General features: G+C 36.3%; 1 protein-coding gene across 1 annotated transcript; it reads right to left on the bottom strand.

Annotated features, from left to right (window-relative positions):
- Positions 1–20,613: 20,613 nt before the first annotated feature.
- Positions 20,614–67,246, bottom strand: HECTD2 (HECT domain E3 ubiquitin protein ligase 2). The gene is made up of 21 exons (XM_015818809.1): positions 66,989–67,246; positions 56,997–57,108; positions 51,804–51,939; positions 49,195–49,297; positions 47,840–47,929; positions 44,831–44,895; positions 43,914–43,959; positions 42,707–42,816; positions 41,111–41,259; positions 37,992–38,115; positions 36,441–36,537; positions 35,449–35,556; positions 34,409–34,541; positions 33,567–33,655; positions 29,460–29,618; positions 25,575–25,649; positions 24,153–24,240; positions 23,881–23,987; positions 22,956–23,071; positions 22,728–22,871; positions 20,614–21,682 (listed from the first exon to the last, which is right to left on the bottom strand). The coding sequence occupies exons 1-21, from the start codon at positions 67,244–67,246 to the stop codon at positions 21,562–21,564; spliced, it is 2,430 nt and encodes an 809-aa protein (XP_015674295.1). The 3' UTR covers positions 20,614–21,561.
- Positions 67,247–72,089: the final 4,843 nt, after the last annotated feature.

Genomic DNA, 72,089 nt, shown 5'->3' with positions numbered 1-72,089 from the left:
AGACAATATTTGCCCTTTTCATGTACATATGTAAAACTTGATAAGTAGAAATCTCATTTGGGTACTGTCTTCTTTCTCTTCTGAATTTTCCTATCTGTGATTAATGGAGAATGGGCTTCTCTTTGCTTGATCAAGAACCTGACTAATAAAATACTGTTTTTAAAAAAGATCTAGATTTGACTGATTTGATAACTGTTTCTTCCCAAATTTGGGAAGCTTGCCTCTTGTTCTCAGTGTACCCATGTTCCAATGGAGAAACTCTTATGTGGATAATGCCACCTGGAATGTCTGGGAGTTTTAATAACCTGATAAAATGTTTCTGAGGATTGTAGAAGGCTTCCTTGTAAGAAGTTTGGTTTGAAGTACAATTTCAGGAAGGCCTAACCAATACCTAGTAGGTTGTTATAGAAGGGTTATATAGGGTGGGGAATGCTTTGCTGTATTTCAGGCCTTTCCACATGGAGTTTTTACAGTGTGTTTGAATCTCCTCTAGACATGTGTGATCTGACATCATTGTCTGTATTCAGCAGTTGAACCAATGCATTTCATGCTCAGGTGAGGCATAATTGAAGCTGAACTAAAGGCAATTGTTCCACTCAAACACTAAAGCTCTCCAGGGCCTGTGGGCATTTTTCTATGGGTGGAAATTCTCCTCTCACTTTACCCCCTGGCCCCTGAGCTCAACACCCCTTTCTCTTTTCCCATCATGCCAAGAGTATTATTTCATAGGTTTTTTAAAAAAAATGTAGAGGGAGAGGATCTTAGAAACTTTCCAGCTGTCCAATGTAGAAGACACTCCTTTTTTTCCTTTTCAAATTACCTGATGCATGCAACGTGAACTAATATGGATGGGAGGGATTGTACATTGATTGAATGATATGTTCTTTCTGCTGTATTGATCAGCTGGTGGAAAACATTGATTGGCTCATGGTGCTCTTAGCACTTAAAGATGAGTGAGATGACGGTGGGTGGACTTCAGTTGGTTTCTGAAGCACTGGGGAGAAGAAATGGTGGCCAAGAAGTACCTCTTTATATCAACTGTGATGCTTAGTTGTTGTTTGCTTTCATCACTAGTGGTGCTTCTGCATCCCTTTGTATCAGAGGTGGGAAACTATGGCTCCTATCATATATGACTTGTGGACTTAAACTCCCAGAATTCCATGCTGGCTCAGGAATTCTGGGAGTTGAAGTCCACAAATCATATATGATAGGAGCCATAGTTCCCACCTCTGGTTTGTATCAACAATATGCTTAAGCTAAGACAGGCTAAGGCGTGCCAGCTTCCTCTTCTTTGTATGGCAAAAAATGGATTAAAAGATAAATTATACACACTTCATTTTGCTTTATTATGCTTCTGATATTCTCTGCTGGTAGTACTGAGATTCATATCAAATATCAAATATTTTGGACTTCCATGTTTTCCTCCTCCTTATCCCTCCCGCTCAGCCCTCCTGGAAAAAATGTTGAATGGAGGAATAATTGATGGAGAGAAACTGCTTAACTTTTTTTCAGCAAGAAACCTTTATCCTCTTAAAAAAAACCCCACACATTTTTTCCTCACAAAGAAAAGTCTTTGCTTGAAAAAGAGAATAATTTTGAACTGGAAAAAAATACCTTGGAAGAAAGGGTTAATGTGCTTGCTCTTTTATATTTTTATAAACCTGTGGCCTAGATAGGCTGCTTTGGGTTAGAAAAGTGCAGAAAAAAGAATTGTTTAGCTTTGTGTAACAAAGTTTGAGTCTTGTCTACCCATTTGTGCAGATTCTGCAAATCATTAAAAGCATGAATGAAATTGGGGTGAGGGGATTCTTACATTCCTTGTGGGTTTTATTGCTGAAGGCAAATCTGTGTTCCTTTTCTGTAAATATATGTACTTGGGGAATTCCAATGCATACATTCCTGTTCCCACTTATAGTTGTCCCAAAGCTGGAAATATTAAATACTTGAGTAGTACTTGTTTTTTCTCAATTATACTGATTCTGTGAAATCCACACTTATAAAACTCAGCTCTTGCATGCATAATAAAAAGTTCTCAAATTGCATTTAACAAAATGCTTTAATCTTAAAAATCAAACATGTCTTACTTTAACTTTTTATGATTTCTATGCTGCTAATTTTTGTTACAACTTTGTTTCTTGGGGAAGTCTCAATTTCTGTTTCTTCCTGTTCTTTAAAGCTGTTAATGTGCATATGTTCTGAACAATGAATGATACATCTGATTTCCTTATGTAATGTTATTTTAATACTTTTTTGATTATAAAAACTCAAAAAGTTAAATGAAGTTTTCTATTGACACAATGGAAATATATTTTGTAAGCATATTTTTGACATGGGAATCATATGCACCTCATGTGCTTCAAAATGGTGCCTTAGTGTGAAGATGCATGGAGGATGAGGGATCAAGAATATCAACTTAGTAGCAACTGATATCCCTGATGTCAAAATCCCAGCTATTTTTAAAAACAAGGTTCTTATTCAGAAATCGAAATGCTGATAACTGCCTCATATTTTCCTTTAGCTTCTGTAACATCCAGCTAGGATAGTTGCTTTGAGGAATTGTAGGCTAAGAATTCTAGAACAGGGTTTTCAAATTACATTTCATAGAAATTAAGGGGAGGGGGAAAAGTTCACAAGACAGAAAGGATAGCAATAGCAATAGTACTTAAACTTACATATTGCTTCACAGTGCTCTACAGCCCTCTCTAAGTAGTTTACAGAGTTAGCATATTGACCCCAACAATCTGGGTCCTTATTTTACCGACCTTGGAAGGATGGAAAGCTGAGTCAACCTTGAGCTCATGAGAACTGAACTCCTGGTAGTGAGCAGTGAGTTAGCCTGGAATACTGCATTCTAACTACTATGCCACCAAGGCTCTTACCAGGAACCACCAGAATGAGGCTTGATGTCTTGAAAAAGAATGCTTTGGCAATCATTTTGCAGATCAAGGATTCTGGATTTTTGTTTTCATTTTAACAAGGTCTACAATCTGAAAAAAAAAATTGAAAACCCCTGGTCTAGATTCCAGTGAATTGTCCAACCTTTAGTTGAGTTAAGATAGCATTGGCATAAGAGAAGCCCATTGGTTCTCTCTCAGCTGCTAATTATTTATTTATTTGTATATCATGAATAATAACTCTGGGCAGCATATAAGTAGGCAAGAAAGCATAAAAGATGTATATAAATATTATAATAGAAGGCATTAAAAGAAGGAACAAATAATTAAAATTAAAAAGGCGGGGGACGGGTTTCAGATTGTTTCCCAGCATCATGGCTGGAAAGTGCTCCTCTGTTCTGCTCCCCATGCAAATCAGCAGAGCCAGGTCTTCAGACATTTTTGAAAGGCTGGGAAAGTGGGGGCCCATGTCACCTCTGGAGAGAGAATTGTCAGGTGCAAGCAATCAGAATTACTAGTGGATAAGCCCAAGTACTGTAGATATTTTATTGCCAAATCTTGGCAAACTGCCTGCCTTCCCTTGGGATATAGCCCTAAGGGTTTGACCTCAGGTGCTTCCTCCCACAACAGACTGTAAGCTGGTCTGTCTCTTTACTCCTCCTTTCCTTCAGCCAGTGTTTCTACTGCAAGAAGGTTCCAAAGGGCAGGGGGAACTGCAGAGAAGGCTCTCTTCCTGGATCCCACTAGTCTAAATTCTTTAATTGATGGGATCTTCAACACAGGATGGGACAACTTGCCACAGCCAACTTGCCACAGCCAACTCACTATGGGACAACTCACCATGGCCAACTCACTATGGGACAATTCACCATGTCCAACTCGCTACGGGATAACTCGCCCTGGGACAAGAGTTAAACTAATATCAAAGAAATAGTGGAATAGAAGAATTAAAGAAAGGATGCCAAAGGAGGGACAAAATGAAATGTGAATGGCAAAAATTAAAATATTTTAAAACTATTTTAAACAATTAAATTGAATTATTGCATTGTCCTGCTGCAAGTTGTCCTATGGCGAATTGGCCATAGTGAGTTGGCCATGGCCAATTGGCCGTAGCGAGTTGACTGTGGCAAGTTGGCTGCTACCCTCTCTGCCTGACTGAGTGGAATGGTCAATGTAATGGACATTACTACACTTCAGTTCAGTGACGTCTTCTCCATATCTAGACTGTGTTTTATAGACAGCTTGTATGCATGTGCAATTCTTTAGTCTTGGCCTTTTGTTAAAATACCATATTTTTACCAATAAATATTAAGTTACAGAGATGGAAGAATATTTGTTGGGGATTTTTTTGGTCAGAGTTGGTTAATGATTCCAGACATTTAATGTTGATCTAGGGATAAATGAGAATCCATTTGGAAATTATATCCATTCTTCTTTTTGACTGGATTCTGTAGAAAAATAATGGTAATCTAGCTAACTTGTCAGATAAATGTGTTTGTTGTTACCAATTTCCTCACTGAGAGAATCTTAATGCATTTCCCCCCAAAGATAAACTGACTACTCAATCATTGCACAGCTCAGCTGGGCCCACACCGGGCTTTAAATCACTTGTAGCCCATTGTCTAATCCTGAACTCAGATGCTCCTAACTGCACTTTAAAATTTTGGTTGCCCATTTACTTCACTTCTCAAACACATCATTCATTTGCATTCCTTCCAAGCTTCATCAGTTTTCATGTTTTGCGAAGCTTCTTTGTGAAATCATTCACCTCAGGTCTAACTGAGTAACTGGTTGAAGAGCTTCCAACTCATGACTGTGGTAACTGACCTTTTTTTTTTAAGAAGCAGAGGTGAAAGAAGAACACGCTGAGAAGTTCCTAGGAAAGGGTAAAGTCATTGGTTTACAGGAAGGATAGTCTTTTATGGCTGTGGGCCAAAAATGTGTGAGAAAACATCTTTTGGCTCGTAATTCCTCTCCCCAGTGCTTTGCAATGTCTGGGCAGAAGTAAAATTTATAACAGTGCTTTGTTACTTGGCACGGAACATTGGAACTTTATATAAAAGCTTAAATTCCAATTTTGCAGTTCATTCTGTCCAGTTATACTGCCTACAAAGTCAGTTCCAGTATTTGTTGTATAAGTTGTGGGTAGACTTCTTCCTCTTCCAGACATGATATTCAAGCTTTTAATTTCTAATCAAAGTCTAAGAAAGTTCTCAGGGTATTTATATATGGTATGGTTACCATTTGGGGGGGGGGGATCAGTATTGACTCCTGGTGATTACAGGATTTCTTGACAGGATTTCAGAAATGGTTTGCTAAAGCCTCTTTCCTAGGGCAGAGAGGATGTGACTGGCCTAAGGTCACCCAGTTGGCTTTTTGCTTAAGGTGGGACTTAAACTCACAGCCTCCCAGTTTAAAGCTTGGCACCTTAACCACTGCACCAAACTGGCTCTACCATTTTTAGGCTGCAAAAATCCAGAGTTCTGTTAATCAAATATATGGATCATTCTGCTACGTGACTCCTATTGAAATCCAGTCAAATCCCTTGTTGCGGTCAATGGCCAGAAGTTGAGTATTGTTTGTTTCATTGGATCATGACCATGTGCTCTCACAGAGAGGGGGCAAACTTGTGTTTGCTGAAATATTAGCAACATATCAGTGAAGGTTGGTGCCCATAAAATTGATAAGGAAAGGAAAGGAGATTCACATACTTGCATACAAAAAAAGACTTTCTGCAGCTGGAGCTTGTCATACTGTACAGAGTTTAGCTAGACAGCTGCTGTTTTCCTCTGATTAACCTCTTGAGGGATTCCAAGAGGAATTTCTATTACACCGTGCCAAAATCAGTTTCCGTGTTTTTGTGCAAGGTCCAAGGCACTTGTTATCTGTCTGAAGGACCTTCTGGCCTACAGGAATCACCCATGGAAATGATTGCATGGGAATTGCCTTATCCTGATCTGTCTCTGTGTTTGTGTGCCGTTGTGAATTTTCCAGAGTTATTGTGCAAGAGGGCCACTAGGGAGCAGTAAAGAAGGTTTATATTTTTTCCCTGTTTGTCTTTTTTTTTGCCACCTACATTTGTCTAGATTTTTGCACCACAGTATAATATCCAGGGAATCCTATATCCTGGCTCCTTGTCAGAAAGTTCCTTTGTATTACTGCTGACATCCTGCAGGGGAAAGAAGAGATGAGCAGAGCTACAAGTAGGGTTTGGCTTTTAAAAATTATTTGTAGTAGAAATAGAATTTAAAACTATGTGTTTTGTTCTGGAGACTGGAGAAATAACTTTTAATTAGAAACATAATTTTTATTTTAAATGTAGTGAATGTTTCCCAACTTTGAGAAGCCCTTTAAGAGGCTAGAGGCCTGTCAATCCCCTCCTTCTCACATTGCTGGTAGCATGGAAATATTCCTCAAATATGCTTCAGATTAGAGTTCTAGTCTCTAAACTTCACTCATTTGGCATTTTCTGTCCATGCTCAAAAGTATGTTCAGAAGAGTTGATTAATTGTTTGAAGGACACCTCCTCCTCCCAAAGTATTTTATTGTCTGCAGACTGCAGTCTTCTCCAAACTTATCTGTAGTGATATTTTAATATTAAGAAACTGGTCTTTATAGCATAAATAAACCGACAAACCAGTATCAATATTTTTGGAACATTCGATTGTTCACTTGGATTTTGGTGAACATTCTCCCTCTTCTCTAACCCGTGTGGTATTAGGGACCTTTTTGTCAGAGACATCAATTCTTCAGGTAACACATGCATATGAAGGGATACCAATATAATTATATTTATTTCTTTCCTTTACTTATTTCTTCCTTCTCCTTATTTCTTCTTTTTCCTGGAACAGGGACGGAAAAGAATACCTTTCCAGGCCTTCTTCTCCATGCCTATGTTTGAAGTCTGAACAAGCCCCGTTGCCTTCAGCAGAAACTCCTTTGTTCAAAGGATTTTAGCTGTATTGAAAGAAGAAAGAAAAGCTCATTTTTATTTATTAAAATAAAATGCAATTAATCTTAATTTTGCACTTCATGTTTTCTGTGAAAGCAAACTCAAAATTTTCTCCTGTCCCATCAATCACAAGTAACTGACATTAAGGGGTAATTATGATATTTATTGTAATCTCACTGAGCTTCTCAAAGCAGAACAAGAAAAAAAGGTAGAGGTTGCAGGGAGGAAGCTTTTAACTAACGATGTAGTACAGGGGTCCCCAACCCCCGGTCTGTGGACCAGCACCGGTCTGATGCATGCAGAAACTGGCTCACGCAAACAAGCAAAGCCCCATCCATGAGATGCAGGGAGCACGCAAAACCACGGCCCCTCTGGTCTGTGGAAAAACTTCTCTCCACAGAACCGGTCCCTGGTGCCCAAAAGGTTGGTGTCCGCTGATGTAGAAGATCTTTGTTAAATAAGAATGACATCTGAGTAAATATTAAATAAGCCAGGGCTTTTCAACCTTTTCACCCATTGTACCACTTTTAGGATATGGCAACATCCGAGTACCAGCAGTTGCCTAGCAAGCTGTCAAAAACTTGATGACAAAAAAAAAAGGAAAAAAGTGATAAAAGTACAGGTAGTCCTTGATTTACAACAGTTCGCTTAGTGACTGTTCGAAGTTACAATGGCACTGAAAAAAGTGCCCCCCAAGTCACAGCTGAGCAAGACCCCTGCCTGCCCACCCGGCGGCGCTCTTCCTCCTGTCAGAGGTTTTCATTGTTGTGAGCATTTCTGTTGAGGATTGGCAGCGGGGGTGTTTGGTGGGGGGGTGTTTGGTTTTTATTCCCCCCGTCTGCTGGGTGGTTGCAGCAGGTTTTGGCCACTTCACATGACCCTGGGACACTGTGACCGTCATAAATATGAATCAGTTGCCAAGCATCTGAATGTAAATCACAAGACCCTGGAGATGCTGCAACATTCCAGCTGATTGGCGCTTCTTCGGGGCTCAGCAGAAACACCAGGATCAGTGCTGCTTTCCAGCTAGATCCTGGCGCTGATCCTGGCGCTTCCGCTGAGCCCTGACAGCCTTGCAGCTCCAGCCGTCTCTTGCTCAGGCTTGTGCGGTGCTGCCACCGGTTCAGCTCATTTCCCTCCCCCGCTATCACTTTTCTAGGATGCTCGCGTACCACCTGCCAGGTGCCAATGTACCACAGGTGGTACCTGTACCACTGGTTGAAAAGCCCTGAAATAAGCAACTGATGAGAGGAATGGTTTTTGCTGGATAAAATTTCACTACACTGACCTTTGATGGAAGTAGTATTTTATTTTCAATTTAAGCTGATTATGGAAAGTATTTGCTTCATATTGCCAAAAGACCTCATACAGACTCATTACTTGGGAGTGCTATTTGCCCAGTGAAGCTGGACAAATGAATTAATTTACGTTTTTGTGTAATATAGGATGTGGCAACAAGACACATTAAGAGTAAAACTAGTATTTTATAAACCAAATGCATGCAATTACAAGTCCTTGAAACTAGGTTGCTTGGAATAAAGCAGTCATGTAAAGCCAAAGTAAATTTACTGGCATCTTTAAAGTATCTACAGTACTAAACTTGAACAAGAGAAAAGGGAGACTATATTGTAAATGAGCCAATAATTTCTGGCAGCTGCATGTTGCTAGTTTTTCAAAGAAAATAATTGTAGGAGTTACATTTTGCTAGAAGCAATTTTGCTGAAGCTCAGGGCATAGCTGTTTAAGATCCAAGCCCAGACCTGGAATTATCTTAATTAGGCATTGCTTATCATTTCTTTGTTATGGTGCCTGTGTTCTTTCAAAACTGTTTCCATGCCAAGGATAACATTGTTTAAAACAAGAGATGTAAAGCCTCTCTGTCTTCAAGCAATATGGATAAAGAGAGAAAGCATGAACAGCGAATACATAGTTTCCAAACTGCTTCAACAGAAGCGAACAGGTAGAAGTTTGAACATAATTTGGATTTATACCAAATCAATGTATTGATTCATCTTAGTCCATGGAAGAGAACTTTAGTCTTCTCAATTTACCTTATCATGGTAGGTATAATGTACTTATCCAGATCTTGCTACAGTTTTCCTCCTTTCTTCAAAACCCAAGAGATGGAAAACTTGAGAAGGTGTTATAGGTAGTGGACATGGTGGAAATCACTGGCTACAGAAGTGTAACATCTTTCCATTTCAAAAGTTCCTGCATTGCTTATATCGATTGATTATCAGTCTTGGGCTGTTAGGCTGCATACGTGTCCCCAAACTGCTTTTTGCAATTTTTGGAGCCCCTTTCTTACCCCATTTTTAACTCTTCAGTTATCCTTTCTTGGTGTTTAGTGAAATACTTGATCACCAACTATTTGTTGATTCAGGATATCACTGAGCAAATACTATACAATAGATAATGCTTGGGCACTGAGAAAATGACCGTTTTTCTCTGAAGATAAGGAAGAAACAGAAAAGTGAGGATGAAAGATGAGATCACTATTTTCCTGCCGCCCAACTCACTTAGGCAGTTACCAGATGTTGCTGCAAGTCTACTTGGGACATGAATTGAGCCCTTTATAGATATGTCCATAGCAATCAAGGTCTGAAATGATAGACAGTATCAGCAGGATCATTTTTGATTGACTAGATGGGCTACTCCCATTTTATACTTAGAAAAGCAAAATATTAATTTTGGATTTTGAATAAGCAGCATACATAAGAAGAGCACCATATTGATGCTTTTGAATTCTGGTATTGGGGAAGACTGGAGAATACGGTGGACAGCCAAGACAACAAGCAAACAGATCAGGAAATATATCAGCCCCAAGTTGTCACCTGAGGCACAAATGATCAAGCTTATCCTACTTTGAATATGTGATGCAAACACCAAGCTTTTTGGAGAAAGCTTTAAAGCTGGGAAGGTGGAAGAAAGAAAAGAAAAGAAAAGAAGAAAAGAAAAGACCAGCAGCAAGCTGAATGCACTCAGTGATGATGAGTGCACCATTACAAGACCTGAAAGTCCAGGTTAGGGACAGATTGACATGGAGAAAATCTACCTATGTGGCTGCTAAGAATCAGCAACAACTTTATGGCACACAATCAATCTTTGAAATAGGGATTTTCACACCTATGGGCTTTTCACTGAATACCATCGGTTAAGTTTCATTTTACTTACCATTGTGAAAGCATTATATAAAGATAAAAAATGAAATTGGGTTGTTTCCTTGTGAAACTTGGAAAATAATGAAGATGCTTGTGGGTAAAGAAAAGAAAGTACTGTAATAGTTTCTATATTAAATTAAGTCTGTCAGCCTATTAAAGAATTCTCAAGTTGATGAATGTAATGGCTTTAACTGAATATACAAATAATTAATTTATTGACTAAATGTGCAGGAATTTCAAGTTGGTTAAAATATAATGGAACACATTAAGGATTTGGCTTATGAATAAAAGGCATTCTATTGCCTGATAGCTGGAAGAGCCATTACTTTCAGAGTCAGGAAAAGAGGAATACCTTTTCTAAAGATTTATGATTTTTAAAAAATATAGAGCAATCCTACTCAGCTGCTGAACAGCAATAGAGATGAAATGAAGATGAAGAAGTCTTTGTCTTTTTATTTTCCTTCTTTAGTGCTTTTTAAATTGCTTTTGTTAATTTGGACTCAAATTCAGCTGGTTTGGGGTTATGAAGTGGAGTTGAAACACTGAGATGGTTTTGATCCTTCAGCCTCTCCCAACAAATTCTCTACCCAATCTTTGAATTTCCAGGACTTTGAATAAAAGAAGCCAGGGAGCCTGGGGTGGAAGTTGATTACATTAAGCTCAGAGTCCCATTTTTATACTGGATAGAGGATATACTCTGATCGATGAATTCTATGGCTCCTGGAACATTGTCCCAGGGAATAGGATAGAAACGTAAGAATGCTTTTCATGCATATGGGGATAATCATCCTGTATTTAATAGTAGGGTCCTTTGTGCTCTCTGAGTTTGATTGTTTTCTTGCAGATGTTTTATTACCAAACTAGGTAACATCATCAGTGCTAGTAGGAAAATGGGATTTGCTCTCATTTTATATGCTAGAGCAGGGGTGTCAAACTCGCAACGCCACGTGACATGTTGCAATGTATTGTGACTTTTTTCCCATTGCCAGCAATGGGGTGGGTGTGGTTTCGGCATGCCTGCAGGCCGGCAGCTTGACACCCCTGTGCTAGAGGTTTGCTTTGTCAGTGTTGGTAAGAATGACCTCAGTGGTTCCTTGATTGGGCTGTTGTTTACTGTTAGCTTGCTTAGCAGTTCCTTGATCGGAGTGTTGTTTGCTTCTTGATTGTTGGTCTAATAGTAATCTTGGATCTAATAGTATTATCATGTTCTCTTATTCGCATGTTCATATGAACTTATTCATGAGTCCAAATAAACATGTCAGGGAACCTTTTTGAGAAATGTGCCATGGTCATAAGAGTAACCAAGGATACAAATTAATTAAAGGATACAAATTTATTCTACTGTAAATATTTTAAAGAAAGAGGAGCGTTTATTTTGTATATCAACAGTTTGGAACAGAGACAGGGACACTGTGCTCCAAATGCAATAGTAAGCATTGAGTTGGGAAAAAGATTGACATGCAGTAGTTTTTCTAAATGAGTAGAAAGGCCATTGTTCTCAGGCCAGTATGAAAAATGACAAGGCAGGGCTTAGACTCTGTACGTAGGAAGTCAAGTGTCAGGAAGACAAGAATCAGAGAAATCAGAGTAGAGATAATTGTGTCTTACCAAGAGGAATGACTTTATTTTGTGGAATATAAAAATAACTGGTATTTATGGTGAGCACAGGCCACTTTCTGGCATCTCATATTTTTCACCTCATACTTATTTTGTCAGTAGCTAGCCTTGTATTAACATCTAAAAGAATTGTTTTTCTATGGGTGACAATGGGGCCATTGAGTGAGAGTGAACCATTATAAATGATCCTGGAGCCAAAACAATTTGGTTGAAAAAAAATTGAAATGAACTGCCTGAAGAAAGAAGCAATGGAGGAAAATTAAATAAGGGTGTGCGTACGGAGTTGACTGAACTTGACAAAGTACTCTGGTGACATTTTGATTAGGAAGTTAATGAAATGTGGGCTGAATGAAGTAACAATTCACTGAATGACTTTCTGACTTGAAAACAGTATTCAGAGATTGCACATCAGGAGTTGTTTATGCAATCCAAGGGAGCTATTGAGTGGCATGCCATAAAATCTTGCTCTTGGTCCTATACTTTTTAATGCTTTTATTGGTAACCAAAATAAGGACCTGAGAGGAATGCTTACAGGTAATCTTTGACCTATGACCACAATTGGGATTGGAGCTTCCAGTGCTAAGCAATGCGGTCATTAAGTGAATCATACCTTGTTTTACTACATTTTTGCCATGGTTGTTAAGCAAATCATCACAGTTGTTAAGTGAATCACCTGACTGGCTGGGGAATTCTTGGAGTTGAAGTTGACAAGTCTTAAAGTTGCCAAGGTTAGACACCCCTAGTTTTGATTCAAGAGCAGATAAAAAAATTGAACTTAATAACCAGTTGTAATTATGTAATTGGATGGTTCCATGATTCTGTGGTGTTCCAGGTGCTGTTTTATTCAGGTGATTTATTTTTGAATGAAGACCTTTCATAAATGAACCATGTTTTTTGCTAAGATCTAAACTAGCTAGTTTCCTGGGGCTCAGGATAATATTTCCATATATTTTAAGGGAAAGTTCTATTGTTTTAATCTGAAGAGGATGCACATGGTTATTTAGATAAGCCCTTTGTTACCATGATAGATTCTCATTCCTAGCAGACTTCTCATTTATTCTTTCTGACATCCTTCTCAGAGCAAAATGGAGGTTTTAATCATGACGATGTCAATAAACTTTGAACAGCAAATTATACAGAATAGTCAAAGGTAAATTAGAGTTGTAATCTAGACCTCACTAGGAATTAAAGGTATCCAAATCTGCTACTTTGGAGATCTTCTGCCTAGTGGGAATATCTCTTTGTTTCCTTGTGCTCTTGTTCTATCTGTCAATTTAGAGCGAGATCTATATTAGAGAAGAATATATTGTAAAAATGTCATCAGTCTTAAGTGAAAACTAGACCTGCCCTTCATAACTCAATGAATTGGGAATAAACAGCATTTAGTTTAATAAATAACATTTAGTTTAATAAAGAATAATCTCAATATTCTGACTAACCTGGATATATTACTAGCATAATCTTTATTTGAGTGAAGACCTTTTTGTGGCCAAAATAGCAACATTCCCATATTTAGTATCCGTAGGCTAGGAAACGCTCTTGGTTCCTAAGATACATTTAGGGGAAAAACATTAATAATAGTCAAACCATCACAATATCTCAGTAAGGAATTAGCATGATTAGTGGATTAATTGTGTTTCCTGGTAGGGGAAAAGGAAATGATTGGAACTGAAACAGAATGGTATAATCTGGAAAAAAAAAGTCACAGCTGGTGGATTCTTAATAGAAGCACTCAGCAATTCAAACTTTAGTGGGATGGCAGAGTTTCATCCTTGCAATTTTGGGCTAATTTTCATACTGTATGTATTTGCTTGATTTGTGCAAGCAAACATGTTGAGGTTCATACATGTCACTGAATCATAACATGGGATGTTTTTTGTGGGGCTGTCCTCAGGTTAGGCATCAGATTACAAGTCTCTGCCATTTTCTTGGCAAGATTTCAGAAGGGTTTGCCACTGCCTTTTTCCTAGGACTGAGAGAGAGTGACTGGCCCAAGGTCACCCAGCTGGCTTTGTGCCCACGATGGGATTAGAATTCGTGGTATTCTGGTTTCTACTCTGGTACCTTAACCACTACACCAAACTAATTCTCATAATATGGTTAGTGTGATCAATTGTAGTTTACAATATGAATTTATTCATTACTAGCTGTACCCTGCCACGCGTTGCTGTGGCTCAGTCTGGTTAAATGGAAAAGAAAGAAAAGAGAAAGCGCACATTTGTGTTGCTTTTACGTCCAACAGATGGCGCTTTTTCAAAAAAAGCATGTTTTTACCTGTCACAGGTGTGACATCTATATAATATAGGTATATAAAAACACGCGCGTATTCGAATGCAACGTTGTTTCAAAATTTCAAAGCAATCGGTGAAGAACTTTCGGAGATTTAAGATTTTGAACAAACGAACATTTACATATTTATTTATATAGATTTGATAGTTTAAGAGTCAATTTTTCCCTCCATGACTTTGCTACAGAACAACTATTATTCAATTAACAGTGTTAACTAAATGCTGTTGCTTGTCAGTATAGACATATCAAAAGTATTATGCACTCTTGTGGTTTGGGGTTGCTTTTCTTTTTTACTTCATTATGTTGGACTATGTAGCAGTAAGAGCATACATACAGCAGTATTAACAATATAATGCAGCATCAAAATTGTAAGAAAAAAAAGGAGGGGAGCACTTTAATTGGCCTAAGACAGGGGTCTTCAAACTTGGCCCTTTTATGACTTGTGGACTTCAACTCCCAGAATTCCTCAGCCAGCGTGCCTGGCTGAGAAATTCTGGGAGTTGAAGTCCACAAGGCCAAGTTTGAAGACCCCTGGCCTAAGAGGTTGGTGACAAGAACATGTTCAATATTTTTTTTAAAGGCAAGCATCTTCATGCACTAGAACCCAAGTTATCATCTTCAATGTGTTTCTGTAAAAAGTGCTTTTCTGTGTCATTGCAATAGACAAACCTGGTTACCTTTCAAGAAATTGAGAATAAAGGAACACTGAAGAAGCGCCCCTAATCTGGAGCTTCGGTGGTCTGAAATGGCTTAGAGGGTAGAATCCATGCCAATATTTTCTCTTTTCTTAGTTATGCCAAAGTTAGGCTTGGAGACAAGATCACAAACTTGTTGAGTTGCTCCAAGCAATCATCTCCCTCCACCCCATCTACACACCACACCCTAAACTCTGAAACTGCACTTGTGTGCTAGAGGAACTCAATATATTGTTCCTTTACATGTTGCTCCTTCTGGCAGTGGAAGAAAGGCTCTGCGGAATGATAAATGTGTTATTAGACTGCTTGGGATTGTTAGGCTATAATTGCACTAGTTGATTCAACATCTTTGTATTGGTCTAGAACTCTGGATTTTATTCATTAGATTGTCCATGCAGCCCTTCCACAGAATTTCTCTGGTGATTTACAAAAGCAACTTTGATCTTTAAATTTTGAAATGACTCTTGAGAGAGCTCCACAGGGCTGGCCTCTGGCCAGAGAACACAGCCCAGCTCCCTTCTTACCCCTGATCAACTGTTGGCATAGCTGCTGGAAGTCAAAGACAGGGTTGTCAGCAGAGCTAGAAAGAAATATTAGCTTCACGCTCTTTGTAGAAAAGGGAAAACTAAGACAGGAATCCTGTTTTTAATGGTGCTTGCTCTTGCCTACAGATATCCATGCAGATTATTCAGATGGTGGTACAAATAAATATTAATGGAATTATTTATTCAATGCTAGGCAGTCAGCCAACTACTGTTTAGTTCAGCTGTGTCTCATTAATCAGGAAGCCACCATCACTGCATAGATCAGAAGGTGTCATGTTTAATGCTCAGGAATTTAAAAAAAAGTAATACAATTCTTATAAAAATCTTGGGTGGGATGGCAGACAGGGGAGTGCTGTGGGCTCTTTGACATCATGCAGTATTTGAAGACTTAGTGGCAGCTGGAAGAATGCCAAGTTTTAACATTCCAAGTCCTTTCATAAAAGATAGAGGGCTTCATTGTGGGTCAAAGTGACCCAGCTTTGCAGCTATCCCAGCTAATGCTGGAAAGAATTAAATTTCATTGGCTTGAAGATCATAGTAGCAAAAATAAATACATGCATAAATCATGACATGATGGAAAAATGAAGCAACTAAAGTGTTTGGAGGGAAAAAATCCCTGTTGTATTTCTCTTGTGGGTGTCAGATGGTCCCTAAATCATCTTCAGCTCTCTTTGCAGGGAAGAGTTGGAAGTCATTTCTGACCAGATATATTTGGCTTACACTCTCTCAAATGAAACAAATATAGCAACTTGATTAAAGTTTTTTATGGAATCACCATGCCCAAATATAACCAACAATTTCTACCAAAGATTGGAAAACAACCAATACAATCAATGTTATGGGTGGAAAACGGATGACACCTAATATTATTTTTTTGGTTAAATATTGTGATGAGCCAGTTTGACCAAACAGTTAAGGACCTTAACAGAGATCAGGGAGATCAGAGTTCTAGGCCTTCCTTTTGGCTTGGAAGCCAGTTAGATGATCTGGAGTCAGTCTTGCCTTCTCCAGACTAGATAGAGGGCAATGGCAAATCACAATTGAAAGTGCTTCTATAACACTACATGGACTAAAAATATTTAACACTACAGTGTCAGAGCACTCTGAAGAGGGCTTGGGATTGATTAAAAAAATATTGTGCACTCTTCAAATTTTGGTAGTGATGGAGGGAAAGAAAAGGAAGGGAAGGGAAGGGAAAGGCAGAAAAGCCAGAATTCTTCATCTTTAATGCAGTTTCTCATTTTGTTTGTTTGCTTGCTTATGAGCCATCAAGTTGGTGTTGACCAACATTAGATAGAGTTTCTCCAGGATTATCCATCCCCAAACATGTCCTTCAGACATCTCAATAGTGCCCCTGTTGCTCCTGTGATTGAGTCCATCCGTTTTGCTGCTGGTCATCCTTTTATTGTCTTTCACCTGTCTGAACATCATATAGACTATTCAATAGACTTGGTTTTGTGGCCTAATGTGCCTAAAATATTGTAATTTGAACCTGGTCATTTGTGTCTTGAGTGACAACTCTGACTTGTTCTATGATTTATTGTATGTCTTTGTAGTTTGGGCTATCCATGGTATTCTCAGGAATCTTCTCCAGCATCAAAATTGAAAGGCATCAATACCTTTTTTATCCTATTTCTTCAAAGCCCAACTTTAGGAGAAAGAGCAGCAGAACCCAGGGACAGAGTTAAAAGATGGATTAGCCTACAATCCCAAGGTAGCCATAAGTGGATTGAGTCCAACCCCCCACTTTGAATTCCTTAGGTATTTATCTAATTCTAAGCAGATGCTGTTAGTTGAGAATATTCCTGTGCATACCTGTTTGGCAATACATCAGTTTAATTGGACCTTTACGTGTGGAACTGATCTTTTGTATCTGGTACCAACTTTGGCATCCATAGAGTATCACAAAGAAATAGTTGCCTACAGAATTCTGATCTTTGTAGGCATAGATATCTCACAGCATCTGAATATTTTTTCTAAGACCATTGTTACTATCTCACCAAGTGCTAGTCTGTGGCATATTTATTTTTTTGGTTCCTTTATGGTTCACAGTTGCTCCTAAAAGGTGGAAACTATCCACCATTTTAGCATCTTCATTATCATTTCTAAGGCTGGTTGATTCTAAGTGCAGGTTGTTGATGTTTTTTCTCCTGATTTTAAAACCATATTTGTCTTCTTCCAATCCAGCAGTCTTCAATATATATTAGGTAAGTATTTAAACTGAATAAATTATATGAGAATATCTGGTAAACTTGTTTTCCTACTTGGAGATAATTTAGTTTGCCACTTTGAATGTTCCTAGCCTGTGTAGGTTTTTCCTGAAGGCAATGAGATGTTCTGGGAATGCCAGTTTCCTAAGTATATTCCACAAGTTGACATGGTTGACACAAATGAATTACTTTCTGTAATCAATGAAATACATACTGACTTATTTTTATTTTCTTATTTATCACATTTTGGGGATGCCCATCTCCCTCACAGATTTATGGAATTTTTCCCCCCTTAATTATCTAGTGTGTATCAGCAATAATGTCTTTTATTACTCGGTTTTTTCTAAAACCAGCATGAGCATCTGGTATTTCTCTTTCTTTTCATCTAATCTGCCTTAGTTGATCCTAAGCATTATTTTGGTAGCATTTGACATTAAGGATATTGTGTAAGTTTGCAGACTCTCTTAATTCTCTTTTATTGGTATGCAGACTGAGCTTTTCCAAACCGTTGGCATCTGTGTCATGTTCCACTTTTGGTGGCCTAGCTTACTTACAACTTTTATTCTTCTATAGCTTGCCATATTTTTGTAGATATTATATTAATTTCTGTAGCTTTCTATCTTGATGTTAACCAGAACTCTTAACCTACTTCATCTTCTATTATTTCTTGTAAATAAGAAATATTTTCCAGGTATTTGGGATGTTGACTTCCCTATTGCATAGAATTTCAATATAACCGGTACTCCTTCCATTTTGCTTGATCTATGAATCAGTTATAATTTGTCCATGGCCATCCTTCAGTATACCAGTTTGAGGCCAGAGCCTCCTTCTGACTCAAAAGAGCTTTTTCAAAAGGCCATTGGGCTATTTCTTCCTCAGGGAAGAAGACAATGTTTTGCTTCTCATCCAAGAAGCTTCATCAGTTCTGGTTGGATGGTGAGGGGGACGGAAGAAGTAGTTCTGACAGGATGGTATGGGGGAGGGAATGGAAGAGTTATCAGAACTAATCCTTCTTTCCTCCCCCCTTCCCATCCAGCCTGAACTGATGAAGCATCTTGGATGAGAAGCAAAACATCTTCTTCCTCCAGAAAAAAACATAGTCCAGTTGCCTTTTGAAAAAGCACCTTTGAGACCTGGATGACCAAGTCTCTCCACAGACATTTAATCTCCTTCTGAATAAAAACTTCTTTTGGAAAACTTTCTCTCTGTCTGTTTCCATCTTCAATCTCATTTTAATACCGCAATACTGCTATGTCATTCAACCACTCTCTGAAACTCTTTAGGCTGCTTCCAGAGAATTTTTCCTTGGCTTCGGCTTCTCTTCTATTTTCTTCTTGGCAATTTCCACAATATGTTCTGACATCTAGATTAATTTCTTAAATTTCCTACTTTGACACTCTAGGCCCTAAACTCTGCCTACATTTTCCTCTTACTATTTCCAGTTTGGGCATTCCATTCTCCAACCATAAGCAGCACATCTGTTCTACTGAATTCTGATTGAATTTAACCACTTGGTAATCCTCTCTTTTTCTGTAGCAATGGTTGCAAAGGCTAATGTTGGATAATTGTCATATTAAAGAGGTTAGATATTATTTGAACATTGAATGCATTTTTGCCAAGTATGGTCTTGGCAAAATAGACCCCCAAATCAGTAGATATTAGCAGACACAACCATGTACAACAAAATAAATTTGAAACCATTATAAAGCTGATAAGTTGCATAAAACAAAGTACTCGCAGAAAAAGGAATAAGTAGTAAGATTTTTTTTTGTCCAAACTACTGACTTGTACAAATTCCCAGAGAAAGAAGCAAAAGGAGCCATGATGGTGCAATGGTTAGAAGTAAGTATTGCAGGCAAACTTTGCTCATAGCCAAGAGTTCAATCCTGACCGGCTCAAGGTTGATTCAGCCTTCCATCCTTCTGAGATCAATAAAATGAGGATCCAGATTGTTGGGGACAATATGCTGGCACTGTAAACCACTGAGCCTGCAAAACTGCATTCTATCCACTGCATCATCAGCTCCTAGTCCAAGGGTAGGCAACCTTGGCTCTTTTATGACTCATGGACTTCAACTCCCAGAATTCCTGAGCCAGCCATGCTGAGGGGAAAGGGAGAGGTTTCCAAGCTGAGCCATGCTGGCTCAGGAATTCTGGGAGTTGAAGTCCACAACTCATAAAAGAGCCAAAGTTGCCTACCCCTGTCCTAGTCCAATCTTCTATTTTCATTAGTTGTCATCCAAATACAAGGGCAATTCAAAAATAAACCTCCGTTTGGTTATCAATAACAGACACTTGCAGATACAGAATTTTTATTATATACATTAGAAAACTACAATATTACATTACTTTTCGACATAATTGCCATTCAAATTGAGGCATTTGTCATAACGTCTTACAAGGTTTGAAATTCCTTAGTAGTAGTTGCTCGGTGCCAAATCTGGGCTATTGAGGGGGGGGGGTGATCAAAAACATCCCAACAGAACTGCTTCAAAAGTTCTTGGGTGCTTCTAGCAGAATGCGGGCGAGCATTATCATGAACCAACACCACACTGGAAGTCAGCATGCCCTGACACTTGTTATGGATGGCTCGTCTGAGTTTTTGTAATGTTTCACAGTAGACTTCTGAATTGATGGTCGAACCACGCTCCATGAACTTCACTAGCAGTACTGCTTTGGCATCTTCACATTCGCCGGGATTTTCTATGGCACCACTTCCAGTGTGGTGTTGGTTCACAATAATGCTCACCTGCACACCGCTAGATGCATCCAAAAACTTTTGAAACAGTTCTGTTGGGATGTTTTTGATCCCACCCCCCACAGCCCAGATTTGGCACTGAGCAACTACTATTAAGGAATTTCAAACCTTGTAAGACATTATGACAAGTGCCTCCATTTGAATGGCGATTATGTCAAAAAGTAATGTAATGTTGTAGTTTATAGTGCATATAATAAAAGTTCTGTATCTGCAAGTGTCTGTCATTGATAACCAAACGGAGGTTTATTTCCAAATTGCCCTCACAGATTCATGAAAAGAATGTTCTGGAGATAATGCTTGGCTCTAGCCTGTGGTACTTGAGGAGATCATGGCAACAACTTTGGAAATGAATCTCAGGTTTTAAGACCCATTTTGGCTATTAGGTATCACACTTCAAGGTAAGAAATAAAATAAAAGCTAGAACATTTACTATAGTTTGATTACATTCATTTTTATACAAAAAGGTGCTTAGTTTATTTTAAACCTTGTATAAAAGACAATATGATGTTAGTAATGTGATGATAAATAACTTAATATTAAAACTACTTTCTCATTGTGCCAAAGTGATTTGTTTTTAATCAAGTAACAAATCCAAATTTGTTATTATTAAACATTCAATTTTCCTGTTTAAATTGGAGTTACAAACACATAATAGCCAAATCTATCAATCTGTATCATATACATGCAATTTAAAACTTACAATTGGTCCATTAAATCTAGATAAATTTAAGATAGTAAGATAGCAGCCTTTGTATTCTTATACAATCAATTCTGTTCAGTTGTAAAAATCTTGAATATTTAACACTGGAAACCCTGTAAAAATAAATCTTTATCTGTAAATGGTATTATCAAAAACATATTGGCCCATGGGCAATTATTTACATGATCTTAAATTAATAATTTATTCTGAAAAGGAAAACCAAAATAATATTTAATCTATCTTTAAAACAATATTTGTTTCAATTTGTCTCAGATAAATAACAATTACAGTTTGTTATTAATTGAAAATAGGCTTAATTGATTATGAAGAATACAATTTCTATATTGCACTTCCCAGTGGAATATACTGTCAATGAGCTATATCAATTGTGATCAATAATAATTTATTCTGAACCTCATCCCTGTAGTGCAAACAATTTGAGGTGATAGAGATTAATTATTGATGGTTGCCTCTCTTAGATTAGATGACTGTATAGCATCATATATTTGATAGTTCTGACAGGTTTCTATCAAATATTGCAAAGATTAAGACTTTTATACAAAATTTCTATAAGAAAGACTAAACATATTTCTATACAGAAAAAAGAATGCACTCCTTAAAAACAACAACAGTTCACACAGTTCTAAGTAAGACTGTCACAGTATTGAGAGATCGAAACATAAGCTTTAAAGGCACAGTAAAAAGCAGGTGCTACATCGGCTATGCTTTTTAAAAGTTGTCTTATTCTAAACCAAAGCCTTCTGCATTTGAAATTCCAATTGTCAATTTTTGCTTCAGTTCCTTTTTGGTCTTATATGGAGGCAGGCAGAGCTGGTTGAAGCAAGTATGGGCAATAGGTAACCTAAAATAAGCAAAAGAAGATATGCATATTAAATAAGAAATAATTTAGATCAGGGGTCCCCAATCCCTGGTCTGTGGACCAGCACTGGTCCGCGGCATGCCAGAAACTGGTCCGCACAAACAAGCAAAGCCCCATCCGCGGGATGCAGGCAGTACAAGAAACCATGTCCCCTCCGGTCTGCAGAAAAACCTCTCTCCACAGAACCAGTCCCTGGTACTCAAAAGGTTGGGGACCTCTGATTTAGATGACTACATTAAAACATGGCTTTAATCCAGCAGGGGACATGTGCAAATATCTACGCTGTACTGCAAATAAGATGGCTCTGTTCATTTGAATTCAAACAAACTGACCCCCTCCGTCACAACAAAGAAAGAATGCTCATAGAGCAGACAAGTAGAATTTCTTTACTAGAAATTGACAGCTCTAAAATGTTTGATGTTTAGCAGTTCAGTATAATTTTACTTCAACCCTCCTGATATCTGGGAGTAGCGGAGTATTATGATGGATCCCCTAATCCTGGTCAATTGCATAGGGAGCAATGGACAAGATGTGCATGATTTCATCAATATGCAGTCCTGAGATGCTTACACTTGCATCAGATGACGGGATACCTGTACAGGCCGAATCATGGCATTTATGGAGTAACCTGCCCCTGTCAACATTTTGACATTGTCACATTTGCTGAGATGCTGCTTGACCCTATTTAGATTTAGTGGTGGAAAAAAAGGGGCTGGCAGTCTCAATCCGCTTTTGTGGAAGGACCAAGTAGGAAAGAGGAGCAGAATGGATTAGGTCCTGGCCCTTGAACATTCTTTTTGTTTTCACTTATTTGTAGTNTTTGTAGTAAATTCCTGACAAGCAGTTTTATAAATCTTACCTGTGGCCTGGGCCATTTAAAGAAGCAACAATCTACTTTCAGATGTCCAGATAGGAGGTACACAAGCAACACTTTCAATGACTCCCTCACTGGCTTACATGCATTAATTTCATTCTGTAATGTTTGATTACAAGTCAGAATAATAACAGTATAAGCCAAAGTTTTTACCAGTTTGTGGATGCTTTACTCTTTGAAATTTTAAAATTAAGGTCTGCCATTCCTCCTACGGGTACTCTGTCACTTCCTGTAGCAAAATGTAGGAGCTTTTTTTGGAGATCAAGAGGAAATTCGAGTACTACTTCCCAGAAATTCCTGGATTTTATACAAAACAGTGTTAGTTCCAACTCAAAATCAGTTTCTATATTTTTGATTTAAGAGTTAAAGAAAAAAAAATACCGGATAGTAAGATCAGTTTTCTGATAGCCATCATACTGTGTGTGTTTCTGGAGAGCATGCATATCCAACTCAGGACTTCCACATACCAGAATTTCAACTTCTTCAGGACGAAGCAGCTGCAAAATAAAATAGATTGTATAAACTGGTAAATACTTTTCCTTTGTAATATTTGAGGTTTCTTAATCTTTCATTTCAGGCTTTACAAAAGGCAACATTACAGGGAAAATAAGGAAAATATAGATAACATCAGCAAAAAAATATTATTAAATCAAGGTTCAGGCTAAATATAAAATTTCATAACACTGGATTTAAATTCAGTTTATATGAATAAAGTAATTATTAACAAAGATACAAATATTTGTCAAATTCAAAGTTGCTTGTAATCAAAAAAATTTCAGTATAGTCTTACCAGTAGCTTTACATTCCAGTATGCTAGATTTAAACTAATTTAGCTCCACTCACTGCTAAATACTTACTGTAAATACAAATCTTATGTTTCTTGGTTATGTAAATAGATTGTAATTATTAATCACCAATCTTTTTTGTTCTGGCAATTGTTCTGGTTAGAGCAAGAGTAAGTAACAACATCTACACTGAAAAAAACCATAATTTACAGAATGAAAAGCTTTTCATTTTTTCCCTGTAAGCACATCTTTCTTTCAGGAGTAATTTAACCAGGGTTTCCTAAGCTGAACATTCAGCTACAAACTACTGTATTCTACGGTAACTTCCCCATCTGCCAGAACTTCAGAACCAGATTGTAAGTACCTCTGTGTGTGTGTGTGTGTGTGTGTGTGTGTGTGTCCATTGTAATTTTGAATGGTCGCTAAGTGACCAGTCATAAATCAAGGACTCTATGTATGCATAAGTATTCTCCAAAATATACCGCATCCGACCTTTCTATTCCATATTTTCTTATTCTTACCATCAATGCATAGGAAGCACAGACACTGTGAAATCCATAATAAAATGCAGCAAACTGTTTGTAGATTGATTTATTGAGAAGAAAGTCTACATAAAGCTGCACATACTCTGAAAAAGAAATAGTTCAGATTTTATTTTAGTATTAATCATAGGTGTTTACTGCAGTGTATTTGAAACTCTAATGTCAGTATTTAAAATTACTGTATTATCATATTTAATTTTGAAAACAGCTCCAATTAATTCATATTATTTCTATCTTATATTATACTATACCTTTTCTATTTTCATTGGTAACTGGTATTTTATCACCACCAGGCTTTAAGTCATAACACTTTATGACACCAAATTCCTCTTGAAAAACCTGATAAGACAAGATATTTCTAGTGAGATGCAGTGACAGACTAAGATTGGAATACCCTATTGGCAATCTGTATTCAGCCAATTAAATCTGCTAATTATTATGGCCAATATTCTTTTCCCCCTCACAATGTTGCTAGGAGGTTAAAAGCAGTATGAGAACATCAAGCATAGTGTCTCTTGAGCCCCTTGAGAAAAAGTAGGATATAAATGTAATATCAGGTAGTCCTCAATTTACGATCATAATTGAGCTCCAATATTTCCATTGCTAAGCAAGACAATGAGTTTTGCCCCATTTTACAACCTTTCTTGCCATAGTTGTTATGCAAATCTCTGCAGTTGTTAAGTTAGTAACACGGTTGTTAAGTGAATCTCGCTTCCCCATTGCCTTTCCTTGTCAGAAGGTAGCAAATGGTGATTACATGACTCTGGGACATTGCAACCATTATAAATACATGCAAGTTGCCAAACATCCAAATTCTGATCACATGACCACAGAGATGGTACAATGGTCATAAGTGTGAAAAACAGCCATAAGTTACTTTTTCAGTGCTGTTGTACCTTCAAGTAGCCACTAATTGAATGGTTGTAAGTCAAGGACCACTTGTACGTATGTACAAAACAAAATATCTGTTACTCAACTCAGACGTCCTGTCAGAATATTAAGCCTTTCAGCCAGATCATATGAGGTTTGGTAAATGTGTACATTACTATTAATTCTAAGAGAAATTAAAACTCATTTACACATAAACAAGGTGTTCCTTGCCTGTAGCTACAATTATTTTTCAATTCTTAAAATGGTATTTACACTAACATTTATTTAATGGAAAAGGTGTTCTGAGCTATACAATGGAAAGTAAGTAGAGGCTATAATGCTTTTCAAGAGCTTAGTGAAAGGTGGGATGACTAAAAACTGAATACAGCCAACCAGAGTGAAATAAAATCTGAAATCATTAAATAGTTTTGGCTGACTTGCTGTCTAGCCCCCAGCTGCACTGAAGAAAGGATAAAATAATAAAGTAAGAAGCTAAAAAAAAGAATGATTAGTAGCCAAAATATTCTAAATAATTGTAATAAATCGCTTGGGAAGATGAGAAAAACTAAATTTGGATAATATAGAATTTTGGACAATGGGAGCATATTTTGAATGACACTTTCACTTCCATCTTTGTTCTTAAGCTAATTAAATGCTGCTGTTGTCATAAATACAATATAAATGCATTTTCGAAAATAACATTAATATAATTTAATGGATCCCTGAATTTATCAAGGGGGCTGGATTAGATAACCTGTTAGATTCCTTCCAACTCAAGCATTCTGGTTTTATTTTTATTATACCTGGAAGGTTGAATAAAAGTCTTCTTCAACATTCCCTTCGTAGGATAGCAGCTCATTTAATCCATGAGCTAACTCCTGTAAGAAATTTTTTTGAAATTTAACATATACAGAACATCCTTCTTTCCTTATGAATCTTAGACAAATGTTTTGTGGGAGATCACCCGAGTAGGCACCAAATGACACTCTTACTGCAGCAAATACTATTTACATTACTGCTTTTCCTTTTGAAGGTTATGCACATAGCTTCCTTCTTCATCATACGGGGATAAAAAAAGCCTAATGAAAACACAAATTCCTGATGACCATGAGATAGCAACAAAGAGATACAGAAAACTAATCTTTACTGTCATTTATTGACCATCGAGGCTTTTGCAGTCCAGACTTAATTGCCCAACTATTACAGCTTTTATAAAACATTAGAATAAGATTTCTCCTATGAAGCTTTAAATATGCAGCATTTTTATTAGAATCTAGCATGGTAATTAATATGTTTGCCATGTTTAAATGCTGCCAAATCCCAGCATTTTCAAGAATGCTAGGCTATAGATCAGTGATGGTGAACCTTTTAGAGACCAAGTGCCCAAACTGCAACCCAAAACCCACTTATGCATTGTTGGGTGCCGGGTGGGTGTGGCCCATTGGGTAGGCGTGGCTGTGCTGGTAACAGCAGACTGGGTGGGACTAAAATGTTCAATCAATCAATTCCAACTTTGCAAGATCTTTTTTTCCCCCGCGAGAAGTTGAAATTGACTGATTGATTGAACCTTTTTTGTTTTGTACACGGCACCGGAGGCCTAAAGCAAAAAGGTTTTATAAAAACCAGCTGAAGGCCTAGGACTGGGGCGATGGCCTGCGTGCCCACAGAGAGGGCTCTGAGTGCCGCCTCTGGCACCCGTGCCATAGGTTCGCCACCACTGCTATAGATCTAGGCTGCTATAGATCTAGACTGCCATTTGATGAAAGTAAGAAATGAGTGTATTCTATATGTGATTGCTGCCACTTAGTGATTGTTCAATTTTGCAGTACAGAACTGCAAGCCCTAAACATTAATAGCTTTCTATAAATACAGTAGTAGAATGGACCACTGGCAACCCTTTCATTCCGAATTATCCTAATTCAGTGGTGGGATTCAAATATGTGAACAACCGGTTCTCTGTGTGGATGCCATTCCGGAAGTCTATTCTGGGCCTGGGCAACAAAAAATTAGCTACCGGTTCTGCCAAAGTGTGCGAACCGGCTGAATCCCACCACTGTCCAAATTGCACATTATGTGTTCAATGGCAAATGTTTTTCTGAGGTGGATGATAAAGCCTCTTGGAGAGGGTTAATAAATATTGTTTCTGATACCTAATATACTGAAAGTGGGTAGTTATCCCTGATCTTAGGTTCTTAGTTCATCTCCTGCAAAAACAAAAATTGTAAGTTTGTTTTTTGACATTACATTAAGGATTTGATGTTGAACCTATACATGTACATAGCAATCAGAGTGGGCTCTTTCATGGCCATATTTCTTTAATGCTGTTTTTTATATTGTTTCTTATATGTGATCTGCAATTTAAAATATTGTGTTTTGACAATTTAGTAGATAATTAATATGATTACTGCATAGTCCTGGAGGCACCAAACTTCTTGAGCTTATTCAGAACCTGTGCAACATTCCTAAACTGATTACCAAAGGAGGCCCCTAATCTGTAAAAGGGTGGATTCGTGTATCTCCTATTACTGAAGTTGCTCACAGTTCCTCTCCAGGAATTATGCTGGAAGGGAAAAAGCCCGTGTTTTTATTATCCTGTTATAGCATATGAGTAGTTCAATTTCTGGCAAAACATCAAATGATTACTTGCATGTGTGAAAGAGCTACCATTAACTGAGCATCACAGAATCTTAAATTGCCTGACACTTCCTCAACATGAAAAAAAATAGTTTAGAATTGTAACTTCTTCATGGTTCAGTTGCAAATATTATATATTGGTAATTATTTGAAGACATTTCTAGATAAAATGTGTCATGAGGGGTCCTTGGTGTTCTCTGAGCTTGCTTGTTTACCCAAACCATCATCAGTGCTAGTGAGGACTGCAGTTTGCTGTCTGTTTATATTCTAGTGGCTTGCCTATCGGTATTGGTGGGGGTGGTCTTAGAGATTCTTTGGTTGGGCTGCTTGCTGTTGGCTTCTTTGGCAGTTTCTTGATTGGGGTATTGTTTACTTGATTGTTGATCTGATGTTAATCCTGGAGTTAATCTATACTGATCTAGGTGGTGATTGCTGGTGGAGAGATGGCTGGGTCTTTTTGTTCCTTTTTGGGCTGCGTGAAACTGTATTTTGCATAGTCTATAGATGTTGTTAATGTCTATGTGTCTATTAATGGCTAATTTGTCAGAGTGCTAGGCTTCTAGAAATTTCCTGGCATTTTTGGACTTGGCTTGGTCTAGGATGCTCACATTTTTCCAATTGAAATTATGGTTAAATCTGTCTATATGTTGTGAAATTAAAGAATTTCCATCATGTCTTTTGACTGCTAGCTGGTGTTTGTGAATGCGTTCTGCCAGTCTTCTGCCTGTTTGTCCTACATCCTTACATTGTATGTTGTAGATGACTGTTGTTTGTTCTAGGGTTGTTGGGTCTTTTGGTCTGCTTAGGATGTTTTGAAGGGCTTTAGTTGGCTTATGTGCTATGCTGATATCATGAGCCTGTAGTAGTCAGTAGTTTCTGAGATATACTTGATGTATGGCAGTGTAATTCTTTTTAGGCTTTGTGTTGGTTGTGCTATATTGGGTTGAGTGCTCAGGACTTTTTGATAAAGTTTTGTGAATATCCATTTTGTTGGAATATGTTGTATAGATGCTCTATTTCCTTTTTCTGCTGTTCCGGTTGCTGCAGTGTGTTTGGGCTTGTCTAAATAAAGTCCTTACGCAGCTTCTCTTGTGGGAGATTGGGTTGTTGTTTTGGTAGTGGAGCACCTAGTTAGTATGGGTTTTTCTGTAAACTTGTGTTTCTAGTTTGCCATTGTGGTCTCTGCTGATCAGGATATCCAGGAAGGGTAGTGAGTTGTTGTTTTCTTTTTCTCTAGTAAACTGAATTTCTTTAAAAATGTTATTGATAGTTCTGTGGGTGTTCTCTAATTGGTTCTTTTTTGTTATGATGATGATGTCATCTACATATCTGGTCCATATTTTCGGTGGTATTGTGGAAGTGCTATGGTTTCTAGACATTGCATGACAACCTCTGCTATAGGTGCCCCTTTAATTTGTTGGTAAATATGCCCATCAAATTGGAAGTATGTAGTTAGGTAATGTAGTTGGGTAATGAAGCGTCTGCAAGAAAACAAGCAAGCTCAGAGAGCACCAAGGTCCTCTCATGTCAACCCTGAGCTACAAATATTCTGCTTTACAAATATGTGTCAGTTATGAACATTAGGATAATTGTTCATGTGAATAATATTTGAGTACAGTATATTCTAAAGTAATTTACAACTGAGTTTGTTTTTCAGAGATTGCATTTTGTCCTTATTTACAATAGTGCTACATTTGTTAAAATGAATAATTTTAATTATGTATCAGAAATAGAAATGGCTATTTGATTCAGAACTAAAAACCTTGCAATATGGCTAACAGTATACATAACCTACATACAGCAAATATAACACCAACATACACAGTACAAACAAGGCAGAGGTAAAGCATTACCTGTTATCACTGATGTTAAATACATACTATTTCTGGGCTTTATCGTGTTATAATAATGTACAAATCTGCTAATGATAAATAGGAACTTTGTAAAGTATAAATAGTATTTTCTGCTCTATAAACACAATATGAAATTATGCAATCAAACCACAAATACTGTACTGAAAAAAAAGTTGAAATTTCAAAATAACTCATACCTACCGGCATAACTTGACACAGGTCATCAATAGTAACATTACCAATTCCGACAGGTGTATTCAGGTCACATGGTACAATAGGAGGACTAAGTAATTTTTTATAGCAGCACAACGGAAATCGAATATCCAGCGTGATACTATTATAGACAGCTAGCCCCATAAGCTGGACGATGAATGTTAAGTTTAAAATCATACTCTCATTTTAGGGCATACTATCAGTTTTATTAATGTTATATTAAACAGGGGTGATAAAAATATTACATATTTAGAATACTGACACTGCATCTAAATGTAATCTAACTTCTATAACAAATAATCCACCAACAAGCTTATTAGTAAGTCATGAAATTTCACCCTAGCATAGGAATTCTTTTAAAAATATAATCCCAGAAAGCAACAAGCCATTTCCAAAATGTTGTCAAAAATACCATGGATCCTGGTTCCCTATTGTGTAAGCAACATGGTCTGTGTATAAAGTATCAAATACTTGCTGTAGAAAATTAGTGCATCTCATGGAAACACTAAGGATATGTTCCTAACTACAACAATATTCCCTGTGTCTATTCTAATATACTATACTTCCGCAATAAACATTATGCAAAATTATTTAACTATGAGTTTGTAAAAAGGAAAACTACCAACACATCTTGTAACCAGCTTATGATGGAAACAGGAACATTTCTTTCTTTTTCTTTTTAAAGTACAGTCTATTCCAGATTTTTTTCTTAACTGGAATTCCAGAGAAATAGTCATGTTCAGTGCAAAAAAAAATATCATAGTGATGTTAAGATAAACAAAATTACTCTATGATATAGCAATTCTTTTATGAGCCACTTCATTAGATACTCTGACCATAAAAGCTTATATCATACATAATAACCAAAGTTGTATCCTAAAGATTCTTATTGAAATTGCAGTCAAATTTCATTGGCCCATCTATTCCGTGCGGCCGGCCTGGCGTAGTTTGATTATGTTTCAGTGAGGGTTTTTGTATGGGTGTGTTTTTAGAACAGGCCTGTTATTTAATTCGATTTTAGAACAGAAACTATTTATTTATTATCGTGGTTTTTAGTATCGCCTGTTCACCGCCCTGAGTCCCGTAAGGGAGATAGGGCGGTATATAAATTTAATAAATAAATAAAATAAATAAATTCACTGAAAATGTAATAACTGCAAAATGGCTGAAAGCAGAGTAAATAAAGCTTAAAATGTAAAGAAAATAAAGAAAATATAAATAAAGCTGAAAATGTGCTTAGTCACTCATGCCCTGGTTATCTCGTGTTTGGACTATCGCAATGTGCTCTACATGGGGTTATCCTTGAAGAGTATTCAAAAGTTGTAGCTGGCACAGAATACAGTTGTGCAGACAGTTTTAGGAGCCCCTGGGATGGTCCATGTAACACCACTGTTGCACAAACTGCACTGGTTGCTGATTTGCTTCCACATCTAATTGCTTTTTATTTTTAAAACTCTGTATGGCACGGGGTCCAGGCTACCTGAGGATCCATCTCACCCCAGTGAGACTGGCCCGCCCCAATTGCTCTGGCAGAAGGAGCTCGCTATGGAGCCAGTCAGGAAAGGAATTTTAGTTGGTGGGGTCTAGAAAAAGAGCCTTTTCTGCCGTGGTTCTCGCCCTCTGGAACATTGTGCTGCTTGAGGTGAGATATGTCCCCACCCTCTTGGCCATCAGAAAGTGCCTGAAAATCTAGATCTGCTGATTGGCTTGGGGCTCACTCTGGAGTTGGTTAAGAAGAAGATTCCACTCTGTTTATCCATTTTTTTGTTAACTTTTAATGATTAATGTTTTTATCGTTTAACATTCTAATTGTTTTGTATTGCTGTTTTATGATGAGGTTAGCTGCCCAGAGTTGTTCAACAATGAGATGGGCGGCATAAACATTTAACAAATAGATAATTTTTTTAAAAATGTACCTTTTCAAGCAGTTGATGGGGTTCTTTAATTGATCAGTGGTTGGAAAATCAAGATAAGTAGCTTTTTTAGGATACTAAATGTTCCAAATTAATTCTATTAAAGATTATTTGCTTACATATACTAGGGCTTTTCAACCTTTTCACCCATTGTACCACTTTTAGGATATGGCAATATCCGAGTACCACAAGTTGCCTAGCAAGGTGTCAAAAACTTGATGACACCCCCCCCAAAGGAAAAAAGTGATAAAAGTACAGGTAGTCCTCGACGTACAACAGTTCGCTTAGTGACTGTTCGAAGTTACAATGGCACTGAAAAAAGTGCCCCCCAAGGCACAGCCAAGCAAGACACCTGCCTGCCCACCCGGTGGCGCTCTTCCTCCTATCCGAGGTTTTCATTGTTGTGAGCATTTCTGCTGAGGATTGGCAGCGGGGTTGGGTGGGGGGTGTTTGGTTTTTATTTCCCCCATCTGCTGGATGGTTGCAGCAGGTTTTGGTCACTTCACATGACCCTTGGACACACTGACCGTCATAAATATGAATCAGTTGCCAAGCATCTGAATGTAAATCACAAGACCCTGGAGATGCTGCAACATTCCAGCTGATTGGCGCTTCTTCTGGGCTCAGCAGAAGGGCCAGGATCAGCACTGAGCTCCAGCTGGAGCCTGGCGCTGATCCTGGTGCTTCCACTGAACCCTGACAGTCCTGAAGAAGCGCTGATCCTGGTGCTTCCACTGAGCCCTGACAGCCCTGCAGCTCCAGCCATCTCTCGCTCAGGCTTGTGCAGTGCTGCCACTGGTTCAGCTCATTCCCCTCCCCCGCTACCACTTTTCTAGGATGGTCGTGTACCACCTGCCAGGTGCCAATGTACCACAGGTGGTACCCGTACCATTGGTTGAAAAGCCCTGACATATACCATATGTGGATAGGCATTTTTATGAGAGAAAGAATTACTCATAATCAGAGTATTAGATAACAAAATATTATTTTTTTAAATGCAGATGTGCAATCTACAGGTCAGTTTGGTATAGTGATTAGAAGATTAGAAACAGGAGATTGTGAGTTTTAGTCCATCCCACTTTAGGCACAAAGCCAGATGCATGACTTTGAGCCAGTCACATCTCTCAGCCCTATAAAAAAGGCAATGGCAAAACCATTTCTGAAAATTCTAACAAGAAAACTGCAGGGATGTGTCCACTCAAAGGCACACACAAATACTCAAAGGCACACACAAATACATGTGTAACTTATCGCATTTAAACAACTACTTTAAAAATACATTTTTGGCTATTATATCAACATATCAGCATTATAACTATGCAAATTTAAATTTTATTCAAAAAATTCCTCCTCGGTGAGGTTTTATTTTTTGCAACCAAGTTGAGTCCCCATCATGACAAGTCAATATGTGGCACTGAAGAGGGCTGCATCCTTTTTTGTATGTGAAATAATACTTTTTAAAAATGGGGTTTAAACATATGTTCCTTATGTTTGCACTCTTAAATAATAGATATTTCAAGCAAAGATATAACTAAAGGTAGGCCTCATTGTGAGACTGCCTCATTTAATGACTTTTTATAGTTGCAACAGTGATGAAAAAGTAATTTTATGACCAATCCTCTTATTTACAACCTTCACAGGTCTGTAAAACATAAGAAATTTGAAGTAAGATGATAAGCACATTTGCAGTTTCATTTAGTGACTGCTTTGCTTAATGACAGAGTTGCTGATCCCAATTATGGTTGCTAAATGAGGACTTCCTAATGTCTATTAGTTCAATAATCCCCAATTCCTGGGTACAAACAACTTTTTAGATAGTATTTGGGTCTCGAATCTGGCCATCATGACTCTATACTGAATCCAGAACTCTTCTATTGAACATATTAATTTGTGCCAATGATACAATCTTCCTTTATTAATAATGAACGAGTTGTAACAGTAAACAACAAATAACTCTGTTGAAATAAATTATTTATTTTCATATCTGAACCATTCTGTCAAATATGAAAATAACTAATTTTTTGATCATAACTACTATTGGCCTCCACTGTAGATAAATCTATAAATACATTCAAGTGAACGCTATGTAAAGAAAAAAAGAAAAATACATAAAAATGCAAAGAAGCGCCTTATGGGGTATCAGCTACGTATATAGCACCTTCTAGTGGGCAGAAAAGGATACAGCTCCAACCAATCGGAATTCAGAGTAATTATCACAGTTCAAACTACTAAACCAATGACAGTGAGAATCTTTGTGATATGTAAACATGCCTGTAGGAGAGAATAAACATTTTTAAAATAAAATTCTATTACTGTTCACAAAAGATACTGTGAACTATGTCTAAAATTTTCATTCTCATCTCTCAAATATGTTCAAGTAATAGTTTTAAATAAATGTACCATTATAGCAAGGGAATAATTTCTCCAGTCACAAATTGCATTACTGGTTTTATTTCAAATACTGAAATATAACAAAACTAGAAGGTCAGCTGGAGAAAACAAAACATATTCTAATTTTATTTTTATTTGAGAGTTTATATCAGTTTTGTAAAATAGTTCACAACACAATTGAAATGTAACATTAATATTTAATAAATATATTTAATGGAATACAGTGTATATATTTCCCTAAATGGTAAAGCATACTATGATGATTACAGGTATAGTGTTAACATTTTTTTAAAAAATTCTAAAGAAGCATTACCCATTAATACTATCTCATATTTTAGATATCCTCTCCTGAACTTCTTAATTTCTTTTAGATTGAATATTAATTGAGGAGAAATTCTCAATTAGTTGTCTACCCAGGAAGAAAATCTGATATCCTTTGTATGCCACTAAAAGACTCTGTTATTGGGAGAATACACAGCAAGCTGATCATAGATGATCCAAGTGTGCAGTAAATTGAGATACAATCAGGTGATCTAAAGATCTTTGTTTTGTTTAAAACGTCATCACAAACAAGTTTGGATTCATTAATTTTTATCTTATTTGGTTAAATATTAGTAGAACTTAAAAACTCACCATAGTCTGGCTGAAAAATTTGCCTAATTAGAAGAAGAAACCATTCTTTTGTTAGGCCACCCATGTCAAGACCAGCTTCTCCTACAAATGTAACTTTTAATTTCTTTTTTAAATCTGCTCGCTTCCTTGTGAGCTATTACAAACAAAATGGTGAACAGTTAAATCTATCATCTTATAAAATGAAACAAGGTAATAATGCTATTTTAACATTGTTTTGGAGAACGGGATATAAATGCAACATTTATAATACAAACTAACATTCAAACGTAAAGAAACACAAATGTTAAGTCTTTAAAGGTTCAGCTGATTAGGGATTTCAATAACCTTTCTACCCATTTTTATTTCTATTAGTGGAAGTCATAGTTTTACTTTATTCCGCACAGGTCATATACCATCTCTTTTACATATATTATAAAAAATATTCAGAAAAAAACTGGAATAGATGTGTAATAGATTGAAAACTAAGTCTTACAAAGAGAATAATGGAATAAGGTATGTTTAACTTTAAGAAAGATAATAGAGTGGGTACATTAGCGCTCATCAAATACTTGAACAAATATTATGCAAAAAAAACCCCACCCAAGACTCGTTCTCTATTATTTCAGTATATGTGACATGATATTATTGGAAGACAGATTCTGGTTGAACTTTAAGAGAAAAATCCTAATAAAAAAGAGATTTACAGTGGAACAATTCCCAGGGAAGGAAATGATTTTCCCTTCCTTGGATCTTCTCAAGCAGAGGCTAGACAGGATGCTTTAATTTGGAACGCTGCATGTGGCATGGAGCTGGACATGAAGTCCTGAAGTGCCCCTTCAGGTTCTATGATACCGTGACTTACATGTTCTTTTCTCCTTCATTTACCTCCTCTCCTCAAATGCCAGAAGTAAGGACTTCTGCATTTATCACAGCATAGTTTACCACTACTTTTGAACTAGGAACTGTGGACAAATCAAAATGATTTACGACTTGGATATGGAAGGATCTGAACCCTTCAGAATGTTTCTTTCAACAGTTTTTACAGAAACCATTTTGCATACCTCATCCAACGAATCACTAACTAGGTGCATTCTTCTTACTTTCACATTTAGGAATAGCATATTCATATCAGGTCTCTGCCTCCGAGATACTTTATCCACAAGGCTTTGCTGTTCCAATCCAAAGAGGTTGGGAGAAGGAAAAAATAATGGTCATATATTGTCCTCTATGAATTATGAAAGATACTATAATACTGTAAACGAATTTTTACAACCTAAATATTTAATACTAATGCCAATTATATATGTTTCTACCTGATCTTAATTATGGATTGTTAATATTCTATCAAATCTACATAGTTAACAAAATATATAGAAAAAGATATATCAAATGCAATATTTGCTAGGTTAAGCAATAGAATATGATTGGAATATTTTTTGATACAGAAATGTAAGTATTATCAAATAACTATAAAAGTATGCATTCAGTGACATAGGCATCTTTCTTCTGTGGATAGTTTTGATAGCAATTATAGTACTGATACAGAAAATTAACATATGCTCTACACTTGGCTTTCAGAATTTGCTAGCAATTAACTCCTCCTTACAATCCTTACGCCCACATATCTTATAACACACTGTAGGAAAGAGGGACACTGAAGTGAAGAAGAGTTACATCTATCTGTACATGTAAAAGTACAATTCTAATAACTGTAAAGTCATTCCACCCTGGCATTTAAAAAGAACATAACTCTTTTACAGTTTGTTCCATGATTGATTTAGGTAAATATCTTCCTTCTTTGTTATTACAAATGGTTCATCATGCTTATACAGAGCATAAACATCCCAAATACATTTTTATAGATAATGATTTATTAACTGTATATGCTGCCCAACTCCTAGCAACTCTGCACAGTTAACTTAAAGCATACTTTAAACTGTATCCTATCAGAAGTCTAAATATACTTAGAGAAGTGACTGATACAAAGTATTTAATATATAAAATATTATTTCAATTTTAATACACAATTTATTTAATAAATGATAATGCTTACCCGTGCAATATTTATCATTTGTTGTTCTGAATCCTTTTGAATTATAGCTTTTTTTGCTGCTATAGAAATAATGAACGGATATTGACAGAAGGAAAACCTGAATGATAAAATATTACACATATGTATACATATTTATATTGAAATAAATTAATGGAAGAACATAGAATGAATTCCAGTAGGTAAATATAGGTAATTCTTGACTTATAACCATAACTGAACCCAAAATTTCTGTTGCTAAGTGAGGCAGTTAAGTGAGTTTGCCCCATTTTATGACTTTTCTTGCCATAGCTGTTCACTTCAGTTGTTAAGTTAGTAGCACAGTTGTTAAGTGAATCTGGCTTGCCCATCGACTTTGCTAGTCAGAAGGTCACACAAGGTGATCTCATGACCTTGGGACACTGCAACCGTCATAAATATGAGTCAGTCAGCATCTGAATTTTGATCAGGTGACCATGGGGATGCTGCAATGGTTGTAAGTATGAAAAACGGTCATAAGTCACTTTTTTCAATGGCAATGTAACTTCGAATGATCACTAAATGAACAGTTAAGTCGAAGATTGCCCGTTTTAAAAACGAAAATTACAAAAGAAATTATCTGCTTAACAGTTAATAATGCATACATGTTTAGCTAATTCAAGGGACACAGATACTGTGCTTATTGAGTAATGTAGTCTCTCATTTCATTTTCATAGGAAATCTTTCTATTGCTATTCCTCTAAGCTTATTTCTCTACCTGTTTTGTCTCTATCATCATTTGCACTTGGAAGCTAGAAGTATCACTAGTTAGGTCAACTTACTTGTATCCTATTGAAAAAACCACTGAAAATTTGTGAGAAGCTATGAAGAAAAATATGGATATCTGGGGAATCTCTACAAATTTACCTATGAGCCAAAGAAACACTTAATAATTATCAAAGAGATCCAGGCAATTTTTGTCCTCCTCCTCTTACAGAACACAATTGTACAATTATACAAAAAATAAAATCTCCCTTAAATGTATATTAGTATTCTGGACAGTTGAGATAAAAAAGCATTATTAAACCAGGTTTTCTCCAGCGTAATGCCTTCTATGTGTATTGGACTGATGTTTCAGAATTATATTTCATTGAGAAATATAAATGATGTAGTCTAGGACATATTAAGCTAATTATATAGAGGAAATCTAGAGCCTAAAAAATAACTTGGTATGATTAATAAAGAGCACTGAAGGGGCTACTGATAGAACAGCATATAGAGAATAAGCATTATAGGCAGCTATAATAACTACAGCTATAAATGACCCCCAAAAATGATCCTGGATATTTGATCTTTAACTAATCTCTGCTCAACAATTGAAATACCTTTTACATTCTACATAGCACATTAAAGTTTTAAGAACATTAACATTAAATTATTGTTAACATTTAATCTCTCCTTTCAATGTTTAGAGAACTACACACAACTATACACAGGTTGATAACCTGTGTATCACTTATAAAGTATTGTAAGATGCCTCTTTTTCAAACAAAAATTACTATTAAACCTTTATTTTTAAAATAAATATTCCCTTACCTATGAGAATTTCCATAACACTGCCAGTTATGATAATCTTCCATGAGATCAATATGATCTAGTGTAGAATTATAAAAATCCGTATATGGAATAAGAGAAGGATTAGCTGGACTATTCGAAGCATCTGCAATGACATATTTAGTTATCAGTAACGATGTTTGGCAACCTTGTTTAAAACAATGAAATTAAGACTTGTAAAAAAGCAATAATATTCTTTGTTGCATCCCTTCTCTAATAGAAGGGATAAGTTTAGACTTTTAAAAGTATGAATGGAACCAGAAAACTTTACGTAGACTACATACAGGTAGTCCTTGACTTACAACCATAATTGAGCCAAAATTTCTGTTGCTAAGCAGGACAGTTGTAAAGTGAGGTAGCCCCATTTTATGGTCCTTTTTGCCATAGTTGTTAAGCATCTGTGGTTATCACTGCAGTTGTTAAATTAATCATGTGGTTGTTAAGCAAATCTGATTTGCTTAACAACCACATGATTTGCATTGACTTTGCTTTTTGGAAACCAGATGACAAGGTTGCAAATGGGGATGCCATGACCCCAGGACGCCGCAACTGTCGTGAATATATGCCAATTGCCAAGCACCCAGATTCTGATAACATGGGATGCTGCAAAGATAATAAGTGTGGAAACTGGTCATAAGTCACCTTTTTCAGTGCCGTTGTAACTTCGAACAGTCACTAAATGAATGGTTTACTGTATGTAATTCTGATCTGTTTAATATATTAGTAAAGAGGAACGCTTGAGGTGCTGCAGTATTCTTTTTTTAAGTAATAGTTTCACTTTTATATTCCTAGATAACTGAAACAGGATTATTGCTGTAATATAGTAGTTTAAAATGGTATTCTTTCATATATGTGTTTGTGTGTGTAAGTATCCCCTTCACTTTTATCAATTTTATTATGCTGCAACCTGATTCTGCAGTTGTTGAAATACATTTTTTTTCTCATTAATCCAGTGATGAGATTCAAATATGTGAACAACCGATTCTCTGTGTGGATGCCACTTCCGGAAGTCCATTCTGGGCCTCCGCAACAAAAAAATAGCTACCGGTTCTGCTGAAGTGGTGCGATCTGGGTGAATCCCACTACTGCATTAATCCATACTCACTACCCCATAATGACAGAATTGAAGTGAAAACAGTATTTTAGAAATGTATGTAAGTTTATTAAAAAGAAAAAAACTGAAATATCATATTGGCATAAGTATTCAGACCCTTTGCAACATGTGAAAATTAGCTGAGGTGCCTTCCATTTCTCCTGATTGTTGCTGATATGTTTCCACACCTTGATTGGAGCCTATCTGTGGTAAATTAAATTTATTGGACATGATTTGAAAAGCCACATACCTCTCTACAATGCATACTGTAGCAGAGCAAAAGCCGTGAGGTCAAACGAACTGCCTGCAGAGCTCGGAAACAGGATTATTGCAAGGCGCAGATCTAGGGAAGGCTACAATAAAATTTCTGCTGCACTAAAGGTTCCTAAGAACACAGTGGCCTCCATTATTTTTAAATAGAAGAAGTTTGGCACAACCAGGACTCTTCCAACAACTGGTCACCTGGTCAAATTGAGCAATCGGGGGAGAAGGGCCTTAGTAAGAGAGGTGACCAAGAACCCAAAGGCCACTCTGACTGAGCTCCAGAGATTCTGTGTGGAGATGGGACAGAGTTCCAGAAGGACAATCATCATTGCAGCCTAATGGTGGGATTCAGCCGGTTCGCACCACTTCAGCTGAACCGGTAGCTAATTTTTTGTTTCCCAGGCCTAGAATGGACTTCCGGAAGTGGCATCCACACAGAGAACGGGTTGTTCACATATTTGAATCCCACCACTGCGGCAGCCCTCTACCAATCTGGGCTTTATGACAGAATGGCGAGACAGAAGCCTCTCCTCAGTGCAAAACACATGAAAGCCTGCCTGGAGTTTGCAAAAAAGCACCAGAAGGATTCTCAGACTGTGAGGAACAAGATTCTCTGATCTGATGAAACCAAGGTTGAAGTCTTTGGCTTCAATTCTAAATGTTACGTCTGGAGGAAACCAGGACTGCTCATCACCTGCCCAATACCATCCCAACAGTGAAGCATGGTAGTGGCAGTATCATGCTGTGGGGCTGTTTTTCAGCAGCAGGGCCTGGGAGACTGGTCAGGATTGAGGGAAAGATGAATGAAGCAAGGTACTGGGATATCCTCAATGAAAACCTGTTCCACAGCGATCAGGACCTCAGACTAGGCCGAAGGTTCACTTTTCAACATGACAACAATCCTAAGCACACAGCCAAGAAAACACATGAGTGGCTTAGGGACTCTGAATGTCCTAGAGTGGCCCGGCCAGAGCCCTGACTTAAACACTATTGAACATCTCTGGAGAGACCTGAAAATGGCTGTCCACCAACGGTTGCCATCCAATCTGACTAAGCTTGAGAGGATTTGCAAGGAAGAATGGCAGAAAATCTCACAATCCAGGTGTGCAAAGCTTGTCACATCATAGTCAAAAAGACTTGAGGCTGTAATTGCTGCCAGAAGTGCTTCAACAAAGTACTGAGTGAAAGGTCTGAATACTTATACCAATGTGATATCTCAGTTTTTTCTTTTTAATAAATTTACAGAAATTTCTAAAATTCTGTTTTTACTTTGTCATTATGGGGTACTGAGCGTAGATTAATGAAAAAAAAAAGAATTTTGACAACTGTAGAATCAGGCTGTAGCATAACAAAATTGACAAAAGTGAAGGGGGTCTGAATACTTTTTGAATGATTATATATATATATATATATATATATATATANACACACATATATATATATATATAAACAATAGCTGTAATCACAAATCCTTCAAGCCATTAAAATATTACTACTATTATAATGTGAAATCTTTAAATATTTTCTTCTAAAGGTGATTAAAAATAATTATAAAATACTGTACCATATAAAGACTATACATATATATTCTGTTGAAATGTTTTCTGCTATTATGTAATAGTGTTGGTTTAAAGCGAAAAACTAATTTTATACTGACATAATTTGTATACTGTATACTGACATGCTTTAATGCCTTATAGCTAGGAAAAGACAGAAAATATTAACTGAATCTAAACAAACTTACTAAATAAAGACAAAACTTTGGTTGCTGATGGAATCCACCAGGTACACTTCTCCATAGGAGGCAAATCTTCAAGTTTTGCCGGAAACAGACGCAAAGAAATAAACTGTAGGATTCGCTCTATAATTTGCTTGATTCGCTTCTGTGACATCCTATAAAATATATAAATATTGTTTTTATAATAGCTTGAGTACTAATGGAATTCATAGTTCTTACTTCTTAATAACATTCTACAAAATGTTTCTACAAAACATTCATGAGTAATACAAATATTATGGAGAAAATGTATTCAGCAGAACTATTAACCTTTTCTATGAAAGATAATAATTACTTTTTCTAACCTATTATTGCCAATACAGCATGTAGTTGTAACTAGATAGCTATAACTATATATTGATGAATTTATGTCATTGAAATTGGTGGGTCCAGTGGAAAAGACACAACACAGCATTTCCTTGTCCAGTTCTTTGAGAAAGTTAAGGTAACTCAGGGCAGTTTTTCAATGCACTAGATCAGTGGTTCTCAACCTTTTTAATGCCGTGACCCCAACCGGTCGTAAGTCGAGGACTAAACCGATCGTAAGTCGAGGACTTTCCCTGCCCGGGAGCGCCGCGCATGCATGGTTCCGCCCCCTGCGCTGGCCGAGGCGTAGCTGGCAAGCGGCAGAGATGGAGCAGGCCGACCACCAGCTGGCCCAGCCCAAGGGAGGTAAGGCACCCGCCGGAAAAGGGGAAAAAATGGTGGACAAAAAAAATGGACAAAAAAAATGGTGGACAGCCTTGCTTGGTGACCCCCATGAAATGGTCGATCGACCCCAAATGGGGTCCCGACCCACAGGTTGAGAACCACTGCACTAGATTGTGTGGATTAATATTTTTGTTGTAATAATGAATAAAGTTTAATTAATATAAAACATAATTTATGGAGTTTATAATATGAGAAGCCTCAGCAAAATTTTCTTCAATAGTTGCTAGCACTTCAGGGTATTTTGACTATCGCACATAAATAATAGAATAGACTACTTTATTGGCCAAATGTGATTTGACACACAAGGAATTTGTCTCTGGTGCATAAGCTCTCAGTGTACATACAACAAACAAGGTAATATAATCATAAGATACCAACAGGAGAAGATATTAGCAAAGATGAGAAGGATAACTGTAATACAGCCATACTACATGGGTACATATCCTTAGACATAAGAGGTGTTCAGCAGAGTGGCACAAGGGGAAAAAACTGTCTTTGTGTCTAGTTATTTTGGCATGCAATGCCCTATAGCAGCGTCCTGAGGGGAGGAGTTGAAACAGTTTATGTGAGGTGTCTGTAGATATTTTCTCAGCGCTTTCTGGCTTGTGCATTATTCAGGTCCTCAGTGGAAGGCAGGCGGGTTGCAATTGTTTTTTCTGCAGTCCTAACTATCTGTTGAGGTCTGTGTCTGTCCTGTTTGATTGCTGTACCAAATCAGACAGTTATAGAAATACAAATGGCAGACTCAATAATTCCTCTGTAGAATTTTTATCAGCAGCTGCTAGGGCAATAACTGAAACTAATAACTGAAAGCATAAAACCCATAATTTTAAACAACAGAAAATAGCTTACTTCTTAAACCAGTGAATTAGGTAGTGATGATCATCTTCAGTTAAGGCAGCAATCTGTCTTAGCAAGTGAGCAAAAATAACATATGTTGTTGTGTTACTAAACAGAGGATTCTGAAAAAGATTAAAAACACTTCATTAGTATACTGTAAAAAAAATCTAAACTATCTATCTCCAAATTATAATAATATTACTGAAATAAGTGTAAGTTATTTTGATTGGTTCTGATAAAGTATAACTTAACTGGATTTTTATTGTCATGGAGCAACACATGGATTGTTTTATGATTATTTTTCTTTTAAAAAAGTAACATTTACTCTGACTTCTGGTGACCTCATCAATAAGTTCAATTTAGTGAAGTAACCATATAAGAACCCTAGAAGTTAAAAGGCTGCTTTTTCCCTTGCACTGAAAATAGATAGAGTACCGTATGATTCTGTCAGTGATTAATTGGTATACAAGCAACTGTACCCAACAATGCTGCTGAGTTGTGATGGAGTTAAGCTATAAACATATGAGGCTATCCCAGTATTAATCATATCACTGGAATAAAGCCAGTGGTGAAGCCAATTTACTGGTTTCAAAAGTGAACTATTATGGCACAGCAATAACCTTTTAAACACAGCAGTGCCAGACAGTTTGTTTTGTATCTGAACAAAATCCCATCAAGATAAAAGTAGTGTTCAGCTCCCCTCAATAAATTTCACTCAGAAAGATATGCTGAAGTGGTGACACACAAATAAATGTGAATACATGTACTAGAATGTTTCAAACACTAAGACTGATCTTTTCTTGCATTTGATGCTCATTATTGTTAGAATTCTCTTTGTGCATAAGCACTGTAAAGATGCAAAGGGCAGGACTTTAGGAGATTACCAGGCTGAGCCTGAGGGAGGGAGTCAAACATATCATCAGTCATGATGATATGACTCTTGTGAGATCCCCCACAAGAGATCTAAGTCCAGCCCACCTTGAATTCCTTTATCTTCTTATCTCCCATTAATTTCCCTTGACCATTAGTAGCTCAGATTCTTGTAGAGAGCTTAAGCTCGCAATAAATCTTTATACTCCTGATTTCCCCGGCACTTGACAAGGACTGGCATAATGAGTGCTAGGTAAAATAGGACTGGCATAATGAGTGCTAGGTAAAATAACACGACTTGCAGCAGAAGAAGGCATACAAAATAAATACTCTTTTTTCTTCTTCTTACCTGTAGAAGTACAAAATATGCTCTGAGATCATCTTTTGTTTGTGGCCTGAAAGAACATGAATAAGTGAAAAATGAAAGGTACAATCTAAGTTTGTGAATGCATGCTCAACTGTATTTAAGTGAAATTGCAACTATTTTATACTAGCTAGACTGTACATAAATGATGTAATTATTTAATTTAAGAATAAATATAAAGGCATATCACATAGATGTTAATAATCTCCGATTATGTGACAAAATTATCCCTAGTTATATGTAAGACTTATAAAAGCATGGGATTTTTAATCAGAAAGGGAAAATGTTTTGCATTTGTTCATGTGAGTTTTTATTTATCAACCTCACATGTTAAAATTAATATATTAATAGGCTTGTAAATTGTGAAATGCAAAGAATAGAAATATGTCACAATTTTGTACAGAGACCTAATATTTATATCTGCTAATAGACTTATTGCAAAAATTGTAAGATCAACAACGCAACTACTTAGAGAAGTGGTTAAATTTCAAATCAAAATAATGAACTAAGTTCTAAAGACTATATTCTCCAAAAGGCTTGTAAGCTAATCATCACTGGGTTTTATTGAATATTCTGCTAGTTTATTTATTTATTAGATTTTTATCCTGCCTTTGTGATTTTATAAATATCTCAAGAGAGGGAACATACATCATAGTTCTTTCTCTTTTTGCCCCACAACAATCCCATGAGGTGGGCTGAGCTGAGAAAGAGTAACTGGCCCAAATTAACGTAGACGGCTTTCATGCCTAAGACAGGAGTAGAACTCACAATCTCCTGGTTTTTAGGCCAGCACTTTAACCACTGCATCAAACTGGCTCTTATGTTTTGTATTTAAAATTCCAATCTTGTGGAAATTAAAATGTCATGTGTTATAGATGTATATAAAAGTTAGTTGTATTTACCCTTTCCATTCATGCAATAAACCGTTAATTATTCCTTTTAGGACACACTTCTGGATATCTTGAGGCTAGAACAAATGAAAAAGTAGCGAATGTTTATCAATAACACAGTTGAAACAATAATTATCACTAAGTGGTCATATCACAACTTTAAAAATGAGAACTTAAAATATTTACATAAAATGTAATATATTTTTAAAGCATAATTCTGAACTGCAGATGAAATCTCAAAATGTAAAGTAAATTTCTTTAAAAATTACCGATTGGTGATCTTTTTTCTAAGTTCAATTTTTCTATTTGAAACTCACTGAATTCAGCTTTCCCTTGTGTCCTTTCCTTTCTTTATAGAGATATTTGCTTTTATACAGTGGGGCGATCAATTTAATGGGATCTATCATCGCACAGGAACAAGCAATTTTTACAACTTTCTGTTTTGACAGTGATTGCTATATGTTCATATAATTCTTTAAATAGTTACAGCCATTTTCAAATGATGTTTCTGAGATAGATGATGATGTTTCTGAGATAGATGATGATGTTGACAAGATAGATAGATAGATAGATAGATAGATAGATAGATAGATAGATAGATAGATAGATAGATAGATAGATAGATAGATAGATAGATAGATAGATAGATGGGTGGGTNGGCAGGCAGGCAGGCAGGCAGATAGATCAGTAGATAGACAGACAAATTCCAGTTTTTAAAAGATATAGTTTCTATTTAATGGAAAAATCCCTTTGTGTCTAAAAATTTACAAAATGTCTATTTCCCATTTCTAGGTTTATTTTAGGAAAAATATTTCATTGTAAGATATCAATTTCATTATGGTATAACTTGATTACAGCATAGGCAATAACATACTAAATCATAATCCTAAAAGTTATGACTAAAGGAAAATGTATTTTACTCTGATGGAGAAAGAAGGTAATTTCTCCATTTTTTTCAATCTGTTTATATTTTAAATGGCAAAGCTGGAGCATGTAAGACTAAATGACATTTAAATTAATGGAATGTGAGCAATGGGAAGCACAACCTCTGCATATTTAGTCATATATTCAACTTTGTTCCATTATAGATGAATAGGACTTCAGTCATACCTATTTCTCTGAATTGTACTTATTGAGCTGTTAAATATTACAATTTAAAAATAATCATAGCTTTCTACATATCCTTAAGGAATAAACAATTGTTAGTGGACTTTTACTTTTAAATGTTCCTCATATTTATAAATTACTAAAGTATTTAATATCCCAAGAGAATAATTTTGAATGTTACATTCTAGTAATATCTACTTTTGAAGTTGGGTGGCAGCGACTACTTAAAATTGTTCCACTCTTATGTAGATAAATTGTTTTAAATCAACAAAACATTTGTTGATCACTTTAGCATCTTCCTTTCAAAGTAATTATCTTTCTAGATTTTTATATACCCTATATTGCTATGAATATTGCTATGAATAAAATTAGGTCTTACCTAATTTATGAGTTGGATCATGCTTATTTTCATGCATGATAATACTCTTTATTATTTTTGTTTTAGTTATATTATTGGGGCTAGAGTTTAGGACTATGCAAATATGTGATTAAAAGATGGGGGGGCAATTAAATTGAATCTCCAAATTAAATCAGATTTCAAAACTGTCTTCCTAAATTGAATTATAGTGTCAAATACATAATTGGAGACTCTAAATTTATTTGGCTTTTTTGTGGAGGTGCACAGTGCCCTTTTAAAAATCAAATTGGTTCAATCCAAAGATCTGATTTTACTATAAAGTTAATTACAAATGGAAGTCCCATCAAATATTTCAAATGAATTTTGCCTATTTGGTATTCATGTGCTAGAAATCTCTATTCTTTCCCTGCTTCCTTATTTCCTCTCTTTTCTCCTCATAGTTAGTACAAAGCACTGTAAAAATGGTTGCAACTAATTTTCTGTCTATAACTCATGAACAATAATTCAGTGCTGGAGAAGATAGTATGTGATCTATACTGTCATGTAAACAAACTATTTTCTCAGAAATTCTTCAATAGTCAGGTGAGTATTTGGAAAGAAGCTGAAAGAGGAATATAATTCACAAAGCATTGTGAATGAGCAGGTACAGTTCTTTTTAAAATAAATACAGAAAACATATAATCCCCACCAACCACTTCCAAGAGAAGATAACATTTAATTTTCCCAGGCAATTTTTTACAGAAATGATTTTATCTCATATCTGTATCTCTTTGCCCATATGTGCAGAATTTCACAGAACCAAAAGAAAGCAATATTTCTTCCAGCCCTTACAGATAAATAATCTGCAGCTAAAGACTAGTAGTATCTATAACAATTCTGGGCTGTGAAAATCAATTAAAATTCAGAATATTTCAGTTTCAAAATATTATTTAGATATATTAACCATGATACAATGTTGTCCTGTTGTTACTGGAAAGTTATTTAGAATTATTCCCTGTTTAAAATGAATATATTTTCAAATTCATATTATCACTATCTTTCTTCTGTAAACTTATTTTATGGATCAGTTCAGGTTTATGGGTGCAGACTAAATTATGCAATTAAATTAAATAATTTATTTTTTAAAATAATATTACACTACAATATATAAAAATAAAATTAGCATTTATTATTTACAGTGTTCTGCAGTGATTATATTTCAAAGGCAAAAAGATATTTCAGACCAAGTGGGGACATTCATGTAGTACTTATCTGTATGTCTTAAGATTAAATTTAATACCCATTTTTTTTTTAAAAAAACTGCTGTTTACAGCATCATACAACCATGTTTTCAACTGTAATTTTAAAATTAATTAGGCAAATTCAAAGAGATTATAAATCCTGATAATTATTAAAGTGTACTTTAGAAATATTGAGTTACAACTATATAAATCCAGAACCTACCCAATATCTAAAATAATAACTGAAAAACAAACAAACAAACTATAACATAAAGATATCATTATAATATTCTGTACAAGATTACAAAGCAGAAAAGCAAACAGTAGTTGACTTACAGCTTGAAATAAGGTATCATATACTGTATTTACAAATTTAGCATCAATTCCACACTCTTCAATGGAATTAAGAGGAGTTTCACTGTATTTCTGCAAATTGAAATAATAAACATAGATAACCTTCTCTAATGTATTTTCAATTGTATTACAGCTATAATTCTTGGAATAATATTTATTTTTAAAAATGTCATAATTTAATGTTTTTATTCATTTTATAGCATTTGGGGAAACAAACAATGAGATAATACCCTTAAAACAAAAACTAATATAATAAAGTTTACATTGAAAAACAAATGAACAACAGTATCATAACACCTCACTTCAGCTTTGGCCAAAGGTATGGTGAAATACAATTGCTGTGTTTGTGAAAAGAGTTATAAGTGTTTCTGTGAAAAAATATGTTCCTAAATTGGGGGTAACTACTAAGAACCCCTGCCATCTTGTCCATATCACATACTTCAGATGACAGATGGGATTCCAGTGGACTCTTTTTTTGATCATCACTTTGGGGAGGCAGATTCCATTCTGGTAAGGGTTGCCTGATATAATCTAGTGCTGGGCCATGTAGGGCTTTAAGTATATGACCAGCACTATGAATCTTGCCTGGTAATCTACAGCAATAACCTCAAAATGGGTGTCATTTTGCTATAGTGGAACTGAACATCAGCATTTTGTACCAGCTGTACCTTCAGGGTTGTCTCTAAAGACAGCCGCATATAAAGCATATTGCAATAGTTCAACTTGATGTTTAAGTTATTGAGACATCAAGGTCTAAGTAGGACCACAACTAGTGTACTTCATAAACTGGGTGACCCTCCCCATCCCCTCAATCAAAATTTCCACCTATTCTTTAAGCAGGAAGTCTCCCAACTCTTGGAGTAACTCTTACAGTGTGGGCATCTGGAAACATGGCAGAGGGAAAGTGGCTAGATTAAGACTCTTGCCTCCTGAATAGATGATTTATATTGTGGCTCTGAAAATGCTAATCTTTCAACTTGTATTATAAATATACTCCACCCTCAGTCTCTCTGTATTATATATTATGTTTTCACACATATATTTTTCTTTCTGGACTTCATACTTTCTGGTTTTCATTTATTTACAGATGCAGTAGTAGTTTTCATACTATTTACAAAATAGCAATACAAGCAATACAAAAAAGTAATGCATTTCATGATATCAGTTTCTTGTAAAAACTTTTTTTCTTTAATCTATCCAGCTTCTATTTTAGTTTATTTGGTTTTAATTACATAATATTATAACTCGTAACCTATATTTTACACTATTGGTAATTACTGTTTTTAAGTCACAAACTGGCGAAAAAAGGAAAAAGTAGTGAAAACATTGCCAATTACCTTAAATGCAGTGTTAACTTCTGGAAAAGAATCAAATGTTTTTGAATAAAAATTATAGATTTCTTTCCAATCTCCTGTTAACTTAGCTTTTTCTATGTCATCCCTAAGAAAGCACAAAATGCAACATGTTATATATTAATCTTTTATTGAATTTCTGTTCTGTGTATATATATATATGTGTGTGTGTGTGTGTGTGTAAATGATAGTAAGCATTATTATGTTTATTAATAAAAACAAAGGCTTAACCTCAAAGACGTGTATCTATTTTTGATTAATGCTGAATAATATAAAATACTTTCCAGAGAATTTGCTCAAAAACAAATGAACAGGAACAACAGCTTAGTATTAGATAAATGAACAAACAGAATCTGAGTATGATCAGCACTTTCCCTGCAAGATGCATAACCGGAAAACTGTACATTGTTTATTGTGAATTATTGCTTCTTGGTAAGTACAGGCTTCAGCAAATATTGCAAAAAGATAAGTTCACTGAGCAGAAACTAAAAGTAAGTTGTCAATGGAGTTCAAGAATCTGGGAAAGTTTTCCTCTAAAATGATAGTGAACTCTTGGCTAATCTGAGAGCTTGAGGTGGGGACCAAAAGAAATAAAGACCTTTTTAAGGGTAAGAAGTAAAGATGAAGATAAATGGACATGACCATGAAGTTGTAAGTTACAAAACCTGTGATGTGTTTTTGCTGTTGCATAAAAATCTAGCATAGATTTGTAGAAAATATAAGCTTTTGCAGTTCTTAATTAAAAATTCTATAACAGATAGAGAACAGATTTTCAAGCCAAACAAATGAAGCTCTACAAGTTGTCAGAGAAAGCCAGTATTCATAAGAGAATCGAAGAAAGGGGCAGACCCAGTGGATTTCAATAACCAGAAATGATTTTTTTAACAATAGTGGACCAGAAACAACATGTGTAAACACATATTCTTCAGTCCTGAGGCTCCATAGTAGGTTTTTAGGCCTTTGCAGAAGACTGCAAGTCTCCAGAAAAGTAATAAGAGAGTAAGATGAAAAGCAGCATCTCCAGGAGCAGCAAGTGTAGAAGCCCTGAAGAATAGAATGGGTGCAACTATTACCTGCAAAGGAAATAATGGTTGATGTTTCCTTACCGTGAAGATAAAAAATTAATGTTTGGTAAAATTAACTGGCTTGTGAAGCTTACTATCTTGTAGGGATGAGATTAAATAACTGTGAAGACATTACTCCAGGTATCCACATGGGAACAACAGATGATCACACTGCTGAATATGAGTTAGCAGCCCAACATGATTGCTAAAGGCGAATGTAATTTTGATTGTATCAACAAAAGTCTAGTTTGCAAACCACAGAAAACCAATTTTGTCTAATGGTTAAGGCACCAGTTAAGGCACCAGCGGGAGATCATAATTCCAGGTCCTGGCATAGCCATGAAAGCTAGCTGGGTAACTTTGGGCCAATCACTCTCATTATGGGGAAACTAGGAGGAGGAAAGTGTATTTGATACATTTGCTGCTTTGAGTTATTTGTAAAAATAATAAAGGCAGGATACACATAAATAAATAGTTCTGCTGTACAGCAGGGTCCCCAACCTGTGAGCTGTGGCCCATTACTGGGACGTGGCCTATTTGCAACCGAATCACATGAGTGGTAGGTTGCAGTCCCACTCACTCGGCGGGTGCCAGCGCTCGTGGCCCCACTTATGCAAGTGGCAGGTGCTGGTATGTACAGCCCCACTCGTGTGAGCTGTGGTCACCAGTGCTCGCAGCCCCACTCGTGCTCGTGGCCAGTACGTGCACACCGTACACATGCACACTCCTGTCCCTCACACAAAACTATCCCCTCTGAGACCCAGGCGACATAGTATTGAATAACTGGAGGTTGTATACATATTTATAGATGTATATACTGAGAAGGTTAGATAAATAGAAGTATTAATGTAAGAGAAAATTAATCTTATTGTATATAATACAGATAGGGAAATTTGGAGAGAGGAGTTGTTCGGACATTACCCCTGAATTGTATCTGAAGAGGGATGAGAGGAANGAAGGTAGAGAAGAAGGAGTGGGGATGCAGTAAAAGGGGAAATGGGCGAGCAACACCAAAAGTCATGTGCATGTATTTATTTCATTAAAAGTATCTTATATATAAGAATGTAAAAAGAATGTATGTTAATATCTGATAAATATCACAGTATATGTATGGGGGAGAGTTTGGAAAAATAAAAAATAAATTAAAAAAAAACCAAAAAAAAACTATCCCCTCTTTCCCCAGTTCCCCCCTCCCCCCGCTACCAACCTGGAAAGGTTGGGGAATGCTGCGGTACAGCATTCTATATTGGTGAGTCCTTATTTTGAGTTTCTGGGCATTTGTTTTTATAAAAGATTCAGAGAAAACAAAGTAGATGCAGAAGTTAAGAAGAAGAAGAGGAAACTGGAACTAGATATGTTTAGCCTTGAGAAAAAATGACTTTCCAACATGTTTCTTTAGCACAAGCACAAGAATTGGTCTATTACTCACAAAGTCCTCACTAAGTAATAGTAACAATAATTACCTTAAGCAGACCATACATCGATAAGTTGAACTTAATTGTATATCAAATAAGTAACAATATTACTTACCAAAATTCTTTCATAGTTTTTGTTTGGGTGAGACAGGAGGGTTCCAATGGGATTGAAACTTTCATTTCTACCGGAAGTATATCCACTGAGGTACGGTGTTTTTGCCTAACACAAAGGCCAAGGGACTTTTCTTTTGCTAATTTAAAAATAAAAGAGAAAAAGATGAAAAAAATCACTATTACAATACTCAAGTAAATAGCACGTGAAAGCAGCCATCTAAACTAGTGCAATCTTGAGTAAATATTATTAAAATATTTATTTTCAGTTGGAATTCTTATTTAAGACTAAAACTAGATTATCCTAAGAACTAATCACATATTTCTAGAAGCCATAAAATATATAATTTTTATACACCCATATTGAATTTGAAGTAGCACTGGCAGAAAAGAAGTTATGAAATTTACTTCTGAGAGACCCTGGAAAAATATTTAAGAGAGGATGTTGCTCCTTCTCCTAGCCTCTAAGCTACCTCATAACTCTTTCATTTCAGAACTTCCCTGAAATGGGTCTAGAACTCTGCTGGGGAAGAAAACCAGTATCTTTTCATAATAAACAGTTCATATAAACATATTTTCAGAGTTAAAAAAACATTATAAGAATAATAACATTTAATTAAAATAATATATTCACAAATAATCTTATAAATGTTCTAATAATTTTTCTATTGGCATTGCTAAAAGGTTCACCTCTTACATAAGAAGATAATAGGATTTAGAGTTCAATTATCTAGAGATCATTTAGTTGAATTATTTACATGTAAATAAGAACTAGAAGAGGGCAATAATATGCAACTACTTCCAGTCATAATTCCTTATAGTATTCAAAGTCAGGAAAATTTAATTTCTGTAGAATTTGAGATCAAGCTGAATCCAGTTTTGATCATGTCGTGTTTTCAAGGAATAAAAATAAAAGTTCTTCTAATTCAGGTATCATATGGAACACACCTTTCAGATTTTAAAGATTATAAAACAAAAAGCTTTAGGAAATAACTCGAGAGAGATACAAGAGTTGCAAATGAATGCTAGTATGGGAAAGTTTCTGGTTTTAAGGTAAATAATAATAAGACTAAAATGTCATCTAAAAATATGACTATGAAGGAAAAGGAAATGTTAGTTACGGTAAATTGACAGGTTTTGAAATAGTGAAAAAGGTTAAATATCTGGGAGTATATATTACAGCTTCTAATGTAAAATTGTATAAAAATAATTATGAGATATTATGGTTAAAAGTACAAAAGGACTTAAACAATTGGAAAAAATTACAACTATCTTTCTTGGGGAAAATTGCGGCTGTTAAAATGAATGTTCTACCAAAGTTTCTCTTCTTGTTTCAAATGATACCTATTTTGAAAAAAGATGCCAACTTGGATGAATGGTAGAAGGGTATTAATAAATTTATCTGGGTGGGGTAAAAACCAAGGATTAAATTTAAGATCTTACAAGGCGCACAGGAAAGAGGAGGACTTAAAGCGCCTAATTTGAAATTATACTATGATGCGGTGGTTTTAACACTGGTTAGTGATTGGCTTAATTTAACAAATAAGAGTATACTTCATCTTGAGGGATGGGACTTATTATATGGGTGGCATGCATACCTAATTTATAATAAAAAAGTTGACAAGGTTTTTAAATCTCATATTTTAAGAAATGCCTTATTGCGTGTCTGGAAAAAATATTATCATAAGTTAAATTACAAAATACCAATTTGGGGGATTCCTGGACACGCAATAGAGGGGGTATCTATGGGTGTGAATTTGGATAGGATTTCTTATAACGAATTACTTAAATTGGTAGGGAATGATTGGCAATTAAAATCATTAGCTGAGTTAAAGCAAGAAAATATTGTACAGTCTTGGTTTCAATATACTCAATTGTTGGTTAGGTGTGGATCAAAAGGTTGGTATTACATTAATGGGGGAGAATTTGGTAAAACAGATTAAAGATCAAACTCGAGTGCATATAAAGAGAATTTATAACGTTTTAATAGAATTGGATTCGGAAATGGAATTAGTTAAAGATTGTATGGTAAAGTGGGCCCAAAATATTCAAGAACCGATTCCATTGGATATATGGGAGGTAATTTGGGTTAGGAATGTAAAATTTACTCAGGCCCAAAATTTAAGAGAAAATTTTTACAAAACGTTTTTTAGATGGCATCTGGATCCTAAAAAGTTGTCTTGTATGTATTCTAATTTACAGCCCAAATGATAGAGATGTGGTAGTTTGGATGCTACTTATTTCCATATCTAGTGGACTTGTAGAAATATAAAAGCTTTTTGGATTAAGATTTGGTGGAACATTCAAAAGATTTTTAAGAGAAAGATAAAGTTTACTCCACAATTATTTTTATTGGGTGTTATTACAGATTGTGATACTAAAGAAACTAATTTGATGCTGAATTTGATAACAGCTGCAAGGTTATTGGTAGGGCAATATTGGAAGAAAGATTGCTTGCCTACTATAGAAGAATGGATACTTAAAATGTCAAATTTAGCAGAAATGGCTGAGATCTCTGCTTAATTGAAGGATCATTCACAAGAAAGATACATTTCGGTTTGGAGAAGATGGATAGATTATATTCAGAATAAATATGGGATTAAAAAGTTCCATTTAGCTTATGAGTAAATTTTAGAGTATTATTATTATTAACAGTTTATTATAGTGGAATCTTTATTAGTTTCAATTATATGATATTATTATTATTTTAGTATTAGTATTGTTTAACAATTTGGATATTGTACTGTTTAATAATTAGGATATTAATTTGTTTATGTTTTTATTATTATTATGTTTACTTTTAATTTGTTTATATTTATGCTAAAGGGAGTTAAAGCGCATTATGGATTTGGTTATTTATACAGTTGGTTAATGTTAGTTAGATTATGATTATTATATTTGTAACCCTGTATTCAGCTCTGGGAAATGGGGGAGGGAGAGGGGAGGGTTTAGGGTGGGTTGGTTTTGGGGTTTATATTGTAACTGTTATAAAACTTTTCAATAAAAAAAGAGTTGCAAATGAATGCTAAACCTGATTTAATGATCACATAAATACAGGCTGCTCAAGTAACAAATATATGAACACAATGATCAAACTGTATTTCAGTATAACTGCAGAATTCCACACTGGAAATAATACATTTTGACATAAAAGTGGAATGAATGAAATCTCTTATTAACACCCAAGAATGTTTATTTGTGTCAGAAGCATCACAATTATAATAAGGCATACTATAGGACATAACATTTAAAATATAATCCTATAGCTCTCATGAAAGGAACCTCTCCGAAGAATGTGTGCTGTTAACACATTCAGGCGTCTTCTGGACAACAGCTTATAGCTGGCTAATCCTTTCAATCTAAAAGCATCTGTAGCATAGTGATGTGCTCATTTCCACCTGTGCCACCCAAGAATGAGCAAACTATATAACTGTACTTTAAATATGAATCTGGTCATTAAAAGCATTATTAGCTTCAATCATTCCAGAAAATGATATTATAAGATGGCAAATGCTAGACAGGGATCAATCATATATTCCTCTCCAAGCTAGTTAATAAATTTTCAGTGTTTATCAGTTGTATGGTCTCAAGATATGGCTCGGATTTCCAGACTCCTTTGTACTGTTAACTGAAAGACTGTAAAAAGGTGGAGATTGGTTAAGAAGGTGGGAAAAATAAATATTACGTGTATATACAATGTAAAAACCCATTTATAGCAAAGTAGAGTCTGTACAGGTAATCCTTGATTCATAGCTGTAACTGGGGCAGGAATTTCTGTCATAAGATGTTGTGGTTATAATTTGAGTCAAACCCAATTTTATGTTGTTAAGCAAATCTAGATTCCCCAATGAGCATTCCCCCCCCCCTGAAATCAACAAAAAAGGCTGCAAATCACAATCACATCACTGTAGAATGCTGCAACAGGTCATAAATGCAAGTCAGTTGCCAAATGCCTGAATTATGATCATGTGATCATGGGGATAATATGATGGTCATAAATGTGAATATATGCCATAAGTCACTTTTTCCAAGGACATCATAACTTTGAACTGTTGTTTAACAAATGGTCATAAATCGAAGACTACCTGTAACTGCTAACTCTGATGATTTGATTTCTATGCATTACTGATGAAAACAGCTAATGTACCTGGTAAAATGCAAGATGATTGGAGGACAGCTATCTTTAAAAAGCGGATTTTGTGTGGTGATAACTCAACTTTCATTTTCTCTAATTCTCTTTACAAATAGGAAAATTGTATGTTTAATTCCAGCCCTTAACTTTACTTTGTGATAAATTCATATAAATCACTTGTAACACTTTTTTCTCCTACATCCCTCAAGAGATTCTGAGATAATTCATTTTATTTTAAGTGTGTGGTCTTGACAGAGGCAATTTGAATGTGTGTATGGAATATATATAGAAAGGCCCAAATAGTCAACATCAAATATAGATTTCAGACAATTTTTATTCTGCAGTTAAGCATAGGTATCAATATAGATGAAACATGTTTCGCAATCTCGTGATGCAACTCTGCTCTTTCATACTTGCTTTGATTATTACATTTTACTTCATCCATTTAGCCTGTGCAGCTAAAGTTCCTATTTATTAAAATGTTAAATGCTTTAAACATGGGTATGTGAAGGATAAGACTCGGAAACCACTTTGTAAATGTGCTATAAAATAATTACCATACTATTAAGTTCCAGCATTTTGCATATTCTCATCTGTTTGCTTATTCATTCATAATTCTTCTGTTTATAAAGACAGATTCGACTCCAGTTATTCTTATATGTAATTTTAAAAAGACTTTCCTAAACATACTAACAATTACGAAATATTTTTTGCAAAGTTTTATAAAACCTTTGGAAGAACAAATACTGTTTAAAAACATAATTAAGCAGGTGGCAGGTTACTATTATTACTATTCATTAACTTACATGTGCAAACTGAATACCACCTGCGTTAAAATTCATTCCAGTTATTGCATCCTACAATCCCTACTGAATTGTTATAATTATACTTACTAGAAGGTTGTTTCTTACTGTGCTGTGTCACATTAATACTTCACACAAAGACAGTTATATAAAAAGTACTGAAAGCATTGTCATAACACAAATAAAAAGAACAACATCTTCAAATACCAAGTATCACCTTCAGCTAGAAATGACTAAATAATTAAATATTTTATTCTCTCACCATTTTTTATATCAGTAATAACTAATTGTTCAGAATCTTCTTTCTTTTGGCTGATAGTTGAAATGAAATTGCTGAAAGGAGAAATATCATTTTTGTGTCCTCTCTCCACTCCCTGAAATTAGGAAAAATAAAGTGCTTGACAATGTATTTTGACAAGGTTCCAGTTCATAGAACATTACTTTTTCTTATTAGCAACACAGTGGCAATGGTTTAGAAAAAAGGAACACATTAAAAACTATTTTCCATATTTAAAAACAATACAACTTGGAATGCAATACAGAAAATCAATATTTCATTGATAAATGAGAATTTAAATATGTAAGTCACTGCTACATATTTAATGTTGTTTGATTTCAAAATGAATGTGGAGCGAGGGTTGTTTTGTTACTTGGCATAAATCCAAAACTTGACATAAAATGCATGATGAAGGCTGTATCAAAGTTAACGTGAGATGAGGTGGGGAGAAGACTAATTTTAATTCTATTACTCTAAGAAATAAATATAAGCTGCTAGAAGACCTCCTGGATTGGAGTGGCATATAAATCCCACTGAATGAAATTATGAATGATGGAAAGGCAGAGTAACTCACTACTGCCAAAAAGCAACATGTTTCATATACTGGTTTGATAGGAAAAATAATGGAAAAACTGTTGTAATAGGTTGCTGTCTGCAGCCTTTTGAATAGATGCTAAAACTGTGAAGGGTGAACAGAAAGACTGTATGAATATACTTTATTATTTTCACCCACATTCTAACTCAAACATCCATCAATAAATTTATCCAATTTTCCACTTCTCTCATTTTCCATACCATGTTCCCTTCATTTCTTTACAGAATATGCAGAATATTCATATGGATTCCATCATAGGGAATACCGTACAGATAGTCCTCAACTTATAATAGTTTGTTTAGTGACCATTCAAAGTTACAACGGCATTGAAAAACGTGACTTATGATCATTTTTCACATTTATGACTGTTGCAGCATCCCCGTGTTCATGTGATCAAAATTCAGATGCTCGGCAACTACGGTAGCTCATATTTATGATGGTTGCAGTATCCTGGGGTCAATGGGCAAAGTCAATGGGCTATCCATTCTTCCCATCTTCCCTTTCCTTCCTTCCTTCCTTCCTTCCTTCCTTCCTTCCTTCCTTCCTTCCTTCCTTCCTTCCTTCCTCCTTCCCATTCTTGTAAGCAGAACTCCTGATCTCCAATCTTTTAGTCCTGTCAATGAGTTTTGTGTGTGTGTGTGTGTGTGTGTGTTGCGGAGTTGCATTCAAACTCCATGAACAAAGGATTGTTGGGCATGGTAAGCAGATGCTATACTAAAAAGTAAAACAGTGACATAAAAATACTTCTAAGCATATTTTCAAACATACTGTATTTGACACAGTTCACTTACTCATACAGTCTAGCTTTGGTGCAAAATATAGAAAACTGTGGATACTTAAGTAATATAGAAAGTAGGGAATATATTTCTTGCACCAATTTCTATGACATTTGGCAGTCTTTATCAAACTATCCGCCACCCTCTTTGATATTTTTTAAGCTGGAAATCTAGTTGTAAGGCTCTTTACATAGCCCCACTTTAAGTATGAGGGAAAACTCTTTTAAATGTTAAGATTTGTTTTTCAGAGATGGATAAAATTGAAACAATTCAGACAGATATTAATATTTCCAAGTTGCAATAGTTGAATTAATGTTTTGTTAACAGTTATATCAGTCTTTCCTCCAGGAGCTTACGGCCATTTTCATCAAAAGCTCTCCTTACTTTGACAACAATGTTCTTATGATGTAGGATTGGATTGAGAATAACTGGCCCAAAGTCATTAAGTAGGCTTCTGTGGCTGAAAATGGTTTGAACCTGACTCTACCTGTGCTAGTCTAATACCTTAACCAGTATGCCACAGGCTCTTTCCTCTGTTCAAGGCCAGTTTTTTCACACAAAAAAGCTCCTTTTTGCCTCATATCATTATAATAAATATTTGTTATGGACAATTAACAATAAAAAACCAATAATTTTTGGAAAGCAAAAATTTTAATTGTTTGTGCCTTTCCCCTTCCAGAGAATGGGTGACTGCAGACTGAATCAGATTTCCATGGGAGACTGTAGATTTATCTTCAAAAAGAATGTAGTGGCCTTTGTATCCATAATATTTATTTATAGGTAATGAAATAGAAGTAAATGCTTGATTTACATTTTCTCTCTTTCCCCAAATTAAAATGAACATTTTCAACTTTGAAATAATTTTAGGTACGTTTAAGTTACCAGCTATGGACTGCAAAAATCCAGACCACCACTAGATTGCTGCCAAGCCTATACAAGAGTGCCTGGATTTTTGGCAATGAGATCTGGTAATGCTGAAGTTCATGTATCAAGAAAATGTGAAAATAGGGTGCTTATAAGCAGTAAGCTATCTGAAGGTTAGCTATGCCAGAAAAAGATATGTGAATATTCCCAAAAGAAACCATGCCTTAAATTTTGTTTTTGAATTAAAAAAAACCCCAGTACATTCCATGTGCTAAAAATGTACATTTTTTAAAAGCATTAGAGGAGTCCATAATGCTCTATTTGTGCACTGTTATTTCAGTCTTTATTCTAAAGAAAAAGAAATGACAGAAGCTAAAGTGTGGGAGGGAAGGGTGGAGTAATTATGAATGAACAATATATTTTTAATACTAAATGCTATTCAGATTTTACAAACAGGTTGAATGGGAACTAAAATTATAGAATTAGAGATAAAAGCAGAAAGGTGGGGGGCAATGAGGTACCAATTTTGAATGCACAGTAACACTTTGAAACTATCTCAGTTATGATCTGATAGAACTGGAGGATGTTTTTAATAACCCAAGCAGATAGGGGAAGGGGGAAACAAATAGGGGTAGGGAGCATGGATAAGATATACATAACTGGAACCTATCCAAGCAACAAGTCATTTAAACTTGTGGTACGCAGGTACTAATCATAGAAGCTGAATGATAATTTTCAGTTAGTAAAGGCTAATGGTTAAGATGCTGGGTTGAAGAAGAAACCCAGGTTCTGGTCTACTCTGTCATGGAAGCTCATTGGGGGAGGACTTTTGGCAATCATTCTCTCTCAGCCCTAACTATTTCACAAGAACGGAGTTGTGGGGAAATGGGGTGAGGTAGTAATATGCATAGGGGTAGTCCTCAACATATGGCCGTAATGGAACTTGCCCATTGCTGTTGTATGTTGCAAAACAGGTCGGTCATGTGACCCATACGATTTTATAACCTTTTTGTGGTTATTAGGTGAATCACTATGGCCATTAAGTGAACCAATTGTTTATGTGATATTGCCAAAACCCAGAAGAAAGTATTGGGTTTTGGCAAAACCATTGTAAAACATGATCATGTAACCATGGGACACAGCAAATGTGGTTGTACTGCAGAGCACTTGAAGTTCACTCATGTGAGGGGGCCCAACTTTGGAACTTTGAATCTAGGTCATTAGTCATCTTTTTCGGGTCTAGCATAACTTTAAATGGTTGCTAAATGACCAGCTGTAAGTTGTGGACTACCTTTGGTGCCTTAAATTCCTGTATAGATAGTCCTCAAATTACCCCCCTTCATTTAGTGACCATTCAAAGTTACAATGACTTATAGTTGACTTATGACCATTTTTCACACTCCACAACAATTGCAGCATCCCCATGGTCATGTGATCAAAATTCAAACACTTAGCAACTGGCATGTATTTATGACGGTTATACTGCCCCAGGGTCATGTGACCATCTTTTGTGACCTTCTGACAAGCAAAATCAATGGGGAAACCAGATTAACTTAACAACTGTGTTACTAACTTAACAACTGCAGTGATTCATTTAACAACTGTGGCAAGAAATATCATGACATGGGGCAAAACTCACTATAATGATCATGTGACATACTTAGCCAAAACATAATAAGACATTACATGGTTTAATGTAATATGAAGTCATTGGGATATTCTTAACACAGGAGTTTTCAAACTTTACTATATACGAAACTCTAAGAATCCATGAAAATCTAAGAGAATCTAAAATGTCACTTAAACACAACTAATCACTAGAGCTTTGCCTCCTATTCAGGAGTTCTGGCTTCTACATCCTGAAAAACTTTGAAAATTCCTAATATACTCTGAACATTGCCATAATTGAAATAGAAGATTCATTGACCTCGCCCTAGGAAGACATAAATTCCTAGAGCAATGAAGTGCTATTTTTTATCACAAATGATAAGTTAAAATGATTACAAGCAGTATCTCTGCATTCCATAGATATAAAAATAAAATAAAATAAAATGCAGACTTTTGCAGCACAAAAACCCACATTATAAAAACATTAAGCCGTTTTATAAACATTCATCTAAACTTTTAACTTATATAACACCTTTTGTTTTTTTTAGTTACAGTATGGACAATTTCTTTTGGTTTTTTTAGTTACAGTATGGACAATTTCAATTGTTTTTTTTAGTTACAGTATGGACAATTTCAATTGTTAAGCCACTGAAACTTTGATTATCTTTATTGTCCCCAGATTTGGCAAGTATTACAGGCATATCTTAAAGCAGGGCTCCCCAACCTATCGTCCGCGGCCTAGTGGCCACCGGACCCTGGGAATAGCTGGTGAGCCCTGCCCCACTCGCGGTAGCACCGCCGCGCAGGTACTAGCGATCCCATGTGTGAATGTGTGGGAACATTAGCATTGCGCCAGTGTGCCGTTGGCCTGTTTGCGCATGCACACGCATGCCAGTGTTCGTGCCATGGGTGCATGCAGCCCATTTGTGCATGTGCATGAGCGTCAGCGCGCCCTGGGCATGTGTGGCCCACTTGCGCATGCGCCCCCCCGCTAGCACCACCGATGCGCATGTGCCCATTTGCACACACGTGTCCTGGCCACGTGTGTGCACATTTCCCTACTGCTCCCTTTCCTTCCGGGCCACCAAGCCAGAAAGTTTGGGGAACTCTGCCTTAAAGAATTAACAGCAGTAAAGTCTAGAAATTTGCCCTTAGAGAACTTAAATCTGTGATTCACAGATAACTAGTTTACTATAGCACAACACTCCACATTTTTTCTGTGCTCATACAAGCCTACAAGTAATCCTCAGTTACTGACCATTTGAAGTTATGATGAATCTCTCCTGGATTACTTATTACATGGTTCTGAAGTTCCAAAAGTTGCGCCCCCCAACAGTCAAGTGACTTCATGTCAGACTCTTGGCATTTGTCCTGCATTTATAGTTGTTTGCAGCATCCAGCATTTACAGACCATGTTTTACAACATTTTTTCCAAGAATGTTTTGCAGTTTTTGGCAAAAATGACCCCTAGTGAACAATGGACTTGCTTTATGACTACAAAGTTTGCTCTATCACCAGAAGGTCATTTTTTATAACCATGGTGCTCATTTAATGACTGCCACAAAAAGGTTGTAAAATCGGATCAGTCTCGGGCTGATCCCCTTTATGTCTGTGATGACTTACGATCATAATGGACATTGAGGACTACATGTATCATATTTCAGTTTGAGTTAGGACGCCCACTTGCAGAATGCCAAGGTAGCAGAGTGAATATTTTCCCATTTTTAGAATTTTAAAAATTATTTGAAATAAAGGAGATGCAATACTTCCTTTTTCTATATTTGTTTAATATGTTTTATAAGCACTGAAGCTTGTTACCAAAATATCATTGTGTTCTTGAATCTCCATCTGTTCCTCTCCCTGGATATGCTGAAGCATTTATTTAACATAGTTGTAATTTTTACACATTTTTATAGTTTCTGCTTTTGATAATTCTACCCAAACCATTCAAGAAAATAAATTTAGTATGGATGAGTATTTCAATACACCTCTATTAAAATTGATTGTCATATCTCATGTTATAAATAAATTTCAGAGCATTTACTAAAGAAGTCAATATTGACTTCAGTTTTATGTATTTGATATATGATTTGCAAAATGAAAAGCAGTATAACAATTGAAATATGCAATAAATCAAACTGATGGCATTTAAATAAGATGTCTGCCCAATACAGGTAGTCCTTGACTTACAACCACAGCTGGAACCGGATCTTTGATCACTAAGCAATTGTTAAGCAAATTATCATACAACCATACCTGATTTTACAACAATTTTTATTGTGGTCATTAAGTGAATCCAGCTTCCCCCACTAACTTTACTTGTCAGACGTCAGCTGGGAAAATCAAGAATTGCAATCACATGACCACGGTGTGAGAATTGGTGTAAATGAGAGCCCAAATTGTAATTATGTGGCTCTGGAGGTGGTGCAAGTCATAAATTTGAGGACAGATCTTAAGTTATTATTTTCAATGCCATCATAACTTTGAACCAACATTAAACAAATGGTTGTTATCACATACACTATTAGTTTCTGTGTTGATACTGATAAAAGACTATTTTCTTCTAAATAAGGCAGGGAATAGGCTCACAGAGGAAATTAATCCCTCTCTTTTTTTACTATTGGAGGGAAGGTTAATCTGGAATCTTTCATATGTTCAAAAATGTCAGGATAGGTTTGAAGATGATGCATTATCATTATTACCATTATCATTGCCATGGTAATATCTATTATTCTGATCAGTCTGGCCTTATTCCTGCCATCACCTCTACTAGGTGCATTTTGGCATACTTTGTAAATAGAACAACCCTGTCAAAACTATTAATTGCATTCCTATCAAAAGTCATTTCCCTGCTGTAGTGAAAAGGAAACATTTCTATCAGCTTTGATGGGACCCCTTTGTTTCACCCATTTTTCATACTGGATGCCTCTAAATTCCCTGAAGGAGTGCTGGATTAACAATGGTTTAGAATAAACCTCCCATTCCAGTCTCTTAGATCTGGCCTATAGTTTAATAACCAGAAAGTGTTCTAATCAAATATGCTTGTATGGTGATACACATCTATCTGAAATTGTTGAAATCCCATGATATTGAAGCAAGAACTGTAAATGAAATACCACATATGTAATTCTGCATCTGTTTCAGCTATATCAATAGTGACTACCAAAAGAATATGGAAAAATACATAATGTAGTGTAACAAATGTCTCACATGAACTGGACTTCATGTTTTTTTCAAAGCTGGCCCTTAGAATTTTAGATTGACCATATTCAAAGAATGTTCTTTTTTACATGTATTTTATGTTTATTGGTTTATATTGGTTTCTGATATTTGATTTTGATACTGAAATTTGGAATGGTGCATCTAACTTTGTCAATGAGTTAGTTATAAGTCAACCGTATTATCTCAACATGAATTATATTTTAATGTTATTAAAAGGTTTAACAAGGAATGTAAGCTTAATAAAAAGTAATATAAAATAAGAAAAGAAAAAGACAGAAATCAGAAACTCTATACTTTTGTCTACACTTTTAAATTTAAGAATTTTCTAAACACGGTATAATCGGTTCAGTGTTAGTTAGAAATATTAGTTCATCTGAGGATGTTCAGTATTTGATGAAAGAATAACTAGTGATTCACTTCCTCTGCTGCCTTTCCAGACAGCAAATTGAGTATTTTTCTGGGAGAAAGGCTTAAAGTAAAAAGAAGCTCACAAACAAATCCAGAAAAAAGAAAGATAGTTGTTTTAAATATTCAACCTCACATAAACTAATTTAGCCATTAAGATACAAAGGTTTTTTTTCTTTTATTTCTGTGCTAGTTAGAACTGGCAAATACAGTTTGCAAATACATCATGCAGTTGTTGCCATGTTCAAAATGCCTTTCTACTTTCCATCTGTTATAAGGACACTTGTTCTTAGCAATATAGCACCATAATAAGCTACTGATGATTGAAGGCTTTTTCCATTATGCTATGTCTGTAATATTCAGCACAATGAATTGAATGTGAGTGACTACGACATTGTTAATGAAGATCTCTACTTCAGATCATTTCATATTATTACGTTTTTTAAAATCATTTAACATTGGATTTAGGATAAATGCTTTTCTCCACTATGAGTATTTTTTCCCACTATGGAGATGCTTATGCAGTCTTTTAAAAACAGTAATAAGTTTTGTGTAACAAGTACCTTTCTTCCTTCCATCTGTAACACAAGTGTCAAAATACAACTTGCCCCTACATCCATCAGTTATAAGAAAACTGCCTGGCTTGCTTTTCGCAAATATTTCTTACTATAGTTCTTAATTTTATTAACCATTTTCTGGCTATGGTGAAATATAGCTTTTGAAAGGTAGCACAGATGCTTGGTGTCAGAGCAGCAGTTGTGGAGATGAAACAAAGTACCCCGGAGCTCTATTTCTTTTCAAAATAACACTACAGTGGCTTGTTGATACTTTCCAAGCAAAAATACCACTGCGAATCCTGTAAGCAGGAAAAATGCATTTCTAAATCCAAGCCTCAGTGAGCAGCAGACACTTATATTGAGGTAGTGCTGAACAGTTGTCTCACTGATACCTTGATAACTTCCTATTTCTTCTCAGAATAAATTAGATGGAAGGGGAAATAGGCAGGAATTAATAATGCATTCCTCCAATTTTCTATTTGTGCTGTAGCTGTAACTAGGCAGCTTTTGTAAGAAAGGAGGTAGTTGGGCAAGAGACTGGTTGACTTGGAGAAATTATTTTTTAAAATGCAAGTATTTTTAAATTTGTATTATTTGCTGATTTGTATTCTTTGCTTTTATCCTGGTAATTCAGAAAAAAAATCACAAGTGCTTTCTATAGTTTCAAATGTAACAGCACTTTGGTACTGTTATTCCTCATACCTTCAGCTATTACAACTGTTTTGTCTGATTTTATTGAGAAGGGGGGGGCTAGAAATCAGAACAAGTGACTATGGTGGAAAATAACAGCCTATGTTTAACTTTTTTTAAGAGCAGTAATTCCCCTGCTGTTTTCATGACAGGCATGCATCTTTCCATGGGACATAAACAAATATACTACCGGTATCAGGCTAATACATGATGCAACACACAGTAGTTCCAGAAATAGTTTCTTACTCTTGCATAACCTCCTGCCCTCTGCATTAAAACAACAAAAAGCAAGTTCAGAAAGGACACTGATTTGTTAATGGGCTAGATTAATTCTGAAGGAAGAAATGTGAATATTATAAGCTAATCCTTAACACCATAATATTAGGGAGCTATCACTAGCCTGGTACTCTCCATGGTGACTGGCAGATGATAGTACTCAACTCACAAATCTGGAAGACACCAGATTGCAAAAGAAGACATAAATTATAAGTTATTTATGCAAACATTTGTTTTATAGCAGTCCTCTAAGTTTGGTATTATAAATGAATTTAGATAAACTTGCGGAATCAGGCTACATTTGTTTGCTGGAGAAGTGATGGGAATCATTGTGTGCTCTGTATAAGGAATAAACCGGGTGCCTGTTAAATTTAATATCCAACAATTGTTTAGAAGTTTTAGCAACTAGGTTTTTGAAGTTGTTCCTTCAACTTACTTCCTGCTCCAACCCTTCTAAATTACCTTTCCTTGATATTTATTCATGGGAGAAAAAATAATAAAAATCCACATAAATATCACAAAGAGGTACTCAATTTAGCCTAATCCACAAACTTTAAAAAAAACCCAACCCACCTTGATTTGCCCTTTCTGCTTAGACTGGATACTTATTTTCAAATGACAGCTGAAGGAACTGGAAAACTAAGGCCAGACCAGCAGATCCAAATCTAAGGACTGAACTCTCTGCCAAGCAGAAGACCCAACTTGGCCCCATCCATTTGTCGGAAAAGAACCCATTTCCCTTCTTGTATTATACCAACTTTATGGGTGAATATGTTATCCTACTCGATTCATGGTAAGGTTTAATAAACATGCTTTTAGCTTCAATCCGGAAAACTCCAACTGCCCTTAAACAAGGCAAAAAAACCCCCATCAAATAATGTATCTTTGCATGCAGTCCCCTTGGGACAAGACAGCATCTCCGAAAGAGGAAGCCTCCTATTAACGGTCCCTTCCTGGAGCAGGCAAGCAGGGGCTGATCCTTACCCCAGAAGCCGACCTCGATTCAGGCAGGTGAGGAGCCAGTTCCTCGCCTTCTCCCACTCCGAGTTTCCCCTCTTCTTCCTCCTCCTCCTCAGCTGCCATCCCCTCTTCCGGCGGCTGGGATCCCATCGCCTCCGCAGACGGGGGATCCGCGCTTTCCTCTTTTACGTCGCAACCCAGCATGAGGCGTTTGTCGCCGACCGCAGGCAGGAGATCCGAGGCGGCAGCTGCGGCGGAAGGCGGCGGCTTGGGCAGCGCCATGGCTCCCTCCGCTCCTCGTTTCTTTCTCTCTCCGTCTCCCCCTTCTCCCTTCCCGTCAGCCGCCTCTGGGACTGCCTGCCATCCTCTCCTTGCTCGGCTCCGCTCTGCCCAGCTCGCCTCCGCCTCCCTCGCCCGCCGTTACCTCAGGCAACCTCCTCGCTAGTCCGGAGGCGGCCACTGGATCGGGGCTTTAACTCCTCGCCCCCTCCCTTATCTTATCCTTCTCTTCCCCCCCCCCCCCGCCAATGAGAGAGAGAGAGAGAGAACTTCGATCTGCGCGTGCCGCTTCTTCCCCGTCCCGCCAAAAGCGCCCGAGCAGAGTTACGGCGCTCCGTCCCAACCGCCCCAGGACTAGCGCCGCGGAGATGCCCGCAGCGCCTCGCTCGCTCCTCCGCGGTCTGAAGAGGGCCTGACTAGGCGCTCCCTGCCCGGAGCGGAGCGGAGGCGGCCGCGGGGGTTTTAGCGCGGGGGTCCAAGCAGCCCCGCGCTGGTCCAAACAGCGAAGGGAGAGGCGAGACGTGGCAGCAGCAGCAGCAGCAGCCCCGGCGAGCGCCTGCCGCCTTCCCTCATTGCTTCCCCACCCGCGGTGAGGGAGGACCCGCCAGTTGAACAGCCAAACTACGGCGGTTCCTCTCGCCTGCCTCGCCCGCGACTCGGGCAGACCTCCTTCGTCCGCACTTCCCCACCCTTTCCCTTTCACTGCGCTTCGAAAACGGAGCCCGCCATGTTGGTCTGAAGACAAGATTGCCGACTAGAAGGACCGGGTGTGTGGGAGAAAGAGTCGCCCCGCTTACGAAAACTCCGTATTTTGCCAGGGAAGCGCAGAGGCTTCCCGAGCTAGAGTGAGACAAGGGAGCTCTCATTACGCAACTGCCGCAATTCAGAGGTTTTTTTTTTTTTTTTTGAATCGCACTGTTTGACGTCACGTATAGCGAAGGCGGACGACAGGTTGCTAGTTCTAGCGGGGGAAGGATGCGCGCGGTTCCTTAAGCTAGGCGGGTAAAACCTCAATAAGGTCATCAGTTGTCCTTCTGCCTTCCTCTTCGTCTTACTTTCTCCTCTCCCCTTAGGTTTTAGTAGGGACCTGCTATTGCTTTACATACACGAGGGCTACCAAAATCCGGATGGCCACTAGATGACTGCATGGGGCCATGGAACGATTCCATTTTTTTTTTAAAAAAAGGATGATGAATGTACTTTTATTATTTGTATGTACAATGCATATCTTTGAGACCTCTTATGAAAGTATATAAATATTTTAATTTGGTTTTATAGGGTTCACCTTTTACAAAACGGAAGATGCTTAAAATGGCAACTACTGTAGCATATTTTAAATTTTAGCACATCTTAAAAGAGTTACCAAGTTCGTTCATGTTCGTAGGGAGTACAAGTTTAAAAGTGCAGTTTCACCTCAAATCCAGTAGCTGCACTATGCAGTTAATAGAAGTAAACTTATTTTTTAAATAACTTAGATTTTTTTACACTATAAAGATTAAAAAATGAATAGAAAAAAAAATAAGTAAAATAATAAAAAAAAGATTACAGTAAAAAGCATTTAGTGATTTTTTTTAAAAAATGCTTCTGTTAACGATGTTGGAAATATGTAAAACTTGCTCTCATTCTGCTCAGATCAGGTCAGGATGGCAAAGAACATTCCAGATTACTAAAAGCTGCACAGATAGAGAAATGAACTGTTAGACATTTAAGCATGAATAAGTTTTGGATGTAAATTAGAAATTACAGATTTTCATATTTTTGAGCTCAGGACAAAGCATCCCATGTTCCAGACTTTTGTACTAACTTGGGGACAAAATGGAATGTTTTGTTTCAGTTATTTTAAGCATTCTGGTGCTGCATGACTGATTTATTTTTAAATAATATTCTTCCAAGCCATGAAGTCTTAGTACACTAGACAATAAAATGGCAGTCATCATTTTCATCCCTGTTGCCCCTGTCTGGAACTGATTAAGTGGGAGAGCAATACAATGAGTGTGAAAACCAGTAAAGCATATACAGCATTGTTTACTACTGCTTTTAATGTATTGTTATTCTTGCATGTTCTCCTGTTGCTTTCCTTTGGGCAACATTTTGCAGCTGTTTGCAAAAAAGTACTGTAATATTTATTATTTATTTTATAGGAATTTTAGTGCTAATTTTTTTTTAAAAAATTATCCTTTTGAACAATTTGTGTGTGATAAGAAACATTCATTATAGTAGACCATTATCTCAATTAACTTTGTCAGACCTGGTAATAAATAAGTTTCCAAAAACTCATTCCTGCATGTTGTAACAACAGAGGCCTCATAGACTTTGATAAATTGCTTTATTGCAGTCAAAGAAATAATTCATATAATGTACAAAACATAAACCTAATGAAGAGCACAAGATCAAATTCCAATTGTCTGTCCATCCCAGGGTTTAAGAGCTAAGAGTTTCCTACCTACTTTTTCAGAGGATCTTTGGTTTTGAGATCTTGGCTGTCATCTTTGCAACTTTAGACATCTGTTCTATGTTCACACAAGAGTTCAGTCTGGCCTTGTATTCACTGCTTCTGTTCTTGCCAGGACAATACACTACAGATCAAGAAGCTTGTTTCAGTTCCAGCTGTTTTCCAGCTGTTACTATGGAACATTTAAGTTCCATATAAACACAATTAGGGGAATCTGCATTTGAAGTCATTGGCTTCAAAATGGTGGTTATTACCAGACAATAGAAAGCAAAGGAATCCCTGTGGATTTTACTCCATTAGTTGTTGCTGACTATAGGGGGCTGTGCTCATCTCTGTTTTAAGGTCATTCATTCAGCACTGTCCGAAAACATTTCCACCATCCTGTGGCCAGCATGATGTTGTGGAGCGCTGTTACCTTTCCACCAAAGTGGTACCTATTTATCTACTTGCATTTGCATGCTTTCAAACTGCTAGGTTGGCAGGAGGCAGGCACGTGGTGTTTGGGTCTCGAACTTGGGCTGCCGGCTTTCCAGCCAACAATCCCAGTGTCTTAACCGCTGAGTCACCATGTTGCCCAGACAATAGAAGCCATGCCCCCTTTGACACGCATGCAATGCATATGACACTTTAAAAAGAAGCAGGGCTTTGATTACCAAGTTGTACCTCTTATTTTGAAGTCAGTGATCATCAGTGCCAATGCCACTGCCACTGCCAATACTCCTCCCAGAAGTTCGGATGGATCATATATTTACAAAGTCTTAGTATGGCCACACTTGGAATACTGCATCCAGTTTTGGTCACCACAATATAAAAAAAGATGTTGAAACTCTGGAAAGAGTGCAGAGGAGAGCAACAAAGACGATTATTTGTATTTTTAGTTATCAGAGGAATGTCATCAGCAAAGCACAGGACATTGATGTTTCTTCCCAAAATTTTAAAACAATGCTGATCTTCAAATCTTCCCTAAATGTGTATTCAGCCTGTTGGTTGAATACTGTAGATAACAGAGTATATAGCCTTTCCCCCCACTTCTGTTGCTGAAACTAGAGTCAATCTATTTTACCATATTCTCCCAGATTGTGGTTTTCTATCTAATACATAGGTTTTGCATGAGGAAAAGGAGGAGTTCTGGTATTCCCACTTTCCTAAAGACTTTCCATGACTTGATATGGTCAATACAATTGAAGGCTTTTCTATAATCAGTGGATCATATTTATTTATTTTTGGAATTGTTTGACTTTCTCAATTATCTAGTGTTCATCAGTCATAACATGATGTTGATGATGATGGTGATGACAATGATAATTCCAATATCTTCCTAGATTGCTACTGCCTGGTGTATGTGCCTGCTTGCTTTAACTAGGCAGCTGGGATGACATTTATGCCTTGGGTATATGCTATTCACTCTCTTTTCCCATAACCCTTCCCCCCCCCCCCCAGATTACATGGCAGGCTATAAAACCTTGCCTACTGATTTATTATTTGTTCAAGTTTCTGGCTGGCTTCCTATGTCTATCTTAATAATACCTTTCAGTTGTTTATTGACATTAATTGTAGATTTGAGAACTTTCAAATCCTTCCCCAGTAATATTAATAATTTAGGGTTTCAAACACTTTCAGCTCCAAGTAATCTTTTACTGAGTGAATTGGTTTTAGGAAATCCAAATTATTTTTGCAACACATCAGATGTTTTAAAGCTTGATTGACAATTGGCAGATCCAAAGTATTAGTAGCATTTTTTGCTCAGGGACATCAGAAGGAAAATTTTCCAGCAAAGTTTAGGCTGGGATCCCTGAAAGGCCCTCATTGTAAAAAGACCATATTCATTTCATGAACCTTAATTGGTTAGGGTTGTAATTATCAGAAGAAATTAAGTGCAGAAACCAAAACACCAGGAGAAACAATATATTTTTTNGAGAGAGAGAGAGAGAGAGAGAGAGAGAGAGAGAGAGAGAGAGAGAGAGAGAGGTTTATTTTTTACATGGCAAAGATGTCTAAATCCAAATACTTTGTATGATTAAAAAAAGAAAACAAATGTGAGTTAATAAAATTCTGCAGCTTCTTAAAAGAATCATAGATGGATATATTTAATTTTGTATGGTTTGGGAAAGAAAGATTAAAACTAACACTTCAGGTAACAGGATTCTATTCTTCTTCATGCCATCAAGTGGCAGTCATAGACTACAGTATGCTACAGAAACTCCACTCACTTCATTGGGTGACAGAAAATGCATTTTTCAACAAATGCATCTAGAGGGCTACAGTTGCTCTTGTAAATGTAACATAAAACTATGATCAGGTTTATAAACAATTTTTTTCTGGGGGTTGAGGCTGCATTTAACAGGATTGTTCAGAACCATATATCCATTCATTTGTGTTGTGTTTTGTTTTACA

The sequence above is a fragment of the Protobothrops mucrosquamatus genome, unplaced genomic scaffold (genome assembly GCF_001527695.2).
Source record: "Protobothrops mucrosquamatus isolate PMUCROS unplaced genomic scaffold, P.Mucros_1.0 scaffold792, whole genome shotgun sequence".
In the NCBI taxonomy this organism is placed as follows: Eukaryota; Metazoa; Chordata; class Lepidosauria; order Squamata; family Viperidae; genus Protobothrops; species Protobothrops mucrosquamatus.
The sequence above is the reverse complement of the archived record's forward strand: the minus strand, read 5'-3'. Positions and strand labels throughout refer to the sequence as shown.

Coding starts and splice junctions, on each gene's coding strand:
- HECTD2 (XM_015818809.1), bottom strand. CDS start 67,246: ATGGCGCTGCCCAAGCCGCCGCCTTCCGCCGCAGCTGCCGCCTCGGAT. Junction 29,619..33,566: donor AATTCCGATTGGTTGGAGCT/GTATCCTTTTCT, acceptor TTCATCGTCCAG/CTTATGGGGCTAGCTGTCTA. Junction 25,650..29,459: donor ACCTGTGTCAAGTTATGCCG/GTAGGTATGAGT, acceptor AATTTCTTACAG/GAGTTAGCTCATGGATTAAA.